Raw genomic sequence first — 72,089 nt, 5'->3', positions numbered from 1 at the left:
CTAAGCATATTTTCATATCTTCTCTTGTATGCATATTATCCCTTCACTGACAGTAAAAAGACTAATTTTAAGTATCATTTTTTTCCTCACAACTTACGGTTTAAGACTTTTGAAAAATTCAAAGTTATTTCAATTGTATTAGAGACTAAGGTAGAATACTGCACAAATGTTGCATAAATTGAAATTTCTCTACAACACCATGGTAGGCATTTTTATCTATGTCAAATTAGAAGCATATTACAACCCTGGGGTAAAATGTTACATTTTAAAATTTAATGGATAAGCAAGAAAATGTTCTAAAAGAGCACCAGTAAACTCTATCACAATCTGTACTTCATTGATTTATATTTTCATCATTTTTCAGATAGATATAAAAAAGGAATTTCCCTCTGTCAAAGAAAATAAAGCTTGAAATACAGGTCTCCATAGGGAAGTTCACATGAGGTACTTGCAAGAGGAAGAGTTTTCAAACAAAATTCACATTTATTCTATTCCTGAAGAATCTGATAAATCATTGGTCAGAAGATGGCGTCTCATATAAACGTGTTGAAAAAAAAATCATTTTTCTAATAGTCAACAATTTGGCAAACACCATGTAGAAGTTATGTTGGTCTCTAGAGTCTTCTATAAAGTTGTTACTAAAACACATACGTACACAAATCATAGCAATTTTATGCTGTGTGGTTGCAGACACATAAAAAATTGTTTTCCCAAAGGAGACTTTTTATTAAATGCTATGCCCAATTAAGTTCAGTTAATCGTTTTGGTGTAAAATGAGTTGCTGTGGAGTTGTTTTCCCTGAGGGAGTACGCAGCTATCTGGTTTTGTAGAGAACAAACAGCTGAAAGTAACCAAACCATCATTGAAGCTCCACCAGTTTTTTCTTTACATAGGATCATCTTGTCTCAATACCACTAGCTTTAAATAGGGCAAAAGTGTTTACCTGGATGTGATGTGGTGTATTTTTTTCTAAGTGTATAAATGCTCTGCAGTACAGGTGTCTACAAGGCAGGGGGTCCTGTTTCTAAGGAGCGGGGTGGGGGTGGGGGCAGTCTTTAACAAACTTCTCTTGAGTGCAAGGAATGCAACGAATTTAAATATATGTTAATGATAAATGTACTTAATTCTCCTGGGTCCCTTTCTGAACACTAGGTTTTGCATCAATTATAACAAATAGTAATGATGCTACATTGTTTTCAGTTTGTCTAAGAAATTAAGACTCCAAAAACTTTTCAATTATAGGTAGCATTTGAAATGTTCATAGTCACCTTTTTGAATCTTTTTAATGTTTATTTATTTTTGAGGTGGGGGTGGGGAGTGGAGGAGCTGAGAGAGAGACACAGAATCCGAAGCAGGCTCCAGGGTCTGAGCTGTAAAGCACAGAGCCCGACGCAGGGCTCGAACTCACAAACCACAAGATCATGACCTGAGCTGAAGTTGAAAGCTTAACCAGCTGAGCCACCCAGGCACTCCTGAAATGTTCTTAGTCATCTTAAGTATAGCAATTAACAGCATAAATTGTTGAACAAGGCATTCAAAGGACTCAAGATTGAAGACAAACCGCACTTTTATTCTTTCAGTGGTGAAAACCTAAATGAGAAAATTCCTCCTGACCATTAAATCTCTAATAAAACAATGCACAATAGACCTCTTCCCACAAGATAGCACATTACTATACAATGCAGAATGGCAGTGCTTTTCCTCATAATCCCTACTGTGCTACATATAAATTAGAATTTATATGATAAAAGCAAGGTATTAATTCTATACATGGTATTTTTAAGAAATTATAAATTAGTCATCATTCTTCAAAACATTCTGCTGATTTCTCAATTTATGTTCTAAGCCCAGCAGTTGCTGGGACCCTACAAGAATAAATTGATTTTCTTATTATATAAAGGGACTCTCAACTAATGTTATTTTCATAAAATTATTATTTTGAGACTATTTGGACTAGAATAATGTAGTGTTGTCAACATACAGCAAAATGGTATATAGATACAATAATAGATGTTTAAATTTAACATTGAATTTTATTCTTTTACTGTTTATTTTTCAGAGAGAGAGAAACAGAGCTCAAGAAGGGGAGGGGCAGAGAGAGAGAACCCCAAGCAGGCTCCGCACTGTCAGTGCAGAGCCTGACTCAGGGTTCAATCTCATGAACCGTGAGATTAGGACCTGAGCTGATATTAAGAGCCAGAAGCTTAAGAGACTGAGCCACCCAGGTGCCCCTTAACATTGAATTTTAAGGTATATTGTCATGTAAAAATATTTAGAAAAAAAAATGATCAAGCTGTCCCTACCAGAAACCTCAATATTTTTTAATTTGTTTCTTTGTGCAGTGACCAGATGGGAGTGTGAGGAATCACAGAAGTCAGAACCTAAAAGTAACATGGAGAAATCAGAAGAAGGAGGGGCATTTGTGCTAACGCAAGGCTTGCACACCTTAGTCAGGTGTGCAGGTAGGTGGCACAGTCTCAGAGCCAAACTCTTAAGGAGTAATCAGAAGTCAAGGCATGGAGCCTGGAAGTTACACTCTTTGGCACGATTTAGGTGAGGATACACATCAAAAGTTCTGATGGGTCCACGTTTTCATAGGAACTGTTTGGCAGCTAACTTAAATACAGAGGGAGACTTACTATAAACACACAAATGCTTCTCAGGAAAGTGAAGGGCAGAATTTCAGCTGAGGACAAACAAGGATCTGGAACCAATAAGTGAAAAGCTACAGGAAAAAAGAAAAAAAAATCACAAAATCCTCTCTTTCCTCTCTGCTGATCTGCTTCACTCTTCCCCAACCCTGAGAAATGACTTTTATCTGCTTTATAGCATTCATGATAGAGAGCTATCATCACTAATATCCCCCTGCACTTTTTTTCCCTTACAAGTGATGCCAGACTGATTGGAATCACCTGGATTTGGTGTCAAAGTCCTCCTGGAAAAGGCTCACTGGCTTAAATCAGGTGTTCAATTATCTGTGGCTATAGGCACAGTAACAGGGTTATCTGAACAATGAAAACTACCTGGAAATCAAACTTGTAATTTCTGTATTTCTGTATAAAGTAGAACTTTACCAAAAGCATGCATCCTAGGACGGACCTCCTGAATGTGGAGGAAAACTGGTAAAAATTAAGCAGGTCACTTAGTAGGTTTCTAAGTCTGTTCTGCCTGACATCTAAAATATTTGAAGGAGAAGACACACCCACCAAGGACAATCCTTCTGAGTTCTTAAGCATCATCTGCAAATCCAGAAGAAAAAAAAATCACATATTTTCATATTTCCTAGAAATATTTCTCTGAGACTATTATGTTCCCTTAAAGACAGATTATATTGTTATTTTTGATATAATATGTTTAAAATTATATGTAGTTAAGTCTACCACTTTTCCATCATGATTTCCTGTACTGATTTTAAGCTACAACATCCTCATATCATCCAGAGATATATCATCCAGAGATATATCATCCAGAGATATAAAAATACTTCACAACTTTTTTTTTTTTTAATTTCTTCGTTGTTGGTTTTCTTTAAACTTCACTGCTAGGAGCCTCAGAATGAAATGTATCGCCCACTTTAAGCAACTGAATACTCCAGGAAGCCTAGAAATATGTCTTTTTAGCTTAATCTCACTTTGATGACTATCCAAATTTATATTTTACTTTGTATTTCTATTATATGTATTTCTTGTAAGCCACTTCAAATCTTTTGTCAAAGAGGGGCACCTGGGTGGCTCACTTGGTTAAGCATCTGAATCTTGGTTTTGGGTCAGGTCATAACCTCACAGCTTCGTGGGTTTGAGCCCCCCAATTGGGCTCCGCACTGGCAGTGTGGAGCCTGTTTGGGATTCTCGCTCTCTCCCTCTCTCTCTGCCCCTCCCCCACTTGTTCTCTCTCTCTCTCTCTCTCTCTCTCTCTCTCTCTCTCCCTAAATGGATAAAGAAACTTTAAAAAAGGAACTAAAAAAAATCTTTTGTCAAAGAAAGGCAGTTTTGGGGGTGCCTGGGAGGCTCAGCAGGTTAAACACTGGACTCTTGATATAGGCTCAGGACATGATTTCCCAGTCATGAGACTGAGACCCATGTCAGGCTCTGTGCTGAAGGTGCAGAGCTTGCTTGCTTCCTCTCTCTCTGCTCCTCCACCATACGTGTGTGAGCACACGGGTGCACTCTCTCAAAATAAATAAATAAAAACTTAAACTGAAATTAAGAAAAGGCAGGTTTTGAGTAAATAGTTTCTTTTTTACCCCTCTTGGGTTATATCTCACATTGTTTTTATAGGTACCAGCAGAGGAAAAAGTTATACACTTAATGTAGTTTTTCCCATAAAAACTTTTGAAAAAAACATCAATTTTAGAAAAAAATTGTCCTTATGTTCTCTATTATATTTTATAATATGTCTTTTAAGCTTACTTTCTTTTTAATGTGTTAGGCAGGGGTGATAGTCAATTTTTCAAATGCCTGTTTGCCATGGGTCTCACAATCAAAATGGATACCAACCCCATTTCCATTTCCATTTCCAAACTGTAGTGCTTGGATAGAGTCTTAGCAGTATCCCGCTATGCCAGCTAGTTACCCATTAGTTGTTATTTTGGGGGAGTTCAGGATGGTCCTGAAGGAAGGACTATAACTGCTAAGACAGTGGGTGAGTACTTGGGAGCCTGGGGAACTAGACGTTCACTAGATTGTACAAAAGTATTGCAACACTGAATATCCAGTGTACCTACATCATTGCATATTTGATAAATATTAATATGATGCTACAGATAGGGGGTTGATAAATAAATACATGATTAAAGAGATCTCCTTCTTACTCTGAGGAAATAAGTATATGATTTGAAGCCCCCTGTTGTGGTTTATGAAATAGATGATCTATCATATCTTTTCACCTTTAGAAGCAAACTTTAAAACATCAATTTTTTTTTGCTGGTAAAGCTGGATGGAATATGTGGTGACTAGGAAGCCATAAAGAGTTCTCTAAGGGTTCCAAATGAAGCCTTACTAATCAGTTACCAGAAGATCCTGGCCTTCTTCTCAACACACTAAATGCAAAGAGCCCAAGAATCCAAAAGGCAGAAGAAAGAGGACAAGTGAGTCTGGCAGACCTAATAGATCCTGAATAATACTCTGTCCCAGATTTCCCCCAGGAATATTAAGAGGCAAATCAGAGCAATTGTGAAAGATGGAGAAGAAAAGGGAGAGAACCAGGAAAGGGTGGGGCGATCCAGGCACAGACTAGCTTTTCCAAATACTGTTAGTCAGATAGTTTACTTTTGAGGAGAGCAACATTACACAGATATTGATTCCTTTGAGGAAGTAAAGTGGGAGGTCCCTCCCCTTAAAGGGATTTAATAAACATCAAAGTAGATAATAATTTATAGCTTCATGTAACAAAATCTGGAGCTAGCATAAATGTAGCTTCCTCAACTTTACAAATACATTAAATTCATTAAATTTCTATTGTTAATTCACAAATTTACCTAAGAATTTATAGCAACTACTAAATTAATGTGGAATAGCAGAACGCATTTATTTCTGAACCTCGCAATATGTTGGTCTCATTACTTGCTCTGATTCTCTCAGCTACATAGTAAAGCAGATGTCAAAAGCTCTGTGAACCTCAGCTTTTACACTTATGTGATAATGATAATAACACCTCCCTTTTGAAACAAAAGCAAAAATTAACTATTGGGACCTCACTAAAATAAAAAGCTTCTGCACAGCCAAGGAAACAATCAGCAAAACTAAACGGCAAGCAACGGAATGGGAGAAGATATTTGCAAATGAAATATCAGACAAAGGGTTAGTATCCAAAATCTATAAAAAGCCTATCAAACTCAACACCCAAAAAACAAATAATCCAGTGAAGAAATGGGCAAAAGACATGAATAGACACTTCTCCAAAGAAGATATCCAGGGGGCTCCTGGGTGTCTCAGTCGGTTGAGCGTCCAACTTCGGCTCAGGTCATGATCTCACGGTTTGTGAGTTCGAGCCCCGCGTCGGGCTCTGTGCTGTCAGCTCAGAGCCTGGAGCCTGGTTCGGATTCAGTGTCTCCTTCTCTCTCTGCCCCTCCCCCACTTGTGCTCTGTCTCTCTCTGTCTCTCAAAAATAAATAAATATTAAAAAAATTTAAAAAAAGAAGACATCCAGATGGCCAACCGACACATGAGAAAATGCTCAACATCACTCATCATCAGGGAAACACAAATCAAAACCACAATGAGATACCACCTCACACCTGTCAGAATGGCTAACATTAACTCAGGCAACAACAGATGTTGGCGAGGATGAAGAGAAAGAGGATCTTTTTTGCATTGCTGGTGGGAACGCAAACTGGTGCAGCCACTCTGGAAAACAGTATGAAGGTGCCTCAAAAAATTAAAAATAGAACTGCCCTACGACCCAGCAATTGCACTACTAAGTATTTATCCAAGGGATACAGGTATGCTGTTTCAAAGGGGCACACGCACCCCCATGTTTATAGCAGCACTGTCAACAATAGCCAAAGTAATATATATATATATATATATATATATATATATATATATATATATATACACACACACACAATGGAGTATAACTCGGCAATCAAAAAGAATGAAATCTTGCCATTTGCAACTATGTGGACGGAACTAGAGGGCATTATGCTAAGCAAAATTAGAGAAAGACAAATATCATATGACTTCACTCATATGAGGACTTTAGATACAAACCAGATGAACATAAGGGAAGAAAAGCAAAAATAATATAAAAACACAGAGGGGGACAAAAACACAAGAGACTCTTAGATATGGAGAACAAACAGAGTTACCGGAGTGGTTGTGGGAGGGATGAATGGGCTAAATGGCTAAGGGGCATTAAGGAATCTACTCCTAAAAATCATTGTTGCACTATATGCTAACTAACTTGCATGTAACTTAAAAAAAATTAATAAATTAAATAAAAATTAAAAAAAATAATGCCTTCCTTTCAGGAGAGATAAACTTACATCAAAAACACTTTGTATAACCAACTCATTACTGAATATTTTGCAGAATTCAAACTCAACATACTTCAACTAAGTTAAACAAAAGATGGTGCCAAAATGTGTCAGTAGCATGAACATACTTTGCGATCCATTGATCTGTCCAGCTTTGAAAATATAGAATTCCTAAAATTTGTTGGGGGCTTTTTTGGTTGTGAAATTTGTTTGTTTACATTATATAAAATTTAAACATGGAGTGTTAATTAAAATTCTTAAATTATCTAAATGAAATTTGCATAATTTATACATTTAATGCCACTCAGCTACAAAAATCCAAATACACATAAACCATAACCATCCAATTCAGATAACTATTAAAACAAAATTTAAAAATGAAGGTATTTTTCTTCTGGCCAAAACTGAGTAACAGGCCCCTCTAAACTTTAGACTACTAAAACAACAGGCTGGGGCAGGGAATGCATGAACAATAGGTCTCAAGATATTATACTTCAGGTGACTAAAGACAATAATTTCTGAAACATTTTTGCATGACTTGGTGAGGAAAAGGGAAACCAGGCACAGCTTAGCAGTCTCCCTGAGTGAGGCAGGTATTGCTGGGAGACAAGAAAGGCCATCATGGCTAGACAGCTACCTAAGGAGCTGTAGAGATTCATGGAAACTCCCTCCAGAAACTTCAGCTAGGTTACTATCAGCTCCTGCATGTGAAGAAATTACCAAGGGCTAGGAAAAGGCATTAGAGGAAATACTCTCCCCAAGGACAGTTCCTGTTCCCAGCAGTCAAGGGAAGAACCTCAGAAGCAAGCAACATCAAGTAGACTACTCAGGAAAGTTCTCTTACCAGTGTGGCCAAATTAGCCCTAGACTAATGTTACATACCCTACTTAACTAAGCTTTAAAGTAAGACTCAACAGGAATCAAATCGTTTCCAAGTAAATTAACTGTATCCTAGAACAAAGTTCAAGAATATTTATAGAATACAAAAATATCCAGCACTCAGTAGAGTAAAACATTCATTCACTTTTGCTGAGTTTTACTTCCAGGAGTTCAACCAGGTTCCCACAATGAAGAACTGAGAAAAATACCTTCACATTTCTGTCAGAGAGAGAGGAAAAGGAACCATTTTGAAATGAACCAAAAGACTATTCTTAACAAGGCTTACCCTCAGTAAGAACTAGTTAACAAAGTCTAAACAGATGGGTTTTTTCAGCACCTACTTGACTTGAGGGATGGGACTTAAGCCCACTCCAGCCCACCTGAGCCTTCTTATTCCTCCTAAGTGAGGAGAGGGGGAAATGAGAAACCCTTGTGAAGTTCACACACCAGAGGGCATAACCTCACTAATAATTCAAAGAGCTGTGAGACAATTTCAACTAACCAAATATGCATGTCATTTGAGTCCCTAAAAGGGGGGAGGGGGAGCAGGTGGGGTATGACAAAAATTTTTGAAGAAACTATTGCTAAAATTTTTCCAAACTTGAATTAAACTACAGACCCATAGTTCCAAGATGCCCCACAAACCCCAAGTACAGGAGTTGTGAAAAAAATAAAAACTATACCAAGGCATATCATAATCAAATTGTTTGAAGCCAGTGATAAAGATAAACTCTTAAAAGAAGACAGAGAAAAAAAGGTAACAAAATAAGATTAACGATAGATTTCTTATTGGAATACAAGTAAGCCAGAAAACAAAGGAGCGACACCTTTAATGAAAAAAAATCCTGTCAACTTGTAACTCTATATTTTAAAATAAAGGTGAAATAAAGGCTTTTTCAGACATAAGAGCTAGAGAAGTTCATTGCCAGCAAGTCTATATTATAAGAAATATTAAAGAACTTCTGAGGACAATGGCATAAGATAAAAATCTGGATCAACACAGAGGAATGAAAAAAGAGCTGGGAGCTTACAATGGATGGGAAAATATAAAGAGTGAAAACACTGATTTATTTTTAAAATTAAGTTTACAATTATAAACTAACACCCCCCCCGACCGTCCATCCCAGACACACACACACACACACACACACACACACACACAATGCTCAATGTTCACATGGCTTCTCAATGTACCAAACATTTAACGAAAAAGTCACTCCAATTCTGCAGAATCTCTTTCAGAAAACAGAAGAGGAAACACTATATAATCCATCCTATGAAGCCAGCATTACTGTAATACTAAAACCAGACAAAGACATTGTAATAAAAGAAAACTACAGTCCAATAATTCTTATAAAAATTAATGCAAAAATTATTAGCACATTTTATCAAATTAAGCCCCCAAAATATAAAAATTATAACATATCATGATCAAATAGGGTTCATTGTAGGATTGGAAGACTGGTTTAATATTTGAAAATCAATCAATGTAATTCATCATATTAACAGAATGAAAAAGAAAAACCATACGATCTCAATAGATGCAAGAAAAACATTTAACAAAATGCAACATCTATTCCTTCTTAAAAACAAAAAAATTTAGTAGACTATAAATAAAAAGGGTTATTCTCACCCTCATAAAGGGAATCTATGAAAAACCTAAGAACAGATTTGTAAAACTGACACTACCGACTTTATGGCCTACTATAATGTGCCAGTAATCAACATCGTGTAGCATTAGCAAAAGAATAGACAAATAGATCAATGAAACAAAATATAGAGCACAGAAATAGACCCACATAAACATAGTCAACTGGTCTTTGACAAAGGAGCAAAGACAATATAATCAAGCAAAGATATGTCTTTTTAACAAATGGTTCTGAAACAATTAGACTTTCACATGAAAAAAAAAATCTAGATACAGACCTTAAACCCTTCACAAAACTTAACTCAAAATGGATCATAGACCTGAATGTAAAATACAAAAACTATAAGACTCCTAGAAGAGGGGTGCCTGGATGGTTTAGTTGGTTAAGGGTTAAGCGTCTGACTCTTGGATTTCAGCTCAGGTCATGATCTCATTGTTTGTGAGTTTGAGCCCTGCATGGGGCTCTGTGCTGACAGTGGAGAGACTGCTTGGGATTCTCTCTCTCTCTCTCTCTCTCTCTCTTTCTCTCTCTCTCTCTCTCTCTCTCTCTCTCTCCCTCTGTCTGCCCCTCCCCTGCTGTGTGCTGTCTCTCTAAATGAATGAATGAATGAATGAATGAATAAATAAATAAATAAATAAATAAACTTAAAAAAATACCTCCTAGAAGATAACATAGGAGAAAACCTAGATGACCTTGGCATGGCAATGACTTTTTAGATACAACACCAAAAGCACAATTCATGAAATAAATAATAAGCTGGACTTCTCTAAAATTAAACGCTTTTGCCCTACAAAAAGCAATGTCAAGAAAATGAGAATCAAGCCATATGCTGGACATACTGGGAGAAATATTTGCAAAAGACATACTTAATAAAGGACTATTCTCCAAAATATACAAAAATTCTTCAAATTCAACAGTAAGAAAACAATCCAATTTAAACATGGGCCCAAAACTTTCACAGATACTTCAACAAACAAGATACACAGATGGCAAATAAACATATGAAAAGATGCTCCAGATCATATGTCATCTAAGAAATGCAAATTTAAACAATAATGAGTTGCCAGTGCACACCTATTAGAATGGCTCAAATCCGGAGCACTGACAACACCAAATGCTGACAAGGATGTGAAACAATAGGAACACTCATTCATTGCCGACAGGAATGCAAAATGCTATAGCCACCTTAGAAGACAGCATGGAGATTTCTTACAAAACTAAACAAATTCATACCATACAATCCAGCAATAGCACTCTTTGGTATTTACCCAAGAAAGTTCAAAACTTACATCCACTCAAAAACCAGCACGGGGATGTTTATAGAAACTTTATTTAAAATTGCCAAATTTGGAACTAACAAAGATGTCCTTTGGTAGCTAAATGGATAAATATAGAACAGTATATTAGCACTAAAAAGAACAGCTATTATGTCATGAAAAGACGTGGATGGAACTTAAAAGCATATTGCTAAGTGAAAGAAGCCAATATGAAAAGGCTACGTACTATATGAGTCTAACCAAATATCATTTTGAAAAAGGCAAAACTTTGGAGAGAGTAAAATCATTAGTGGTTGCCAGGGGTTGGGTCCAGGGAAGGATGAATAGGCTGAACATGTATTTTTAAGGTAGTGAAAATACTCTATATGATACCATAATGATGGATGTATGTCATTATATATGTATTTAAACACATAGAAGGTACAACATCAAGAGTGAATCCTAATGTAAACTATATAGACACTGGGTGGTTATGACATATCAATGTAGGTTCATCAGGTTTTTTTTTTTAATTTTTTTAATGTTTATTTATTTTTGAGAGACAGAGTGTGAGCAGGGGAGGGACAGAGAAAGAGGGAGACACAGAATCTGAAGTAGGCCCCAGGCTCTTAGCTGTCAGCACAGAGGCTGATGCGGGGCTGAACTCACAGACCTCTGAGTTCATGACCTGAGCTGAAGTCTGACCAGGTGCCCCGTAGGTTCATCAGTTTTAACAAAAGGAACACTCTGCTAGGGAATGTTGATATTCCACTCTGCTGTGGATGTGTGGGGGCTGGGGTATATGGGAACTCTCTGTACCTTCCTCTCAGTTTTGCTGTGAATTGAAAACTGCTCTAAAAAAATAAAGTCTTAATAAAAAATTAATTCCTAAAAAACTGAAGGACTAACTGATGTCTCTGGCATCAATTATAATAAAGCTACAATAGCCAAATCAGCATAGTATTGGTTTCAATATAGACAAGAGTTCAATAGAAAAGAATAGAGTACAGAAAAGAGGCAAAGACAATTCTGTGGGGAAAGGCAAATGGCATGTATTTATTTGTTAAAAAAGAAGAATTATTTCAATGTATAGCTCACAACATGTACAAAAGATAACACTCAATAGATGACACATATCTGCATTTTAAAAATAATTATTATTTCAATCTACAGCTAATACCATATACAAAAATTAAATTTAATAGAACATAGGTCTAATAGTAAAAACTAAAACCATAACACTTCCATAAGAAAACATAAGAGAAAATATTTCTGATACTGGATTAGACAAACACTTTCCATATAGAAAAAAATAATAATAAATTGGTCATCATCAGAATGAATAACTTCTTGTCTTTGAAAGATACTAACAGAATAAAGACCAAAGACTAGAAGAAATTATTCGAAAATGACATAGTTGATAAAAGATTTATATCCAGAAAATGTAAGGAATCTTCAAACCTCAGTAATAAGTAAACATACAACAAAAATTTTTAAACTGGGAAAAATAGTTGAATTAGACAAAAAGATATATGGATGGACACGCAGAAATAGGCACACAAAAAATTGCCCACAACAGTAGTCATAAAGTATATGCAAATTAAAACCTCAATGAGATATCATTCAAACCATTCAGATGTCTAATATTTTAAAAGAATAGCCATACTAAGTTTTGTTAGTAATATGGAGCAACCAGAACATTTATATGCTTCTAGTAGAAATGGGAAATGATCAACAAATCTAGAAAAGTTTGGCAATTTGTTTCTTTCCTTTCTTTTGGCACCAAAATTTTTATTTACTTACCTTCCTGCCCTATTTTATTTTATTTTATTTTATTTTATTTTATTTTATTTTATTTTATTTTATTTTTAGAGAGAGATGGAGAGAGCACAAGCAGGGGAGAGGGACAGAGGGAGAGAGAGAAAGAATCTCAAGCAGACTCCACACTCAGCACAGAGCCTGACATGGGGCTTGATCCTACAACCCTGGGATCATGACCTGAGCCATAATCAAGAGTCGGACACTCAACCAACTGAGACACCCATTCAGCCTCTTCCTGCTCTCTTTTAACATTATAAACATTATAAACCAAATGAATCTTTTCAATTCAGGGTAGTGATAGGAACCATCATGTTACAAATGGTAGCAGATTTATGCCTGCTTTTATGATTCTCTGGACCCTCTCAAGCTCTGGCTGTCACTTCCCTTGTCCTTTTTTGGTTGTCCTTTAACAGTATATTCTAACCCTTGTAACATAGGGAAAGTACTAACCTCATTGTTCTGAGAAATATCTTAAACAAGAAAATGTTCAGCACTAAGCCAAGCTCTCAGGAGCATTCAAACTCCCAATAATTCCTCCCTGCCCTTGATTATAGTTCATGCTCATCTGCCATGTGCTGAAGAAATAGTGAATCAGTAAACTAAGAACATAGGTATAAAGTCCATAGACCAAGGGAGGGTGTAGATGGTAAATTGCATGGACTTTATGACCACCACTGCTGACCTCCAATCTAAGTAAGGACTGACTGAGTGAGCAATTTCAAAACCCTTGAGCTCATGTTTCCCTGTGGGTGTCTCCTGTGTATCTATACCATGACCAGGGCTTGAGGAGTGGCTTCTCAATTCCTCCTGCTACACATGGAACAGTATGAGGGATGCAGCAGAGGCTAAAGACTGAGTGACTAGCCTGGGAGTGGGGTAGGGGGGACAACAGGGGACATTAGCAAACCTGCCTCAAAGTCGGTGCCATTTGCTCTTGGAGAAGAGAGGTGGGACCTTAGCAAGGCCAGCAGCTAAAACACAAACAACAGGCCTGGTTTTCAGTGGCGGTAATGATCAGGCTTAGAGGGGCCCTAATAGGACATGGCCAGGTACTGGACCTGCTTCTCACTCAGTTTGGTCAGCTTCCTATTCAGCTTACCCACTGGGCTTCAGCCATTGCTTCATGTAGCTTCTTGGGCAGGAAGTGGACCTTGACAGGGTACTTGTCTGGGTGGGGCCACAGCTGTATCTGCACCAATACCTGGTTAGTGAATGAGTTGCTCATCACAAAACTGGGGTGGCCCATTGCACAGCACAGGTTGACCAGCTGGCCCTTGGCCAACAGGCTGATACAGAGCCCATTGTTCAGCCAGTAGCGGTCCACTTGGGGTTTGATGTTCGCTTTCTCCACAGTGTTTTCATTCAGCCACCTGACGTCAATCTCTACATCAAAGTGTCTAATGTCAGGCATGATGGAATCATCTTTCATCTGGTCAAAGTGTCAGCTGAGGATAATGTCAATACATCCCTTGGTGATGACAAATGTTTCCCTCCTGACAGGCCTCATCCATAGTGGTCACCTCAAAACTCTCCATGGCAGCCTGAAGTGCATTAATGGATCAATCTCCATGATGATGACACAGGCCCAGAAATATCTCATGGCCTGGGCACAGCCTTTGCCCACATCGCCATAGCCAACTACCACTGCCACCTTGCCTGCAGTCATCATGTCTATAGCCTGCTTGAAGCTGTTATGAGAGACTCCTGGCAGCCATATAGGTTGTCAAATTTGTTCTTGGTGACAGAGTCATTGACATTGATTGCAGGCACCTTCCAGATCCCATTGGCTGTCATCTTGCATTGATTATGGACCCCCTTGTGGGTCTCTTCAGAAATGCCTTGGATGCCTGACAGGAGCTGTGGATGTGAATAAGGTTGGTGAGGTCACTTCTGTCATCCAGAATCATGTTGAGAGAAAGTACATCCTTGACGTATAGCATCTGCTCAATGCACCAGAGGTACTCCTCGTCTGTGTCACACTTCCTGGTGTACACTGGGATGCCAGCCTTAGAACAGCAGTCACTGCATGGTAACTGGGTAGAGAAGATGTTGCAGCTAAACGACTGCACCTCAGCACCTAGAGCTACAAGGGTCTCAATGAGGACTGCTATCTCCATGGTCATGTGTAAGCAGGCAGTGATGCAGGCACCCTTCAGTGGTTTGAAGACTGAGTACATCTCCTGCATGCACATCAGGCCCAACATCTCATTCCCCATGATGTCCAGGGCCTTGCGTCCCCTAGGAAGCCAGATTGATGTAGCAACTTTGTAGAGCAATTTCTCCAACACGCTGGTGGCACACGGAATGATGAACATGGGCAAAGGGGAAAGGCACAGAGTAGACAATACTGGGTGAGGCAAGTTTGACAATTTCTTAAAAATGCGTATCCAAACCTATCATATGAACCAGCCATTCCTTATTAACCCAAGAAAATGAGGTCATATATCCACACAAAGAATTGTGCACATGAACACTTTGTTCATAATCATGATCAAAAGCTGGAAGCAACAAAAATGGCCATCCACAGATGAATGGATGAACAAACTGCAATCCACACACTGCAATACTACACAGCAATGAAACCAAATGAACTATTAATACATGTGATAAAATAGATAAGTCTCAAAATAATTACATTGAATGAAAGAAACCATACAAGAAAGAATGCATACTAGAATTGTATAAAGTTCTTGGAAGTATAAACTAGAACACAGTGAGAGAACTATCAGTAGGTGCCTGGGGCTGGGGAGCGGGCTGGAAATAAATAAGAGGAGGGATGATAAAAGAGAAGACTTTGGGGGATAGAGACTATGTTCATTATCTTGACTGTGTGATGGTGTCACAGTATATACACATTTTGAAACTTAACATATTTGTAAACTTTATAGTTTATTATATTTCAATTATTCTTCAATAGGGCTGTAAAAGAAAGGGATAAAGATGTATAGCATACAGCAGGAAAATTCATTAAGATAAAAAATGGAGATTTTAAAAATATGGGATAATTACTTACCTGAAATTTTCAGTATTTTTATTCCAAATGAGACTAAAAACTCCATTGAGTGTTACATCATAGTCATTTCATATATAAGTAGTATTGAGCACCATGTGTGGCACACGGTGGTTACTTAATAAATATGGGTAAACTGAGTATGTTTACCATTTAATTTACAGAATAAAGAACACTGTGGAAGGAAGCATATTTAAAACTGACTAGCTGGTGATTGTTTAAACACCATCATTAAGCTGTCTCATTTCTAGGTCCTTAGAATAAATAAACAACATCTCTCTCTGTGCGTTGTTGGTTTAAAGAACTTCAAGTTTAAGGAATATGATGTGCACTGGGGTGCCTGGGTGGCTCAGTCGGTTAAGCGTCTGACTTCAGCTTGGGTCATGGTCTCACAGTTTGTGAGTTCAAGCCCCTCATTGGGCTCTGTGCTAACAGCTCGGAGGCTGGACTCTGCTTCAGATTCTGTCTCTCTCTCTCTCTCTCTCTCTCTCTCTGCCCTTCCCCCACTTGCACTCTCTCTCTCAAAAATAAATAAATCTTAAAAAATAAAAAAAAGGGAATATGATGTGCACTAACATGCAAATTATTTTTCCATTTTGTAGAAAGAAGAAAGTGATTAAAAATTAAGAATCAACTTATTGGAGTCAATCCCTTTAAACATCTTAAATCACATTCATTCTTTTATTCTACTCCACTTCCCAACCCTGCCATGGAAGAGATAAAAAAGTCAAACCTTTTCTTCCCACCTACAATACAGTGGCTATACCAAAAGACCTAAGCAGCAAGGGCTCCAAGCAATACTTTAACTCCTCCTATCAAAAACATCTATTTGTTCTGCCCATATTCATTGGATAAATCTCAAATTATACCAATTCAATTGAGATGCAGCTATTTTTAGATGTAAGTATACTTCTTTTATATTGCCTCAATTTCCCACATAAGTTAGGGAAAAGGTAAAATAAAGCAGACCTGCATTTTTCAAATTCATTGTAAATTCCCCATACTCCAATTTACAGTAGGGCAGACTGAAGACATAATTCTTCACAAAATGTTTTCATTGTAAAAAGCATATACATCTATCCTGCTTATGGATCTAAAACATGCCTTTATTAACTTTTCAGAAGCTATGTTTGATGTACATACAGAATATTGCATTTGAAGCAGTCACACCTTCTCTTTAGATATAATGGATATTTCAACTTTAAGGAAAAAAAAGTCCCTTCTTTCAATTAGGCAAATATATTTAATGGAAGAGACAGAAAATTATGACAACATTTTTGCAAGTGTAGTTTCATTTTGAAGTAAGATTTTCTTTTCTTCCAGAATTAACCTTATTGAGCTGTTTCCCTGTCTTGCCTTTCAACTGAAACTGTATGTCTTCAAGGAATATATTGGTCATGGGTTAAAAAAGAACTGTCAAGTTGGCTTTTTACACATGATGAAATAGAATATTGCAAATCCCTTAAATCATTTCCCAAATCAGAAGAACAGATGGTGCCTGAGAGCAGAGCCCCAGCCTGCCATTTCCCTGGGATTTCAACCAGTGCTTAACTGTGTGAGACAGTAAGTGCCTCATTCTGCTGGTCTGGAGTAGTTTGCTGGGGCTCAGAGAGAACACCACCAACAGTGTCTGGAACAGAGTAGGAAGCTGTGCCCAGAAGATCCATGTTTTTAAGAGTACAGGTTTCAGTGGAGTTTTTTGTTTGTTTATCCCTCTTAACTCTGAAGATAACAATGTAGTAAAGAGGACAGCAGATTAGGAATTGGGGGCTTAAGCTCCATGTATGGTCTACCCCATTAATTAGGAATGTGACCTTTCCAGTGGCTTCTTGCCAAACACCTATTCCAAACATATTTGCCTATTATTAAGGCCTTTTCTATGTTTGTCAAATAAAACAAGAAAAAGCCCTTTCTTCAAAAATAAATAAATAAATAAATAAATAAATAAATAAATAAAACAAGAGGTAAATTAGCAAACTGCATTTCTTTCTTTTCCTCAGCCAACATTTTAATCATGTTGTTGTTTACATTTTCTAGTGATCAAAGCAAGCAGAGTGAAGTTTGAAAATTGATAATTGGTTGTATATATTTTCATTTAGCATGGCTTGAGAGATCTACAGTCTGGACTCTGGCTCCAGCATCTTGCATACTACGATCTCTCTCTCTCTCTCTCTCTCTCTCTCTCTCTCTCTCTCTTCAGACTCTTAGTAAGTGAAACTCCTTTTGTCTGAACATCTCTTCTCTCCCCAAGGCTGGCTCTCCAGGACCCATCAGATCTCAAACATTCCCTCACTGTGGGCTTTCCAAAAAATTGTACCTAAAGTTGACTTTCCATCCAAGGTCTTACAGACCTTATTCTGCCACTTTATAACACTAGTTACAGGAAATTTTTATTTCTATTTTTTTCCCATTAGACTGTAAGCTCCATCAAAGAAGAAAACACATCGATAAGTGTTACAGACTAAATGTTTATATCACACCCCTCCCCCAAATTCATATGTTGAAGCTCTAATCCCCAATATGATGGTAACTGGAGGTGGAGCCTATGGAAGGTAATGAGGGTGGGCCCCCATGAGGGGATTAGTCTCCTTATAAGAAGGGAAAGAAAGGCCAAAGATCACTCTCTCAGCCATGTGAGGACACAATAAAAGGTGGTCATCTGTAAGCCAGAAAGTGAACCACCAGAAGACAGGGAACCTGGGTTCTTATCCTACATGTAATGCTTGGTAAAGGTCTATTGGGGAAGAAAATTGCAGTTTCCTCAAGCACTAGATCAGACAGTTTAAGTAGATGACTTCTAAGTTTTTTCCAGATTCATAAATCTAAAAGAAATTAGGAAACAATGAAACAGCAATTATCAGATTAAAGAGAATGACCTCTTCATAACAATCATATATATTTAGGTATACATATAATATAGATAGATTGAGACACAAATATATAGAAAGGTATACAGATATAGATAGGTATAGATATAGATATTTCTCTAATTACCACATCAGGGTACCCTAGATATAGCCATGTCCAGAAAACAGAAAAATGAAGAAAAAGAATTTAGTCTTCTACAGGAAGAGAGGGGACATTTAAATAATTAAAAATAATATAACTTATAGATATTTATATTTACAGATATAAATATCTATTATATCATCTATGGGTATTGATTTTTGTTGTCTTCAAAGAAAAATAATCTTTAAGACATAGCCACTTTTGCTAATGATGCTATATCATTGCTTAAAACCTTTTTGGAAAAGTCTCCCTTGGACTTGCTTTAACAATCAGCTTAACAACAATGCAAATAAATCACAGTCATTACTTATATTTTTGGCTGCAAATTTTATTGCTTAAAGTGGTCATCTAACTTATTTACCTTATGGCTTTTAAATTATTCCTGAAGTTAAATTTACCCTGAAATAAAAAATATGCTATAAATGAAGCTATTCATTCAGCCAACCAGTCATATTTCATTCCATAAACTTACATAGAAAATCTTTTAAAAATATTATGCCACTAGGACTGAAAATTACTTCAAAATAGAAATTGCTTTGTGGTAAACTGTCATAGATTTTTGTTATGTTTGTTGAACCTGGGCCTCCTCTCTTTCCCTCATGTCTCATACTCAATGCATTAGGAAGCCTCTTAGCTTTAATATTGAATATATCCTGAATATGAATCATCTTGCCATTTCTTTCCCAGCATCTTAGACCAATCTACCATCACATATTGCCTGTACAACTGCAATAGCCTCTTAGCTGATCATAGATTTGATAGATATTAAAATTAAGATTTAAGCACTGTATCTGGTCTGTATTCTTTTTTTAAATTTTTTAAAATTTATTTTTAAAAGAGACAGAGAGAGAGAGAGAGAGAGAGAGAGAGAGAGAACAAGTGGGAGAGAGGCACAGAGAGAGGGAGACATAGAATCCAAAGCAGGATCCAGGCTCTGAGCTGTCAGCACAGAGCCAGACCAGAGACTCAAACTCATGAGCTGTGAGATTTTGACATGAGCTGAAGTCAAATGCTTAACTCACTGAGCACCCAGGAACCCCTGCTCTGTATTCTTTAAAAATGTCAAAATCAGGGCATCTGGCTGGCTCAGTCAGTTAAGCCCAGCTTTGGCTCAGAGCCAGAAGCCTACTTCAGATTCTGTGTCTCCCTCTCTCTCTGCCCTTCCCCTGCTCTCTCTCTCTCTCTCTCAAAAATAAATAAACATTTTTATGAATAAATAAATAAACAAATAAAAAATAAAAATGTCAAAGTCATTGTATTAGTCATCTCAGACTGCCATAACAAAATACCATACACTGAATGGCTTAAGCAGCAGAAATGTATTTTCCTACAGTTCTGGAGGCTAGAAGTCCATGATCGAAGTGTCTGCTGGGCTGGTTTCTAGTGAGAGTTTTCTGCCTGGCTTGCAGATGGCTACCACCACTCTGTGTCTTCACACGGCCTTTCTTCTGTAGGTATGCAGAACAAAATAGAGAAAGCTCTCTGGTCTCTCTTCTGTTAAGAACACAAATCCTACTGGATCACAGCCCTACCCTTTGACTTCACTCAACCTTAATTACTTCCTTAGAGGATCCATCTCCAAATACAGCCACACTGGGGATTAGAGCTTCAAGGTACGAATTTTGGAAGAACACAAACATTCAGTCCATAACAGTCAAAAAAGAAAGAAGAAGAAGAAGAAGAAGAAGAAGAAGAAGAAGAAGAAGAAGAACCATCCTGTATTAAAAGAGATTAAGAGACATGGCAACTAAAGGTAACACATCATCCTAGATGGGATATTATTGGAACAATTGGCAAAACTCAAATAAAGCCTAAAAAGTAAATATTAGTACTGAATCAATGTTAATTTCCCGGTTTTGACAACTGCACTATGGTTATAAAAGAGAATATACTGTTTTAGGATAAATAAATATGGAAGTATGGAAATAAATATGGAAGTATGTAGTTGTAAAAGGGCATCATGCATACAATTTACAAATGGTTCTAAAATACAAACATACCCGGGGTGTCCAGGTGGTTCAGTCTGTTGAGCCTCCAACTTGGGCTCAGCTCAGGTCATGATCTCATGGTTTGTCAGTTCAAGCCCCACATGAGGCTTGCTGGCTTGCTGCTGTTATCACAGGGCCCTTGGGATCCTCTGTTCTCCTCTCTCTCTCTTTGCCCCTCTCCCGCTAGCACTCATTCTCAAAAATAAATAAACATTTAAAAAATAATAATAATAAAATACAAACACACACATAAACAATAAAATAAAATGCACACACAGAAAGAACACAAAGCAAAGAAATGTTAACATTTGAGAAATCTGGGTGAAGGTATGTGAAATATTTTGTATAATTTTTGCAATTTTTCTTTAATTCTGAAATTATTTCAAAATATAAAGTTTGCAAAGAATGTAATTCCATAGGTCTTCTTAAGTTAGAGAAACCTACTTGATTTTTCACAGCAGGAATGGTAAGTTGCTACAGATAAAGAAGGCATTTGCTGGTGTGGGGGTGAATACAGAAAATTAGCTCAGCTGGGTTTGTAGAGTTTTTACTTTTGGAACTGTTCTAATAACAAAATTTCAACAGAGTAAATTATAAAGACCTAATTGGCTTTATTACATTCTTCATGAATCAGGAAGCATTCCATCTAGCAAGTAGATGGGCACTCTGAGGTGTACAAAAATGGAAGTTTTTATAGTTAAGAGGGTGGGTGAAGAAACTTACTAGCAAAAGAAAAGCATTATTTCAGGCAAGACTTTCCCTTAGAGGAAAAAGCAAGGTGTCTCATCAACCAGGTTACCTCATCTTCCTTGGAGGGACGGAGAGGGCCCCTGTAGCAGACTCTTTGGAGCTGATTGAAAAATTCCTGACTGACCAGTTAAGATTACATTTCTGGGGGAGGTAAAAACTGCATTAGCAGGTATCAAGCCCAAGTTTGAGAACTCAGTCTGACACCATTCTGCGTCTTCTCTTTAGCACAACATACTCCATATGGAACACATATATATTTTAAAAAAACCTTTTAATGGTTATGTTCAATAAATGGTAGGTCATTGATGTTATAACTATAAAAAGTATAATACAGCCCCTGAGAATAAGGTAAACAGTAGAATGATTTGAAATAAAGGAATAATTATACATTTTGTTTCTGTGGTCCTCAACCACAGGCAAATTATGTACCCCAAGAGACATTTAACAATGTCTAGAGATATTTTTGTTTGTCATAACCCTGGGGTGGGGAGGGATGCTACTTCCATATAGTAGATAGAGGCTAGGGATGCTGCTAAGCATCCTAGAATGCACTGGGCAGCCACTCCCAGCAAATACTTATCTGACCCAACTGTCAACAGTGCCAGGTTGAAAAACCCTGCTTACTCAAGGATCACTAACTGGTTTCTTTCAAATCTGCCCTAGTAAATTTGCAACAAAATCTTGTGTACTATGCCTCTAGATATGTAAGCCTTGGAATTGCATAATCCACCATTTCTACTCAATACTGAAAAAAAGAAATTGTCTTTATTATGTTGTTTGTCAGACTGATGAATTTAGTTTAGCCTTTTAATGTAAATTGTAGCATTCAATGGATCATTTACACCACTAGTTTGAATTAATGACTTAGTCTTGGGTCAACTTAAGCACAAGTCATTATCTTTCCCTGATGATTCAAAGCTCTAAGGGAGGAGCGACCATAATGTTTATTTTGCTTTATAAAAACAAGCGTCGCATATGGATACAAGATTTAGAAATAAGTTTTTTAAATGAGTTTTTTCTTTCCCCACTCTGTTTTTCCTCCCATTATTCTAATCCACTAGAATGCCCTTATCCATCCACCTATGCCTCTTCTCAAGATCTTAATCATGATTCAATTGAATATTAAATGCCACCTCTTCCAAGAAGCTTCTGGAATTATTCCAATTTGAATTAATGTCTCCCTTATTAATGTACCAAAAGCACAGGTATGGAAAATTCTATTATGAAACACTGCATAGAATTATTTTGGATGTTAATTTTTCCCCTTACTATGTTAAAAATCCCAGAGGAAAGGGACAATGTCACTCATTTTCCTATTCTACATGTCACCTAACATAGTGTCTCAAACACTGTATGTTCTTGGTTAATATTTTTTTATTAATTATTTTGAACACTGATGACGTTGACGATATTCAAAGCAGCATGTCAGTAAATGATACGCATTTGGAAAATCAGTAGGACAAACAAAAAGGTAAACTTGATAATAGAAATGGGCAAGTGATATGAATAAGAAATCATAGAAGAAATATAAATGGTTAAAAAACATTTTCAACTTCAATGGTAATTTATTACAATTAAAGCAATAATCATAACAAAACTCCTCTTATTCTATGCCAGGAACCACACTAAGCACTTAACACATGTGAACTCAGGGCACTTGGGTGGCTCAGTTGGTTAAGTGGCTGACTCTGGATTTTGGCTCAGGTCATGATCTCATGACTTTTGAGATGGAGCCCCGCATTGGGCTCTGCTCTGACAGCATGGAGTCTGCTTGGGATTCTCTTTCTCCCTCTCTCTCTCCCTTCCCTGCTCACATGTGAGCACACACATGTGCTCTTTCTCTCCCAAAATGAACAAATAAACTTTAAAAAAAAAACATACAGACTCATCTAATCCTCACAACTTTATGCAGCATACATATATGATCCTCCTTTTACAGGGAAGGGAACTGTGACACAGAAAGAACAAGTAATTTGCCCCAAGTCTTGTGGAAGTAACAAAGCTGGTATGCAAACCTAGTTAGTCTTGCTCCAAAGCTCAAATACTTAACCAGATTATGCCATTCTGTCTACAAATTTGATAAATATCTATTCCATTATAATATATATAAGAAAACCTAAATACATGTTTTTATATTAGATAAAATTGTTAGATGTTAAATGCCAGGAGAAAGAATCAGATAAAAGTCATAGAAAAACCTTTAAAGCCCAAGCACTTTGTTTTTCATATGTTGTAGTGGAATAGGGATCAATTTTGATTGAATTAATTCAATCAAATTAATCTCACTTAGAATCTTTATGTCTTATAGTGCCTCTGACAATCTGATTTAGACTGTGAATATCTACATCCAGGCATACTGAGAAAGAAAGTAACAGGAAAGAGAAAGATAACTCTCAACCAAAAAATACAAACAAACATTTAAAAAAAGAAAAATTCCTTATTCAGTTTAAGTTTGTGTTTGTGTGAAAGGTTAAAATAAATCAGGCAACTCAACTGCTTTTGGGACTTGGAGAATTCTTAGGTATACACCATACACATAAAGACCAGTTGTCACATTAACCACGACATTCACTCTCTCTGGGATAGTTTGATATATTTAAAGGTTGAGTAATAACTTTGGACTTGAGCATATAGTAACGTTTCACACATAAAAATGTTCCCTATATTTCTGGGGGGGGGGTTGATTTGTCTTGTTTTTAATTGTGAAGTACAATTGCTATTTTTACTTCAAAACCATAAAGCAAATCATAACCAATAAAATTGACATTAGGTTTTTCTCTTCCCTTTAGAAAACTTTGCCCATCCTAGATACATTGATTGTTATCTGCTTTGTCTGACCCTTTACTTAAGAGTCATTATCTCACATTTAGTTCTCTTACACAGTGTGCAAAAGAAAGTACTAAATAAAAAGGTTAATGTATATAATTTGAGTAGATAATTTGCAAGATTATTGAAGGGGACATTCCGTACTCTCCCCACAGAGAAAGGCAACTAAAAGAACTATTTTACATTATTTTAACCAACATAAATTGTGATTATGTAGGACAAAGTACAAATATAAATCACTTTTCTTTTCCTTGCCAAAAGTTTGTAATTCTGGTACCAAGGTAATTTATCTTCACTATTTCCTGGGAAGTAGAAAAAACAGACAAGCCACACCTCATTGACCTTGGATATTTCTAACTAAAAAATGAATTGCCAACAAGTTGATAGAAATATGAGGAGCTATCACATTGGGCTTATGAGAGAGAATAGCCCATGGTCAAGACAGAAAACCTGAGTTCTGAAATGCAAACCCATTTTCTCTGAAATCTTGACCAACTCATATAACCTAGCAGTATCTACTTCTTCATCTATAAAATTAGATGACTGGACTCTGTCAAAATTTCCAGAACCTTTAACACAAACAAGTACTTACATAGCAGAGAACAGTCTATACTTTTATTTATTGTTAAAGGTACACAAACATGTGACCAAGAGCTCTTCCTGTATGTTTAAGAAAATACCTTTCTTGGGGCGCCTGGGTGGCTCAGTCAGTTTAGTGTCTGACTTCGTCTCAGGTCATGATCTCGCAGTTCACAAGTTTGAGCTCCACATTGGGCTCTGTGCTGACAGCTCAGAGCCTGGAGCCTGTGTCTCCTTCTCTCTCTGCCCCTCCCCCACTCTCACTTTGTTTCACTATGTCTCTCAAAAATAAATAAATGTAAAAAATTTTTTAAACAAAACAAAACAAAACAAAAAAAGAAAATACCTTTCTTTAGTGTTTGTTCTTTGAGTACGCTGTTAGTTACTTGAGTTTTTAATCCTTTCAACAATCCATGAGAACGTGAGCAAGCCGCTTGACCCTCCTGTGCCTTAATTTATTTCTCTATAAAATCAAATGATAAATGTACCTCCACATAAGGTTGCTGTCAGAATTGAATGTGTTAATGAATATAAAGCTTTTTAAAAATAATGCTTTACATATATAAAGTGCTCAATTAATGTTAGCTCTTATTTGTATTAATCCCATCTTACAGATAAGAAAACTGAAGTCTACAAAAGTTAATGAACATGCCCATGCCCCAACGTCATACAGTTTGAAAACAGTAGAGGTAGGGCTTGAACCTAGGTATTGACTCCATACCCCATATCTACACACTGCTCTATTCTGTCTCCCTTCAAACATCCTGAACTAAGTAATGAAGAAAAACTATTCTGTTTTGCAGATTTGTTGACAGAATGCAGAGAGAAGATATAAAAGAAGTTACAAATTACTTTAGTAGATATTATGTTAACAGAAAATAAGAGACCCCTAAACTTGTTTTACAGAATGGAGGCTGAGAAATCATATTCCTACAGTAAATGTTGTAGCTACAGGATTTTCCTTGTTACCGGTGGACAAACATCCAGAGATGTGAAGAGGGAAGACTGCCATAAATTGACGCTGAATTATCAAACCAAACCATGAAGAAAATGCCAACAAGCCCTAAATGAATTTTTCTGCAAAGATTTAATAAATGCAGTTTCATAAATACTGTGCAATGTAAGGTATAAATTATGCTGCTTTCTCCCCAAAATTAGTTTAAGTGCAAGCTAGGAGGATTCCATGTGCTTAGGCTGATATAAAATTCAGTAAATACAGAACTTTTAAAAGGAAAGAATATAATAAAAAAGACTTCTAAAGATTATGTGAATACTGTAATTATCTGTGCATAAATGAAAGCATTTTATCTTTTTTGTGCCTAAAGAGGAAAATAAATACCAATAAAATATGTCCCCATAGGAAAATTATTTCCAAAACCACTTTAAGAAATGGCAGCACTTCCCATATATAAGTATTTGGACTCTTAGGTTTAAATTTTGAATGTATAACATTGATTTTGACATATACATTTTAATACCCCTCTTTAAAAATATTTTGGATTTCATGTATAAAATTATACATAATTTATACAATAAGTGGAATGTAGATCCACAAAGCTGGTTTAAATAGAAGCTCCACTTTCATCAGTGATAGAAAACGAGATTTATATGGAGACAGTTATGGAATAATATATAATTAAGAGTTAAAGTGGTACTCGGTAGTTAGAATAAAGGCTAATACCAGATTGAACTTAATCAGACTGGGATATACATTCCTGCTCTATTTCTTGCTACTAGCTATATGACCTTAGGCAAGCTCCTTAACACTCTTCATGAGAAAAATCAGAATGACAACAAAATCCACCTGACAGATTTAGGAGAATTAAATGAAGTAATATTTATAAAGTACTGAGAATACCATCTGGCATATAGTTATATATTCAATAAATATCAGTTAATATTACTATTTAGTGGTAATATTGATGCCTAAATTAAAAATGCCACATGTGGAAATGAGGTCAGAAGATTTCAAGAGCAGGCAAATTATAAAGTTGTTGCTCTGGAACAGTCATCTAGTATCCACATATACAAAATAGAACAGATAAAACAGGGCCATCACTGCAATGGCAATCACTGGAACTCATTGTATTGCAGAGACCCCAGCTCTGCAGACATGCCCGTTGGGCCCAATCCTTACTGTTGGGCTTTGCTCCCTACAATACCTGCAGCTCATTTTTTAAATATAAAGCTACACAATTACCTAGCCGACATCAAATGGGATATATTATTAAGACAAATGTGTACAGAACACTTATTGAAATTATTCTTACAGTGGAAAACAAGCTGAATTGTACAAAGGGATGAATCTATTTGAAAAAATAATTAAAGTCATAAATATCTAAACCCCAGGAGGAATCTGGAATCACAGATATCTCAGTGGGCTGCATAAAAGCAAATTGGACTCTACTTTTTGCAAATGAATATCAAGGGATATTCTGAGAAAAACATGCAGTCTGATAATACAAAAGGATATGTTAATTTTCCTCTTCTGTCTTCTCATCTTTGGAGATGATCTACAATCCCTTGTACATAGCAGGCATTTAATAAACGTTTGTTAAATAAATGATTCCATTAAGTATCCGTATTAGGTTGCTAAGGATACAAAACAAAAAACACAGCCTCAGAATTTCAGCTGGAAGAAATAAAGATCATTTAAGTGTAATTTGCATGCTTACCATATTAAATTTAGACAGGTAAAGAGAATTATTCAGGGTCACTCAGCTAATTAGTGACAGCGCGGCTACCAGAAATCAAGCCTTAATTCCCAATTTAACTGGGAGACATGTGTGATTCAAATTAAAGCTGAAATTGTAAAAACATGTGTTGAACTATAACGTATCAAGGATTTGTCAGTAGGCTCACATCAAGTAAAAGTTATTGAAAATAAAAGTAGTGCTTCTATAATGTTCTACAAGCAGTGGAAAGATCTCTGAAGAAGGCATATAGGGATCTTCTAGTACTGAGGTATAGGTCTATGTGATTCTCAATAAAGGGACTGACATGAATAACTCAATCTAATCCCCCCAAAATATATTACATACCCACTATATTTCTTGCACTGGGCTAGCAGCTGAGAATATAAGGAGAAATAAAATGCAGGTTATGCTATGATGGACAGATGTATAGCAAGGGGTAAACACATAGACTGTTAAGACAAACTGTGTTGTACTCCTGGCTCTACCATTTACAAGCTACATGACCGTGAAGGTTTATTAAATCTCTCTTGGCTTCAGTTTCCTACTTCACAAATCGGTAATTATGATAGGATTATACCTTATTTATAGAGTTATGAAGACTAAGTTATTATGTATATAGCACTTAGAATAAAGCCTGTCATGGTTCTACAAATATTAGTCATTATTATTAACCACAAGGAATCTATAATCTGACAGGGATAATAAGACTATATATGTAATTACCACAAACTACCATAATGTTAAGTTACCAAATTAAAGCACAAAAATTTATCATAAGAGTTTAGAAATCACTTCATTTCCAACAATAACAAAAAAAGGTAGGAATTAACAGGAATATCCTTTTCCTCTGAAGGGTGTAATGATTGCAAAAGGAGAAGGTGAGGAGAAAAGCCAGAAAAAATTAGTAAGATAAGTTATGAAAAAGTGACTGTTATGTTTAGAAATATGATGGTCTAAAAGTCATTTTCAACCTGTTGAGAAATTTGTGCCCATGGAAGGGACAGGAAAATTATAAAAAGATTGTAATCAGAAAGATAGTGAGAAAATATGAACAGTAAATATGAGCCACATTTTAAAATTTATTTATCAGGGTACCTGGGTAGCTCAGTGGGTTAGATGTCTGACTCAATTTTGGCTCAGGTCATGACCTCAAGGTTTGTGAGATTAAGCCCTGCATCAGGCACTGACAGTACAGTGCCTGCTTGTGATTCTCTCTCTTCCTCGCTCTCTGCCCCTCCCCCACTCACGCGTGCTTGCTCTCTCTCAAAATAAATAAACATTTAAAAACAATTAATTTATTTATTGACTCACTCGCTCCTAGTTAAATAAAATATGAGGGTTTACTGCACACAATATTCCCAGCATGGTGGCAAATGTCTACTTCAGAGGTAAACAGCCATATGATCCTGCCTTTCTAGATCTCAGCGTGTAGAAGAGGGTTCTCAGGAGAGGAAACAACAAATGTGGAGGACCTGAGAAGTCTAGCATTAATGTAAATAAAAAGATAAGATCATGCCTTAAAGCACACTATCTATAAGTGTAAGTCATCGTAAGAGAAGCAGGTGCTGGGGCTGTTAACTTCAAGAGACGGAGGACGTATATCCGAAAAGGAAATGTGGTGATGTTAAATATGCATTCCTACAAAATATGGTAGAAGGAAAGAAAAGGAAGGGAAGGGAAGAAGGGACTGATTTTAGTTAAATACAGTGAGGTACAGTTGAAGATAATAAACATTGGTGGGGAGGAAGATGTGAGGGCAGGGATGAAAAGGGGAACACAAATAATCAAGATCTACCTGAGCTTATACTAACAGAACAAGTAGGTGACTGCCAGTGAATAGAATTCTCTTAGGTAATCCCTGAAATCTGTTCCAGTTCTTTGATTCTATGATACCCTCCAAGAAGAAGGGCATAGCACATCTTAGAATGTACAACATAATGTTTCAATGTGTGTAATTAATGAGCAATACTCTATTCTTAAGGTGTGGCCTTAGTGACCCATTTAGATTTATAAGTTTCTGGTTTCTGTAATTAAACATAGCTGCTTAACCTCAGTTGTCAAACCAAGAGCTTCTGGAGACTTCTAATTAACATACCTACTGGAAATCAATGGGAGTTATGACAAGTATGTGCCACTAACTGCCAAGACTGATTTCATCATTTGAGCCCTAGAAAGTAAATTTACTTTTGAGCCCTAGTAAGTAAATTTAGTTTTCAAGAATAAATTTCATAAGAAGATAATCAAATTTTTAAAAATATGTCCTAAAAGCATATGCTGACACTATGATAATAAAGTATCTTGTTTGTAATTGTGATGCTGCATAGCTTACTGGGTCCCCGAGGCTGGAAAAGCTGTTCAATATTTGCCACATACCCAGTCAGGTTGGTCTCATTACAATCAAGCACGATGATTTAACACTGACGGTCATTAGAGTTACAAGGAGCAGAGCACATCAATCTCTTGTCAGAGGGCCATATGCTCTGTATGATGTACAAGCCTTGCAAAGGAACTTCTGCAAGGCCTAAAGAATGTCCTTAGACTTATTGATAAGGGCTGTAAACCATATCAGCAAAGAATTCTAAGATTTTATTCTCCAAAGTAAGAAAGAATGGGGAAAAAAATACGCGATACGGCACACACACACATTAACAAAACTCTAGTCGTTAGACTATAGAGATGAGAAAAACAGAGAATCTCTTTTACAGAATTGTAAAGAGTATAGCCCTCTTTCTTTTCTGAGATAACTATAGAGACTTCTAGTTCCAATTAGGATGTAACAATAGATTCCATGGAAGACTCTGCTCCCACTGCAAACATTAATTCTGTAGAAAAGAGGAACAATTAACTGAAACATCATCAGGTATCAGAAACAGGAGAGCTCTATGAGGGAGCAAATCTGTTACAAAACATTTTTTTTCTGTAGTAGAGTTACCAAAAACCCTATTCTGTGAGGGCAGTTCCCAATTCTGAGTTCGAGGCGACGGTAGCTTGGCCCACAAAGTGGTATTCCACTCGGGGAAAGAGAAATCAGAAAAACTTTTGATAGTCATGCAGTGCTAGAATTATTTAATAATTTGGGAGTGCCATCAATCCTAAACATGTAATTAGATTTTCCCCATGATACATTTATTATCTTTCAGGAAGGAGATAGTGACTTGCCAGGCTCTCAGTACAAAGCCTAGACAGGACACAACAAAGGAAAGAACATTCAAAGGTAGAGTCTCCACAAACTTTCAATCCATCCCTGATCCAACCGAGGCCCAAGCTAGATTGAATAGTCAGCCCCTCACCCTCCCTGCTTAATAAAGGAAAGCAGTCTTTCAGGTAAAAGATAATGTCATTCGGAGCTTCAACACAGTATCTGTTTAAACACAAAACACATAATACAGTTAAAGAGTACTAGACTTTTGGCAAAGATGCAGAAAGTGTGACTGATAATCAAGAGAAAAACAAAGAAAAGCAAACTCAGAGACTGTAGTAGCCAGCTACCAAGATACTCCTCAGTGATGTCTGCCTCCTGGTATTTCACCCTTGTGTAGTGAGTGCCCACCCTGATTAGTGTTGATTTTGTAGCCAACAGAATTTGGCTGAAATGACAAGTGTGACTTCCACTATTAAGTCATAAAAGTCTTTATAGCTTCTGCTGTACTGCTTTATTCACTCCAGGGTAAGCCAGGTGTCATGTCATGAAGATTCCCAAGCAGCTCTGTGGCAATCCATGTAAAGCCTCTTGCCATAAGCCAGTAAGGAACTGAACAGTCCTACTATCTGCTATGTGAGAACACCATCTTGGAAATGGATCCTCCAGTTCCAGTCAAAGCTCCAGACAACTGCAGAACTGGCTGCTAGCTTGACTGCAACTGAACAAAAGCTATCATGTTAGAACTGTTCAGCTAAGCAGCTCCTAAATTCCTCACCACCACTACTGTGTGAGATATAAACAATTTATTACTATTTTAAGCTACTAAGTTTTGGAGTGATTTATTATGTGCAACAGATAAACAGATTTTGGTACCTTGAAGTGGAGTTTCTCCATGGCAAAAAAAAAAAAGAAAGAAAAAAAAAATCAGGAAGTGTCTTTGGAAAGAAGGGAATGCCCAGAGAGTGGGAAGAATCTAGAAGGACTTTGAGAAGAAGGTTAGTGATATCTACAAAGCTTTGAAGAAATAGAGAGTACAAAAGTAATGGCCTTTTCAGAAACTGTCAATAGGGGGAATATAACCCAACTTTCTAAAAATGATACTAATCTGGATAAAGAGCCTGCAGAATTCATTAGAATCTTCTTCATGTCATGCCTTTGCAACATTTTACAGATTATTTGTCAGCAGAGACCCAGTGGAAGCACATTTCCGCTCTCGCTTGACCTGAAAAAGGGAAACCAGTCCTAAGGTCCCCATGCGGGAGATACTAAAGGAGCTGCCCAAAAACCCCTGTTTATAAACAGAATTTCATATACAGAATTTTGTGCAGAGATCTCTTCTACATTGACTTGCATTTTCCCTAAGTTAAAAAATTGCAAAGTCTTTGAAATAAGTATACTTCATTCTGGGCACTTGTAAAAGTACATTATGGTTAAAAAAAAATCTTGAGAAATTTCTTAGTGAAATATTATCTGAAAAGTATTGTTTCTTTGGTATTAGATAATTTGTATTTAAAAGACACTTTGATTGCCTAGTTCATCTTATGCACTTAGTGATGAATAATAAATATACTACTCAATGATTCACTCGAGCCCAATAAACGGACACTAAAGGAAGAAAAGTATACATGGGTCGTTTTCCTATTGTCATAGAAAATGAGTTCATTTTTGGCTGTTTATTAGGGACATTAAGAAGCTTACGTTTCCTGGGGCACCTGGGTGCCTCAGTTGGTTGAGTGTCTGACTTCAGCACAGGTCATGATCTCACGGTTCATGGGTTTGAGTCCCACGTCAGGGTCTGCACTGGCATCTCGGAGCCTGCTTGGAATACTCTCTGCCTCACTCTCTCTCTACCCCTCTCCCACTCACACTCTCTCTTTCAAAATAAATACATAAACTTGAAAAAAAAAAGAAGTTTATGTTTCCTGAGTGTAGGCAGAATTTAACATGATACAGTGCTAATTATACCACATGATCATCTTACCAGTGATAGCTGCACAAATAACATTTGATTTGGCCTCTAAATATAAAGTGTTAAAAAGTTTTTTTTTCCTGGTAGCCAATTTCATATCCATTAAAAGAGAAAAGACCATATGACAGCAATGTGAACTTTTGAGATGCAATTATGGTAAAGACATTTTGATTTAGTGAATTTAAAATACAGCAGGATAAGTTTAACACACCAACTTCCAAAGAAAGATATACCAACTCTTGCTTTTGTAACTGATTGAATCCAAGTGTGTTCTGCTCGCTGCACAACAGGCCAATAAGTTGAGAAACAGACGTCGGGCTAAGGAAAATGACTTTATTTGAAAATCCAGCAAACTGAAGAGATGGCCGACTGTGGTCCTAAAGCAGCACACTTCAATCACCACCCCTTCCATGAAATTCCAGCTTCTTTTATATTAGGGAAAAGGAGAAGAAGGAGGAGATTGGTGTCAAAAGGTTACAGACATCTGTAGACATTAAAGTGCCTGCAAGGATCCGAAGAGGGTTGCGAAACTCTTCTGCCCTTAGTCAGTTGACCTTTGCAAACAGAAATCTGGTCATGTCATTTCTTTAAATCTTAAACACAGCATAGTCATTTCTGTGCATACTTCCTTATCTCCTAAGGTAGGTTTTGGCTAAAGAGCATTTTTTTTCAAATATTAATTGTAACATGTCTATGTGCAGGGTTAAGCAGAAGTTTCTAAGATACAGGTCACAGCAGCAAGGGAAATAGAAGCAACATGGAGTCGGACATGCTAAGGTATTTTCCCTTACGTGTTGTTACCTTATAGTTCATAAGAGACCCAGACAATAAGGTAAATAGAAATCTGGAATAAAGAGGAATATTCTCAATGGAAAAGTTTGTAAAATGATCTTGTGTAAATGCATAAAGTTGAATTATTTCCTTTAATAGACTTATTGAATATTGCACATCATTACAGAATCACAGATTTGCAAGAGATGAGAAATCATCTTGTACTTCATCATACTAGTGATGAAATGAATTTGATAGAAGTTAGTTGACTCCAGTTCTGAAATTCAAGCAGAGACAGAATTACCTAACTCATGTTTCCCAATATTTAGTTCATTAGTATCTTCATATTAAGATAGAATGCTTGGGAAACTTAATTTGGAGACTAAGTTTATTCAAAATGCTGACAAATTTTGGGAGGACTTTAGATAACTTACAAGGTAATATGGAAATAGTGAAGGAGAAAAACAGTTGGTTCTCTGGATGATCCCAGCAGACTACCTGAGGAAGTCTAGCAATCAGCTCTTTGGGCTGGAAGGTTGTGAGTGGCAATGCCTTCTGTTAAACCAAGTACCAATATTCGAACAGACATATTCGAATATGGAACAGTAAGTTTCCTACCAGCAAGATTGAAACCTAGATTATCAAGCTCAAAGTGTTCCAGTTAGGATGATCCCTGCCCTCCTCCAATATGGAAAGCAGCAGGAAAGCCAGCCAGATTTCCTTCTAGAGCAAAACCTATGGAGTATAGAGCCCCATCTTACCCAAGAGAGAAAAGTGCATTATCAGCCCTGCACCAGTAAATTTCTTTGAGTCCAACCATGCTTCAACAGAAACACAAAGAAGGCTAAAGAAGTCTAATAATAACACACTATACTATGAGATATAAAAAATAGAATATACATGTACTTGCTTATGTAGCCACTTACATATAGAATATGGCTCTAGGGCACACCCAGGAGCAATATGTTTCAGTCCTCCCTTAAGGATATAATGTATTTTGTCTATTTCATATACCAATTACCTGTTTTGATGGTTAATCTTATGTGTCAACTTGACTGGGCTAAGAGATTCCCAGATATCTGGTAAACCATTATTTCTGGGTGCATCCAGGAAAGTGTTCCTGGAAGAGAATAGCATTTGAATCAGCAGACCGAGTAAAGATCCACCCTCACCAATGTGGGCAATTATCCAATCTGTTAAAGGCTTTAATTGAACAAAAAGGCAGAAGGATAAAGTCTCTCTTCTTGAGCTGGGACATCCATCTTCTTTTGTCCTTGGATATCAGAGCTCCTGGTTCTCTGATCTTTGGACTCCAGGACTTACATTAGTGGTCCTTCAGACTTAGACTGAATTATACCACCAACTTTCCTGGTTCTCCAGTTTGCAGAAGGCAAACCATGGGATTCCTCAGCCTCCATAATCATGCAAGTCAATTCCTATAACAAATCTCCTCGTATATATATGCTTAAATATATATCCTCTTGGTTCTGTTTTCCTGGAGAACTAATATACCCATGAATGCACCCGCTACAGTTTAAAAGAAAATATACAGCAATCTGAGGTGGGAATGTGGCATGTAAAACAATGCAACAAACCAGGTAAACAGAAACTCCTGTCATGACAAAACTTTCAAGAAGCATTCAAATATAAATTGTTTTCTTATTAAAATACAGGAGTATCTATGTAATTTTTCTTGCCAGTCATTATAGTTTAGAGAGACAAGAGGATCTCATATGACTTCAACAGACAATTTTGGCAAGTACACATTGGAGTAGAATAAATGTCCTTTACTCACATGGATCTGGGTGTTAGCAATCGCAAACAAATAGCCAAAGTAAAAGAAATGCAGGTGAGAAAGTATGTATATTAGAGAAAAACTAAAATTGTATTTTACCAACACTAACATAATAAATAACTAGTCTAGCAGGATGATCATCACAGTCCATAGAGCCATTGTGGGGAACCAAAAGATATAGAAGAATAACAAGTAAAATAAGGGTGGAAGATCAATTAAGACAAAGACTAATTATACTGATATGCTTTAGTTCATTCTAAATTAATACCTTTTGTGGTCTTTACAAGTCCAAATGAGTGTAATATTGATTAATATTAAATTCCCATTTCATTCTCCAATTTTAGGACATTTTAATCACCAACAAAAACTTTACATGCACACAATACTCATGACCATTAGCAGTGGCTCCCCATCCTAACTCATCCATAGACAACAACTGACCTATTTCCGTCTCTAAGCATTTGCCTCAACTAGATATTTTACATAAGCAAGATCATACCATGTGTGGTCTTTTATGACTGGCTTCATTTGCTTAGCATAATGTTTTCAAGGTTCATCCAGGTTGTGGCATGCATCAGTACATCATTTTTATTGCCCAGTATTGTACTGCATGGATACCTCTTTTGTTTAGCCATTCTTCAGTTGATGGGCACTTTGGTTGCTTCCACATTTTGGCTAATAGGAATAATTCTGCTATGAACACCCATCTACAAGTTTATGTGTGGGATAGTTTTGAATTCCTTGGATATATAGAATTGCCGTATCATGGGATAACTCTGTGTTCAACATTTGAGTAACTGCCAAACTTTTTTCCAAAGTAGCTGAACTATTTTCCAATCCCACTATCAATGAATGAGGGTATCAATTTCTCCATGTTCCTGCCAAAGTTGTTTTCATCTATCTTTTAGTCATATTGTGGGTGTGAAGAGGTATCTGATTGGGGATTTGATTTGCATTTACCTAATAATTAATGATACTGAACACTTTTTTATGTGCATATTAGCCATCTATATATGTTATTCAGGTAAATGTCTACTCAAAATATATTGCCCAAGTGTAATTTGAATTGTCTTTATTCTTGAGTTGTCAGAGGTGTTTTATATACTCTTGATATAGGTCCTTATCAGGTATATAATTTGCAAATATTTTCTCCCAGGCTATGTTTTTTTTTCACGTTCTTAATGGTACCCTTTGAGATACATTTTTTTTTACTTTTGACAAAGCCCATTTATTCGTATTTTTTCAATGACTTGTTTCTAAGAAACAATTCCCTACCAAAGATTATGAATTTTTACTTTTTTAAAAAAATGTTTATTCATTTTTGAGAGAGAGAGAGAGCATGAGTGGGACAGGGGCAGAAAGAGAGGGAGACACAGAATCTGAAGCAGGCTCCAGGCTCTGAGCTGTCAGCAGAGAGACTAATGCAGGGCTCAAACCAACTGACCGCAGGATCATGACCTGAGCTGAAGTCCGATGCTTAACAAACTGAGGCACCCAGGCACCCTTAAAGATTTACTTCTATGTTTTCTTCTAAGATTTTTAGAATTGTAGCTCTTATATTGAGGTCAATGATACTTCTTTAGTTAATATAAGTATATGGTATGAGGTAGCAGTCAAATTCATTCTTTTGCATATAGATATCTGGATACCTTTTCAAAAGTCTTTCTTTGGTTTTGGTTTTTGATAGTATGATTAGAATTTGGGGTGTATCTCTTTGAGTCTATTCTATGTAGAATTCATTGAGGTACTTTGATATATAGATTAATGTTTTTCATCAAGTTTTGGAAATTTCAGCCATTATTTCTTCAAATACTCTCCCCCTGCCCTCCTTTTCTCTCTCCTGTCCTTCTGGGACAACCATAATGTATATGTTGGTGTATTAGATATTGTTCCACAGGTCTCCAAATCTCTGTTCATTTTTCTTCCTTCGTTTTTTTATTCTTTTTTATTTTTAGCCTACAAAATCTCAATCGACTCATCCACAAGTTGGATGATTCAATTATCTGTTCAAAGTGACTTTGATCTCTTCTAGAGAAAATTTCACTTCTGACTTTCCTGGGCTAATTCTGCAAAGTCTGTAATCTTTGTCATATGTGGCCACTGAAGTCTCTGCTTGGTTTGCTTAATGGTCTGCTAATTATTGACAGGGATTTCATTAAATGTCTTAAACCAAAAAGTATCTCAGTCCTTGCTCTTAGGGTAAGCCTTTACCTTTCAGTATCTTACAACTCTACTTAATCTTTACTCCTGCTTGTATAGTCTCAGGTGAGTCAGAGATGAGAGACTTGGACCAAATCAGATATTCCTTAAGCATGCACGTGGCTCTGTATGAGAACAATTTACTAGATCCCTTATAAACATGTCAAAGCTTTGTAAAGCCTCCTATGTACATCTAATTCCCCAGATTTTTTTTTTTTTTTTGCCAGTCCCTTGTTATAACCAACTAGTATCACAGTTAGGCAACTGCAATGTTAAATAATGCCACCAACTGTTTTTAACCCACCCTCCTGAGGATAGAGTTTTCTGAAGTGAGTGCTACATTAAGTAAAATAAAGTCAAGCCCAAGAACAGCATTTTCCCAGAGTTCTGCCAGACAAGTCAAATAATGATACATTTCTAGGAATGGGACTTTTGGAGAGCTCTAAAACTGTCTGCCTCCTCCAGTGGCTGCTAGGTTCCTGGTTTTCACAGATACTGAGGTTGTGAAATTGCTGTTTCAAGGCTTCTGTAGACCTAAGGAGAAGAGGATGGGAATAGAGCAAAGTAAAATGCTGCAAAGCTCGACATTCATACCAAGATTCAGACATTGGAGGGTATTATGCTAAGTGAAATTAGTCAGAGAAAGACAAAAATCATATGACTTCACTCATATGAGGACTTTAAGAGACAAAACAGATGAACATAAGGAAAGGGAAACAAATATAATATAAAAACAGGGAGGGGGACAAAACGAAAGAGACTCATAAATATGGAGAACAAACTGAGGGTTGCTGGAGGGGTTGTGGAAGGGGGATGGTCTGAATGGATAAGGGGCATTAAGGAATCTACTCCTGAAATCATTGTTTCACTATATGCTAACCAATTTGGATGTAAATTTTAAAAAATAAAAAATAAAATTAAATAAATAAATAAATAAACAAACAAACAAATAAATGCTTCCTCAGATTGTTAGAGCTCTTTGCTTAATTTCCAGAGAGAGTTCTGAAATGGTTGGTTTGGGGCATTTTTGTCATTATTTTCATTGCTCTTATGGAGGTGTGGATTTTATGAAGCAATTGCTCCAACAGATTAGAAATGTGGATACAATCACCTTTGAAGACACTGCCTGGGAACTACTTTCTAGAGATCTTTGAAATGAAATTAAAGATCAAAGTGATTGTTAAATACTCCAATGCAGCCAAAGTGGAAGAAACACAAAAGCACCAAGACAAGTGCCCCCTGCTATCTTTCTATCCATTTTGCACTTTCTTTGTCCTACAACTGTGGGAAACAAGCAGCCCTTGCCAAAAAGCCTGCGTTATTTGGCTTTCACTCTAGCTCTCGGAAGCAAGTTTACTCTTCCTATTCATTTTCTATTTCTGTTTCTTTGGCAATAATTGGTTTGGGTTTTTAACTGCAATGGTAAGTTATATGAAATAGTTTACCCCTGGGTAAAATAAACCACTTAGGGCTCAAGCCTTGGCAAAACATATCTCTGCATGACCTTAGGTAAACATGGGATTTGTATCCAAGCTCCATTAAGGAGTAGGTATTAGTTTACCTCCTGTTGCCTTCTTTCTGAAATTTCTTCCTTTGAGAAGAGTGATGTCTTAGATGACAAGGCTTGTTCATTTATGGATAGATGAAGAACTTTCTCATGGAAGACTTTCTTTTTTTTTTATTTTTTTTATTTTTTTATTTTTTTACAACACCCAGTGCTCATCCCAAAAGGTGCCCTCCTCAATACCCATCACCCACCCTGCCCTCCCTCCCACCCCCCATCAACCCTCAGTTTGGTCTCAGTTTTTAACAGTCTCTTATGCTTTGGCTCTCTCCCACTCTAACCTCTTTTTTTTTTTCCCTTCCCCTCCCCCATGGGTTTCTGTTATGTTTCTCAGGATCCACATAAGAGTGAAACCATATGGTATCTGTCTTTCTCTGTATGGCTTATTTCACTTAGCATCACACTCTCCAGTTCCATCCACGTTGCTACAAAAGGCCATATTTCATTTTTTCTCATTGCCACGTAGTATTCCATTGTGTATATAAACCACAATTTCTTTATCCATTCATCAGTTGATGGACATTTAGGCTCTTTCCATAATTTGGCTATTGTTGAGAGTGCCGCTATAAACATTGGGGTACAAGTGCCCCTATGCATCAGTACTCCTGTATCCCTTGGATAAATTCCTAGCAGTGCTATTGCTGGGTCATAGGGTAGGTCTATTTTTAATTTTCTGAGGAACCTCCACACTGCTTTCCAGAGCAGCTGCACCAGTTTGCATTCCCACCAACAGTGCAAGAGGGTTCCCGTTTCTCCACATCCTCTCCAGCATCTATAGTCTCCTGATTTCTTCATTTTGGCCACTCTGACTGGCGTGAGGTGATATCTGAGTGTGGTTTTGATTTGTATTTCCCTGATGAGGAGCGACATTGAACATCTTTTCATGTGCCTGTTGGCCATCCGGATGTCTTCTTTAGAGAAGTGTCTATTCATGTTTTCTGCCCATTTCTTCACTGGGTTATTTGTTTTTCGTGTGTGGAGTTTGATGAGCTCTTTATAGATTTTGGATACTAGCCCTTTGTCCGATATGTCATTTGCAAATATCTTTTCCCATTCCGTTGGTTGCCTTTTAGTTTTGTTGGTTGTTTCCTTTGCTGTGCAGAAGCTTTTTATCTTCATAAGGTCCCAGTAATTCACTTTTGCTTTTAATTCCCTTGCCTTTGGGGATGTGCCGAGTAAGAGATTGCTACGGCTGAGGTCAGAGAGGTCTTTTCCTGCTTTCTCCTCTAAGGTTTTGATGGTTTCCTGTCTCACATTCAGGTCCTTTATCCATTTTGAGTTTATTTTTGTGAATGGTGTGAGAAAGTGGTCTAGTTTCAACCTTCTGCATGTTGCTGTCCAGTTCTCCCAGCACCATTTGTTAAAGAGACTGTCTTTTTTCCATTGGATGTTCTTTCCTGCTTTGTCAAAGATGAGTTGGCCATACGTTTGTGGGTCTAGTTCTGGGGTTTCTATTCTATTCCATTGGTCTATGTGTCTGTTTTTATGCCAATACCATGCTGTCTTGATGATGACAGCTTTGTAGTAGAGGCTAAAGTCTGGGATTGTGATGCCTCATGGAAGACTTTCTTAACCACAGATTCCTGATATTTAATAGCATCCTGATTGCTATCACCCTTGCTGACTTCATTGTTTGTCAGAGCCTTTATCACCACGACACATCACTTGTTTGCTTGTTTACTGCCAGTCTTTCTCCAATAGAATGTGACATCCATATGCAGAAGGACTTTGTTTTCCTCATTCCTTTTACAGTGACTAGGAGAGTGCACACAGTTGGCCCTTTAATACATACTAATGGAATAAATGTTATGAAGATATTTATTTATCAGACATGACTGAATTATGGATACTCTTAAAAGTGAATCTTTCATTGTTAGCATGGGGAGAAATTTACCAAATCTATAGGGAGAAAAGAAACATGTATTATATTAAAAAGAATTGATAATTAGAAAGAAAATTTCCTTATAAGACCTTGACATTTTATGAAATGTTACATATTATTGAATTTATCCAAATCTCACAAACGTAATTTGAAAAAAAAAACTGTATATAGGAACATCTGTATGTATGAATATATATACAGATGTATGTAATGTCTGTGCTTGTAGGTATAACTATGTTTTTGGTTTTCCTCTTAAACCTTTGAGTATAGTATGTTATATGGTACCTATAAAATAGGAATCTATTTAGAGATATTTATTTCTCAAACTCATTCCCTTTCCAATATTTATAATCAAGAAAAATGAAATCAACCAAAACTCAAGTTTATCATAAGCCCCCAGTGTGTGGATTCCATGATTGATTTAACTAATGTACGAATTCAGGGAAATAAATAGTAAGAGTTGCTGTAAATTACGTTAAGGGGTGACATTTCTTTTTAACAAAGAAGGGGATCATTTATAAAAGAGATCTGTCATTGCTTCCCCTTCAGAGCAAAAGCAGGCAGGCTTTATTTAATTTCCTCGTATACTAGTGACTAGGAAGCAGCAAGGATGAAAAAGAGTTATAGGAAAGAATTATTTTTAAGGGCTGCTTTGCCATTTACCATCTCATGCCCAGATAAAATAGTGTGGGACAACTCCAGGTAGCTAGTGGTTGAGCCTGTCTACAGAGATAAGGCTAATGAGTCCTCCTTTATTACTGTCAGGTGTTTTGTTGTTGATAAGACCCCTATGGCTTTTGGAGATCAAAAATGAAGCTGCTTCCGATGAAAGCCTTCATTCTGGCTATTGAAACAATATGCCAAAAAATTAAAATACAATATTCTGACAGTTTTTTTTTCAAATAACTCAAGCCATATCTACTAGAGTCTCTTGATTCCTTCAGGTCCAATGCCTGAATACATATTTTCCCTGGAGAAAAGCAATATATAGTAGTTAAGGACATACGTTTGGGACTCTCAAATATCTGGATTAAAATTCCAACTTTGTCACAGATTAGATGTCAAATTATTTAACGTCAGTAAACTCTAGTGTCCTTAAGTTGTTGATAGGGATGCCTAGAACAAAATGTACAGCAGAATGAAGTTAAGAAACCACTTTTAAAAGCAGTGCTCAGCACACTATAAAGGCTCAATAAATGTCAACTATTATCATTATTCCTTGCTTTGCATTCTCTGAGCTAGTACATTAGATAAAGCTCTTCTTTGTTAACTCATGAACAGGCAATTGAAATAACCTCCTAGCTAGTATTCTTATTTTTACTTTTTCTCCTCTGTTCACTTTCCTCTTTACATTTACATTCTGTAAGAGCATAATTACAGGAAGAACACAGAGAAAGCAAGAAACAGAATCATAGATCAGAAAGAGCCAAAGAGAGATAAAAAATAATACATAGCATGTATTAAGCACTTATTCTGTAATAGGAACTTTTTAAACACTGTATAGATATTTATAAATTTAATTCTCACAACAGCCCAATGAGATAGATAGATATCAGTTTTATCCCTCAGTTGAGGAAACTCACACACAGATGAATCAAGTAACTTATCCAGGGTCATACAGGTGGTCAATGGCATTATTACAAATATATAATAGCAACATGGGCAATAACAATCAAAACAGAGAGAGAACCATCATGATGTGTACCAGTCAAGTCTCAGCCCTGACCTAATAGATGGTAGAGCTAGACTCAAACTCACAAACCTTAGATTCAGCGCCCATGCTCTCAACAATGCTGCTAGAAATGAGAACATCATTGACAAGGAAAATCATCCTGTAGTTAATGGGATAGTTCAGTTTGTGTTTTGTGATAAGAATGTAATTAGTTAGATATTTTGAATCATCACACAGTGAGGACACGAAAGAGGAGATTCTTTATCTTTTTTTTTTTCAGGAAACTACTATGTATATAGTGAAAATAGCATGCACCTCTAAATAACCAAGCAATTTCCAACCACACATGAACATATGAATCTGGTTTTTAAGATTTTCTTATAGTTTTTACAGAAATGCAATAGGAAAGATCTCTAGTTGAAGAAGAAAAAGGCACCTTGTAATTTAATATTGTTAGCATCAAGATAACATATCTTGACAAGAAAAGAGTTTTCTGGAACATGGACTTCCTGATTTTTTTGTTTTGCTTTTGTCAATCAGAAATGAATAAACACAGATTAAAGGTGTAATTAAAAAGATACCACGTTGCTATTATTGCCATTTTTTGTGCTACCCAAAGTACAGTGTAGTAGTTCTACAACACTCAGAAAAAAAGCATATTGTTATAGTTATAAAATGGTCAAATGTAGAATTAGAGATTATTTTGGATGTATGATATGTTTTTTTTCCAGAAAGTAAGGCATTTTAAACAGAATACCCAATATATATGCACACACTCATACACATAAATTGCATATAAACTCAAATTTAACCAAAGTTCAATAGAACTAACACATATGCTTAAATAAGTATCTTATTTCTTAAACTTATGAGACTGGCTAGAGGAAGATTAGAAAGTGATTAAAAGCAGAAAGCACTGGTGAAAAACCATTGTGAGTATGTTGGGTACAATCCATAAGGCCCCAGAAACTAAGCAATTGCTAGCTAATACCTTATCTTTACAGGTTACCAATATTGAGGTTGGCAAGTAATTTCCAACATTTATTTAACCAAAAATATACAAATGACCAACAGGCATATGAAAAGATGCTCAATGTCACTAATTTAGGTAAATGCAAATCAGAACCACAATGTGATATCACTGCACACCAGTTAGTATGGTGTCAAAAACAAAAGTATAACAAATGTTAGCAAGGATGTGGAGAAATTAGAACCCTAGAACACTGCTGGTGAGGATGCAAAATGATGCAGCCACTATGGAAAATAGTACGAATTTTCCTGAAAAAATTAAAAATAGAACTACCATATGATCTGGCAATCCAACTGAGGATTTATCCAAATGAACTGAAAGCAGGATCTTGAAGAGATATTAGCACTCCCACATTCACTGCAGCACTATTCACAACAGCAAGGATGTGAAAACAACACAGAGGTCCATCAATGGATGGGTAAAGAAAACAACAAAAACTCTTTCTCTGAACTTAGTCATGGCAACTCCTTTAAATTTCCTAATGAAATAAATCAATAAAGAGTACTCTTGATAACTGTAGTTTAACGTTTAATATAGAAAGACTTGACTGTATGGATTGAGATTCAATTCCTCAAACTGTTCAGGGCTATAACCTTGAGAATTAACTACATTTTGGGAAAGATATAAAGAATCAAAGAGTCAGAAAATTCTAAGTAAACACTGGTTCACACATTTTAATAACAGATATGTCTTGTAATACTAGGTACAATGTGAAATTGCTAACAGTGAAGAAATAACTCCAAAAAAGGGGGAGAAAGAAAAGAAATGTTTTCACTTTCCAACATACACAGAAAAAGAAGCAAGTTGATTTCTAACTTGACCTTGCCACAGGGAACTTCACAACTGCACAAGAGTTGCCAGCTTAAGAACTTCTGCAAGTATAAGTAAAAAGGCGAATTTTTTCTGGTCAGATTTTTGTTACTGTGGAAGTAGAAACATTTTTTACATCTCTCTTAGTTATGAAAATGTAAATATAATCAATGTAGGCAGCCTATGGCCTGAGGAGAATATATAACAGAACATTTTTCTCCGATGGCTTCTCAAATGTTGACCTTGAGAAATCCCTCTGAGTGCAGAGATGGGATGGTACAAGGGAACGATATCTGTTTGCCAAAAGGTCCTAGATGCCCTCTGAGTTATTCTTTCTTTTTTATCATCATCTTGGCCACTTTAGAGGACAGCATTACAGAATATGTTCCCCATGCTTGCTGAGCAGCCTCACCAGCTGCCTCTTGCAGGTTGGAATCTAGTCTCTGTCTCACTTAGTCCAAGTTGGCCTGACTGTGCATTTGCCAGTGTGTTCTTGACAATTTAAAAACTCACAAGTTATTTAAACACTTCAACATGAATATATATGGCACAACAGTTTTACAGGTATTCCAAGAGGATGATGAGACCTCCCTGTAACTCCTACTCATTGATTCTTATTTAGTGCTCAGAATTCTTTACTGTAAAGTGGACATAGTATCCTAGTGAAATACTTACAACAATAAATAAAGCATTATATAGAAACATTCTCTAGTTTTTTTCTGTTCTATAAAGGCCAATGTGGCTATTACCTCAAGAAGAAAATATTAACATAAGAAATAATTGAAAAGCTGGATAATGGCACTTTAGCCTCATTTTTTTAAGTTGCAATTAGACCTCTGACTATTTTAATCCACAGGCAGTTTCTTCCTGACCTATTTATTTTATCTGATTCATAAAACTCAAAATTTCACCTCTGAAAACAGGAACGATACTGAGTTATATAAATCTAGGACTGATTAATATTGCAGTATGTTGTTCAAGTAATTCTACCATAGGAGGAAGTGGCTACAGAGATGAGCATAAAGACAGCAAATAGACCTTCCAAGGTAACATTTTAAAAATACACCGATTGAGAGTCTATGATGTATAAGGTATTATATGATTAATAAACATTTTTCCACATTATAGGAAAAATTCTAGGTAGAGATAATTTAATTAATTTATGGTTCTCAATAAACAAAATTATACCAATTTCAGGTATTAATGTTTGAACTGTACTTTGTGTACAAATAAGCCTGAAAACTAGTCTCACAGCAGCTACCAGCTCTGCAGCTTTGGTGAGAATTTGGGCATGAGTGGCCACTTGAAAAGGCCAAGCTTCGTATCCATTAGGACTTCAAAGTCTTATGTCACATGACAACCCCAGAACATCCTCATCGACTTTGAAAAGTTGACTCTTCTTTCAACCCTGTTTTTAGAAAAGTAGTGATTTCTGGTGTTACTGGGATTCTTTAAGTATTTTAGTGAACTGACTAATCCCATGAAAAAAAATATTACTCAGTGTCAATATATTTTTAAAAACTGTCATTCTTTATTTTTTGAGAGACAGGCAAAGAGAGAGAGAAAGAAAGAGAGAGAGAGAGAGAGGGGCAGAGAGAGAAGAAGAGAAAGAATCCCAAGCAGGCTCCATGCCATCAGCACAGAACTCGATACAGGGCTGGAACCTACCAACCTGTGAGATCATGACCTAAGCCAAAATCAAGAGTCAGACAGATGCTTAACCGATTGAGACACCCAGGTGCCCCTTAGTATCAGTATTAAACTGATATTAGGCTTTTTAAAAAGTGATTCATAATGAAGCATTTTAGATCATTCAAGATGGCAGTTTATAAGTTTAAGTTATATTTAAAACAGAAAAAGGAATTGTTATTTTATATTCTATTTTATACTCTATATTCTATATTCTAACAGCCAATTCTATTTTTATTTTTCTAAAGTTTTAATTTACTTATTTTTAAATGTTAATTTATTTCTTAGAAAGAGAGAGAGAGATGGAAAGCGAGCATGAGTTGGGGAGGGGCAGAGAGAGAGGTAGACAGAGGATCTGAAGCAGGCTCTGTGCTGACAGCAGAGAACCTGACATGGGGCTCGAACTCAGAACTGTGAGATCATGACATGAGCCAAAGTCAGATGCTTAACCTACTGAGCCACCCAGGTGACCCTGTAAAGATTTTTTTTTAATTCCAGTTAGTTAACATACAGTGCAATATTAGTTTCAAGTGTATAAAATAGTGATTCAACACCTCCTTATAACACTCGGTGCTCTCCTTAATCCCCATCACCTATTTAACCCGTCTCCCCACCCTCCTCCAGCCATTCCTATTTTTAATTTGACTTGATTTTTTCAAATGACAGATTTTTTGAAATGTTTATGTTCTTCCAAATTTAAGAAAACATCTGGCATTATCTGGCACTAATTTCTTACCTGGGATTTTAAAACTTGAATATTAGGGGAGAAACTGAATTTTAATTATTTTAATCCTACTGATTACTGTTTCATCTGATAATTTTTTAAAAATCTATATTTGAAACTTGAGTTTCCTTGATAATTAGGACCATAGATGTATAGAAACACACACTAATAGATTTCATCTAAAGACTTCAGATAGTTTGAATGGTTGCTAAAAATGACAAAATCACAGATAACCAAGGAAAGAAAAAAGTCACATACTGCTAGATGGGAGGTACACACAGGATCTATGCCTGTGTATTATTTTTGTGACGTCTATACATCAGTCAATGAGATTCAACATCAATACTGGAAAACCAAAATGCTGGTTGTATAGCATAAAGTTCAAGCTTCTTGTTCTTCTATAACCTAGTGATACTACTTTTTATTTTATTTATTCTTCCTATTAAATCTACTCTAAACTAGAGCAAAAATGCAATTCATTGTCCTTGCAAACATTCCCTATGCTCTGCTATTTCTATACCCAGGCTAATGTTTTCCCTCTGCGTGGAATGCCTGTCAAATCCACTTATCCTTCAAGAAGTTTGACCAACTGCCCAATTTGCCCAGACTCTCTAGACACTTTTAGCACTGAAAGTCCTATACCCCCGGAAAACTCTTTCTCTCAAGAAAACGAAGGTAGTTCACTCCATACCTTCAAGAGCAAGCCTAATGACCTTCACTCTTCCTCTACTTTATCAGACACTCACTTGTCACTCTTCAAACTGCTTCACCACTGAATGCTTAAAATCCATTCTATCTCCATTTTAAAAAGTACTATAACTTTTACACTTCCTTAACACTAAAAGAAGCCTCATACTCCACACAAATCTATAGTCTTGTCTTTTCTAACCTGGTCTCACTGATGTACTTTCTCAACCAGTATCCCTTGCAACTCTGGTTTTTGGATGAGTTCAGCCAAAGAGACATGGTGTCAAAGGGTGAGAGGAGAGCGAGGTTGAAGAATTTATTCTCCTGTCTCCCTGTACTACCAAAGGCCACATTCCATTTTCTTTTTTTTTTTTTAATTTTTTTAAATGTTTATTTATTTTTGAGACAGAGAGAGACAGAGCATGAACGGGGGAGGGTCAGAGAGAGGGAGACACAGAATCGGAAACAGGCTCCAGGCTCCGAGCTGTCAGCACAGAGCCCGACGCGGGGCTCGAACTCACGGACCGCGAGATCATGACCTGAGCCGAAGTCAGCCGCCCAACCGACTGAGCCACCCAGGTGCCCCACACATTCCATTTTCAGTGGCCTCTTCTAATTGTAAAATTCTCATTATCCTCTCTTTCTCTCAGCCTTTCCCTGTCTCTCATTGTTCTCCCACCCCCCACCTCCATCCCTTCCTTCTATAGCCATTCAGGCCTAGAGAAGGTGAGAATTCCCTCTATTGACAGTCTTTGGGAGCTTTACCATGCTTTTTTGACTGACCAAATATTAGTATATAAACTCTTACCTCTTTTAAGAATCTTATCCATTTTCTACTGGCACCTGGTTGACACATTCATTTCATCCAAACCTATAAATCCTGTTAGCTGTACTTTGTTCCAAACCCAATTAAATTTGAGAATTCAGTATTTCAGTTTCTTTCTCACGAATATCCTTAACCATCTCGCCTTCTAGTCCTTCCAGTTGTGCCCATTCAGCAATTTCTCTAAACTTATATCAAAACAATCATATTCTTCCTTTTTTATTGTTACCATATTGGTAACACAGCAGGTGAAAAACACACCTTCAAGCAGATCAATAACTCTTCAAGTAAAGAGGTGAGTGAACTCTTCAAATAAAGAGAAATCACTCGGCTGGAGGCCTAAGGAGATCAGTGGAATAGACAGGATAGCTTCTCCCCTGCCCTCACTTTTCCATCATAAAACCCAAACCAACAAACATAGTCATGCACAGGGAACCATCCTGAAGCCCATTTACTAAAAACATGAACAATATCACAGTCTAGCAGAAAAGACAATTCAATATTAAGCCACTAAACATTAAGAGTGTCCTAGAGCATGAAGCATTGTTGATCATTTAGGTAGGATTTGATGGTGCAAAGGAATAAGGGAGCCAGCAGAGAAAGGAAAAAGCAGCAGATAGAGCATGGGTGAATTAGTCACAATCTGACATCAACTTCTAACCCTAGATCATATTTGCATTCTTAAAATAACCGATAAATCAGAGAAGACAGAAAGAAAAACAGATACTACTGGGTGACACAAAATTTAACATATTCCAAAAAGAGCTTACCATTATTTCCAAAAATAAACTAGAGAAAAACTATTTGCTCTCAAATCATAATAATCAAACCATTAGCAGTTTCCACTGGAAAGCACAAGTGGGTAGTTAAGAAGCTATGTATGGTGGAGGGTGGGAAGAGCAACTTTATTGCTAACTTCTGTTTTGAAATTATATAGGTAATCTTCAGGTTTAGGAGAAAACAGAAGAGCAAATATCATTTTTTTTGTTGAATTTTTCTTTAAGGAAAATATAGAAATTATATTAATATATTTAGTGTTCAGTAATAAATATATTTCCCTTTTAAAAATATCTAGGAAGAGGAATGACTAATTTTCCTAATATTTATTAATTTAATAACTAAGAAAATTTGAAGGCATTAAATAAATTAGATCTGTAGTCCTCTGATTGCGGCTTAAAATAATTGAAGCTATAAGAGATGAATCTACACTTCCATTTCCATAATTAAGCATTGGAGGAGAGAGTTATAAGAAGTTTTGTATCTGATAGACAGGTGTTAGGGACTAGAAATGTGAGAGAAGGGGAAATTGCAATTGCTAAAAGAACACCTTTCAGGGAGTAGATTGCTATGATGTACATTTAGATGATGCCTTGAGAACTACCTTCAACACTCTTGACTTCCCTCTTAAAAACGAGAACAAGGCACAACGAGAACACAGGGGCCCTATGCAACGAAATCATATCCCGCATCTGCCAGCCACATATGTCCTGAAGAAGAAGCTTCCCATAGTGGGAGATACACCTCCTTTAAACCCAAGAATGGGAGGTTCAAGGATGGATTAATAATACATTTACTTTTCCTTTGAAAAAATAGGCCTCTTTATTTTTCTGTGCTGTGATTTTAAGATTGCTTAATTCAGTGGAAATAAGCAGGTGTATTGGAAAGTGTTGAATTAAGCTGTTAAAAGTAAGCCAGTCTAGAAGTCATCTGCAACAGTTTACAAATACATTTCTCTCCTCTGAAAATCTTTGCCCTAGAGGTAAATCATTTTTATCCATATTTTTTAGATACTACACACACACACACACACACACACACACACACACACACACTCCATAGAATGCCCAATAACTATTATTTCATAGGCAAGTGTCTGAAAAATAAGGAAATAACATACAACTCTTTCTGGCACAGCAATGAGAAAGTTGGTTCCTGGTGCAACAAGTAGATACCATAAGTTGCCATTTTTTAAGGTACCAAAACCCTCTGTAGGCTGAACTGTTTGTTGTGACATTCAGAGAAGAGCTGGGGCTTGATATTTTCATTGCAGAGATCATTTTTGTATGCTGTTTTCTGCAAACTTGTTTTCCAAAAGCAGTCACAGAGAAGGAGTCTGGCATGCAGGATAACTAGTAGAGCAGTTGGAAAGGGAAGGGAGCAGGACTGAGCACAGCGAGTCACTGAATAGCACTGCAGTCCTAGCAAAGCTTTGGTTAATGCTGTGCAGAGCTCTAGAGTACATGCAGTCCACTCCTTGGTGGACAAAAATTGCAGGGCCTGTATACCCCACCATCAGTCATGTGATGGGGACTACCCTAAGAAAGCTATCCCTTCAGTGAGGCAGCACTCCACTGCTGAGGCAAACACTGAAGGAGCTAACAGTTGGAGGCTGTCTACTGACAGATGGAACAAGTCCTGCCTTGAGGGAGATCTGGCCAGTGCATTTCCATGTCACCACTGTCCTTATATTTATTTAAAAAAATTTTTAAATGTTTTTATTCATTTTTGAGAGACAGGGAGAGACAGAGTGCTAGTGGGAGGGGGCAGAGAGAGAGGGAGACACAGAATGTGAAGCGGGCTCCAGGCTCTGAGCTGTCAGCACAGAGCCTGACGTGGGGATTGAGCGCACGAACTGTGAGATCCTGACCTGAGCCAAAGTCAGTCCCTTACCTGACTGCACCCCTGTCCTTCTATTTATTAATTGCATTTGTTCTTCAGTAGGAATTGGAATTCAGTAGGAGACACTTCTAGCTATTTTTTTTTATCTTCAAGTTCAGAATCATTTAATTTATTGGACCCAAATGAAAAATAAGGATATCTAATCTCAGAGCCTATGAGATGTTTAAATTTCAGCGTTATTCCCCCTTATAATCTACATACATAAATTAATTTATATATTATTCAATTCCAACCAAATGAGGCTTTTAAGTGTACCTATGACATTTGGAAACAAGTTTAATTTTACTATATAGCTTCTCTGAGCCAACTCGTGGCTTCATATGGTTTCACTGAATCTACTCTTGGCTTTGAAGCCTAGATTTGATTTATCAGGCCTGTCAATTCCAAGATATATCTTTCTTTTTAAAAATGGTTCTGTCTTGAATGATGTGTAGATGATGATTTACTGGATAATGTGATCAGCGATAGCCATTGTTGATGCTAACTCTACAGAATTCTGTGTACTGAGGCTTAGGCAGATTTGGCTTATCCTCTTCAAAATTCTGGTAGAACATAAAGAGTCTATGCTCACTGGCTCTCAGTAATTGTGAAACCAACAATGGACTGTAAGGTCACCCACTGAAAATAGCCAAAGGGCCTGGATACCATCTTTTAATGGCCTTTTTATCAGAATGTACTTTGATCAAGTAGTTTCAACATAAAATGGGTTTGTGCATGAGTTTAACAAGATGGCTATGTCTTCTCCCTTATTAAGTTTTTATTCTGGTCAAAAAAATTAGACTCTTTTGGTCATTGTCACACTCTACTGTGAAACTTACCCATTCGAGTGGGAGTTATTTCCAACTTTTCCAAACATCTGTCAGTGCACAGCAATACTCTGCCAGTTGTGATTTTGTGCATTTTATTATATTTTTAACTCTGGCAAGTCCATTCTAATTATCCCTGACTGATTAGATCTTGAAAAATTGACACTGTTATAACCCAGGAGCTAATTTATACACTATTGATTAGTGTAGTAATACACTTGGGATTTCTCCAACATCCCTAGTATCCCCATAATGATGTGATGCTTTATTTAAAAAATGAATATTATTTACATACTTCATTCTCTAAAATATCTGGCCCTATTAAGTCTGCATTTTGGATATAAAATGCTTGAGGGCATTGGAAGGCTGGTAGATGACACCATTTTTAATCACATCGAAGATGTCATTGATTGTAACAAGAAAACTAATTTCATAGATGTTACTAAGTGAAAAAACTGCTGAAATGATGCACTTTGCCCACTGAGAATCATCTTTTTCTCAATAGGTTTTAATTAATGAAGTTCTTTCCAGAAATTTTATATGCACAATCTTTGATTTATTGCTGCATATAGCAAACTCTTACAAGGATAGAGTAAAATAAGAGCAGCCTTATGATGACAAATGTATGAGCAGATACACTATGACTAGTCACAAGAGCAATAAAAATTTCAGTAAATTGCAGAGTCAGCAAACCTAGAGTAATAATGGTTATTACAACATATTTATATGGGGCGCCTGGGTGGCTCAGTTGGTTGAGTGTCCAACTTCAGCTCAGGTCACAATCTTACATCCATGGGTTCGAGCTCTACATTGGGCTTTCTGCCATCAGGTCTCTCTGCCCTTGGGTCTGTCAGCACAGGGCCCACTTTGGGTTCTCTGTCTTCCTCTCTCTCTGCCCCTCCCGGACTTGCACTCATATTCTCTCTTTCTCTCTCAAAATTAAATAAATAAACATTTAAAAAAAAGAATTTACATTAGGGCAACACTACACAAATGTTGGGGTTCTCAGTCAAATAAAAAGCAAGTATATTTATTCTGGTGACAAAAACTGAATATAGCTAGACAAAACATAGGGCTGAACACTTAAACGTCCAAAAGTTTCAAGAAAGAAGTACTGATACTAAGGAGAGCTCCAAAGAAGTTATTGCTTTCATTAAAAAACATCAACTCACCCTCTGAAAACAGAAAAGAGTAGAGAGAGAGAGAGAGGGGTGACAGGAAGAGTGCAGGGGGAGAGAGACAGAGTGAGAGAGAGACAGGGTCTTTATACTGTTTATAAACCAACATTATAAACCACGTTGTTTGTAATGACCTATAACTATTTTCAGTAAAACAGCTTCCTAGTGAGTAGAAATGTCTCTTCTTCTTCCACCCTGGAGTATTTGGTGTAAATGTCTAGTAAGAAACACACACTTGTCTATTTACAACTGCTTTCATGAAACTCAAGATTTTCAGAGACTTCATTGTACATGACCCTGGAAAAGGTATGGTTCTGGCTTCATCATTCTTAGAATGATGCCCTGTCTCCAGAGCCTTCTTAGAATGATGCCCTGTCTCCAGAGCCCTCATAAGAAGTGAGTAACTTATCCTCTGGGACAGGACCATATGCCAGTCTTTAAGGCTTATTATTGAGTTAGCCAATAGTTTAGAACCATGAACAAAAAATGTATAAGCAAAGAAATATTTACCATATATACCAGGAGTAAGAGTCAGAGAAATAGCTCTGTATTTAACTATTAGGGCCATCATTGTGCACCTAGGCAAAAATGATTTGACCTCATGACAATTTAAAGAAAGCCAAAATTCTGTAATAACAAAGTAGATAATTTATCACAATGGGTTATATTTACCTATCACTATCTCATGAAAAGGAAATGTTTAAGGCAAATTTCATAAAGTATGTTATTTTACTTTAAATAAGATGGAAAAAGAAAAATATAAATATCAACATAATAATTGAGAAAAAAGAGGTTACAGTTTAAGACATATGTAGTTAAATCATCTGTCATGAACAACTGAAATCTTCTTTACTGTTCTTTTACAAAGACGTGCGTAAAAATCATTCTGCCAAGCACTGAAGAGAAGTTAGAGCAAAATCATGGAAGCTAAATGAAAGGAGTAAACAGTCACTTTGGAGAATCACTTTCTATAACCTCTACACAACTAGTTTGTGTTTCCAGTTGTCATCATGGTTCGTGTTTTAATACTACCTTCTAGAAGTGTCATGCCATGCAGTTTGAGTAATGATGCACCCCCCCCAAATACAGTCTTTAAAAAGAGGAACTAGAAAAAGAAAAGAAAATAGGCACTTTTTAAAAATGTATCCCTTCTCACAGAACCTCCCTTCTTTTTGATTTGTGTTCCAATATTCCCATACAAATAGGAAAAGTGAGTTATATTTTTCTATTATACTACTGTTTCCATCAATTTTTTCTGTATAGTATTTACTGCTTTGATATTGTTATTTTATCTCTGAGCATACAAAGGAGCAAATAAAATATGACAATACATTATTTTAAAGCCAGCACTTACAAGGCTTTAAATGGAACACATCTCTTGTGGCAAAGGGGAAAGAACTGTCATAAGACAGTTTACATCTACTTTGCTCATTTTCTGTCCTAATTATGCCTGAAAATACTTGCAAAATAAGATAAAATACTCATAAGATTTTTATAATAAACTATCTTCATTATTTAATATTTTCTCTTTTTGCTAAACTGATGTCAGGTTTGACAAGTTGATGTACTTTCCAAAGTTACTGAAAGATAATTATATCCAGTAGGTTTTAAATCGTCATATGACAGGGATTCTATCTAATCTAAGCCAATATTTAAACCAATATATCCTTCCCTCTATTAGAGTTTATCAATATATAATAAACACAAGTTTATAGAGAACGAAATATTGGTCAATCATAATGATGATGACAACCGTGTCATTTAAAAATAGTACACCTACTTTATTTATATTTAGCTATTTTTTAAATAAGGCTATTATACTTAAGATATTCTGAATTATTTGATGTGTTGTCTCTCCCATCCCCTTCCTGAACCTATTTATATCAAATCTAAAGAAACCTATATACCAGCTACCTATGCTAACCCATCTAAATCATCATTTGTAATCATAGGCAAAAAATGGAGTATCATTAGAGATGATTTGAGGACCTCTTTATGCTAAAAAATAAATTCCAATATGCACAAACACAATAACACAATCTAAACCAAAAGAGGTCATTTGGAGGATAAAATCAAACTTTCAAAAAAATTAAGTGAATTACTTACCTCAAACCTTAGCTTGTTGGCATGGTAACCAGGACTCTGTGTCTGTTTAGCTCTTAACCAATAGCTATATGCATGCATTCATCTCTACCACGTTAGGCAGGCTGGTGCTCAGACAAGCAATTGACTGGGAGCACTACTGCCTGGAACATGTCATCTAGCAAGTAACAAGACTATTGCAGCTTAGGGAAAGTGACTCCTTAAACTACTTTCAGTGAAATGTGTGATAGGGAGCTTGCTTCCAAAGTATTGCTTGTAGACAGAAAGCCCACATTTACTGATGGAAGTTTGTACTGACACTTAACCACTGTCTCTTCCACCTTAAGCAGCACATCACTGGCAAAGAAAATTCTTCCAGTAACTATGTGCAAAAGCACTGTACCATTGGCAGGAAAATTACGGACCTAGTCTGGGACAGGTTTCACAAATTAGCCAATGAGTTCATAGGTCTGTAAAAAATTCTTGGTTTTTCACATTTTTGTTGGGCGAACAGACTCTAGGTTTAACTCTCACTTCTAGAAAGTCTTTGTTGAATAAAGTAGTAAGTTGAAGTTCACATTCTCCATTTACGTAGGTCCCACAGCTCTAACTAAATTCCATGTCCCTATGATTCCATCCTCACCACACACACCACCCTGGTCATGCATGTATTATACATATCCTCAGTACTGAGTGCCCAATGTACTCTAACGTTAACACTCTTATTAGATAGATAGTCCTCCATCACTGCCTCCCTCATATTTGAAAATGACTTGAATATAGATCTGCCAGAATTCCAGACCAATATTGAATGCTATACTTGCACCCCATTCCCTCTAGCCACATCAGCCTCGGTCATCTCTGCTTAAAAGCCTCATGATTAATTTCTTTCTGTGGCAAAAGTTTGCAGAGCCAGTGAACCAAATGGCGCAATATTACCCTCACCATAAGTACATAATAAGGACATGAAATGTAACTCTTACCATGTTGAGTTTCACATTATTGTAGTTCCTAAAAATGTTTATTCTGACCTTTCCACAATCAAAAGAAGTATATAATCCAGTTTGTAGATTGATTCACCACTGGCTTCCTGGTTACTATTAGTAACCAGGTTGATACTGTGATTCTTGGAGGAGACCTGGCCAAGGCACAGCCAATGTTGAGGACTAGACCCACTTGGATCATAGGTTTGCCCCAGTGTATTCTAATCATGCCTTCAAATATGGATAATGGATTGAAGGAGAGAGAGTGTGCTGGGCAATTAAGAACATCGCTACCCCAGAGAAAGATAATGAGGAACGTGCTGTGTGTACCCTTACCCTTCCTTTGTGTCCTACAATATATCACACCCATAGAACTTTAGCTTCCATACTGAAGGACAATACAACTAGTTAGTTAGGTCGTCTTCACCTGTGATCAGGTCTGATTTTTCCATGTGCACCTGAAAAACTTTTACCTCACATCTCTGAAATTTAAATTTTTGTAAGAAACATAATTACAAATCTTGGTGCTATTCAAGTAAATACTGAAATCATGAAACTAGAAGAGGCCTAAGAAAAAAGTAGAAGATTAAAAAAAAGACTTTTTTATATATTAGAAACATGATAAAAAATTTAAAATTTTTCTAGAGGTTAAAAAATGATAAAGTAAACATAAATGAAGCAAAATTACTGTTCTCTAAGACAGAACTGAGGAAATCACTCAGAAAGCCTTAACTAGGTGTATTAGATTCTATAATGTGAGGACAAGGTTTTTGCCTGCTTCCTATTATATTCACAGAGCTTAGAGCTCAATATTTATTCAATAAACATTTATTAATATATTAATATGTTAATTAACAATTATGAAGCAAAAAAGCAAACATAATGTAAATTATTAAAGTAAGGAGAAAGGAGAATAAATATAGGAAAGACAACATCTGTCTAAGAAGAATCCTAGAAATAAGAATATAAACGGGAAAAGAAAAAATAAGTTAAAAAAATTTTTTTTTACAATTATTTATTTTTGATAGAGAGAGACAGAGCACAAGTGGGGGAGGGGCAGAGAGAGAAGGAGACACAGAATCCAAAGTAGGCTCCAGGCTCTGAGCGTCAGCACAGAGTCCCAAGCGGCTCGAACCCACAAACCGCGAGATTATGACCTGAGCCGGAGTCAGACACTTAACCGACTGAGCCACCAGGTGCCCCTTAAATATGCATTTCTGAGCTGAAGAAAAATATAATCTGCAGAATGAAAGATCATCCTCTGTTCCAAAATATGAATGAAGGGGCACCTGGCTGGCTCAATTGGTTGAGTGTCTGACTCTTGGTTTCAGTTCAGGTCATGATCCCAGTCAGGGTCCTCTGTTGGGCTCCAGTCTGAGTATGGAGCCTGCTTAAGATTCTCTCTCTGTTTCTCTGTCCCTCTTCCCTGCTCACACACTTGCTCTCAAATAAAATAAAAACAAACAAACAAACAAACAAACAAAAAACAGGAAGTCAGAAGGTTCTGGAAAAAAAATTCCTTAAGGACAAGATGGATCCCACTCAACAATCTGTATAATTAAGATCTTGAATATTTTACCAATATGACTAAACTTATGGGGCATTTTGCTGCCAGTAAGAACAAAAAAATGGAATTAGAAACTCTTTGGAGAACCATAAGCTATGTAAGAAACCCAGAGATCACATATTGAACACACTAAAATATAATATGATTTTGAGCACTAAGACCTTGGAATTTGTCTTTTGCTTGGCACAGTTTCAATTATGTAGGATTACATCCCCTTTTTCAATGGGCCCATGACAATATTTGGATTGCAATAATATTTATAAGCTTAATACTATAATAAATAATTTAAATAATATTTATGCATAACATCAATCACATTTACATAATGTTAATATTTTATGAGGTTGATATATTTTCAATTTTTTAATTTTTTTGTAATGTTTATTTATTTTTGAGAGAGAGATAGAGACAGAACATGAATGAGGGGAGGGGAGGAAGCAGAGAGAGACGAAGACACAGAATTCAAAGCAGGCTCCAGGCTCTGAGCTGTCAACACAGAGCCTGATGCAGGGCTCAAACTCACAAACCATGAGATCATGACCTGAGCCAAAGTCAGATGCCTAACTGACTAAGCCACCCAGGTGCCCCTGGTTTCAATTTTTAAAATCAACCTATAGTGAAAACACAGGCAAGAACATGAAACTTGAAAGAATGAAATGAAATATGACTTGGCAAATCAAACAATGATATGTGACAGAATTAAGAAAACACAAAGGGTACAGAGAATTAGGAAAAATATAAGTATACTACTTTATCATATGTAATATGAGGTCAATGCGTACTTTTAAATTACATGATTCAAGGAATATTTGTTGAAGAATATTACTTAAAGTCATAGATACAATACTAGAGAAGTTATAAATATTGTAAATAATAATTTGGTACTAGAAAGAAGAAAGGTGGAAGTTAACGTGATAATCTAAACTTAGTAGATATTGACTGAAGTTGATAAATCAAGAAATAGAAATAAATACATATAATTTAGAGAAACAGTGATAACCACACATGAAGTGAAAACATTCTTTAAAGTACTCACAACTGCAGATTACAGCTAGAAGTGAGGACAGATGAAGGAAGAAACTTTAATTTTAAAATTTCCTTTCAAACTATCTTAAGATACAGATATATATCTCCGTATATGCATATATATGGAGAGAGTGTTTCCTCTTATTGCTTCCTTTCTACAAGAAACCATGATTTCTTTCAATCTCCCCACCCATATCATCAACCAGTTCTTCTCTTCCTCTTGGTTTTATCCTCTATTATTCTACCTTATATTTTATAGCATTCTCAAAGTTTCAATGCACATTCATTCTCTCAGTTAACCTACTAAATTATTAAACCCATTCTAAAATTGCTGAAACTTCGTTTCAGATCAGTTAAATAAGTTCCTCCGATCATTTCAAAAACTGTGTGTCAGAACTGATAGGCACAAGGAATTCAATGGCCAGGGACATAGATAGTTGAGTGGGAGTGTGCAATGTTAATGACACAAATTAATATACAATTTAAAAAGTAGATAAGTGATGCAAAGGAAAGCAACAGGATTTCAAGAAACTCACAGAAATTAATCTGTTCTAAGTGAGATGAGTAGAAGTTAAAAAGCAAGTAAAGGAGAGGTGCTTTAGAGAGAAAGATACAATGGACAACAGTTGTGAGAGATGAAGCATTGTCTAGTAAATGAAATACGGCTGTAGTGCCTAGAGGATATAGCATAAGAGGAACAGTAAAAGAAGATGAAATTAGAGAAATAAGAGAGCCAGACTATGCAGGATCTGTAGGCTGTGTTAAAGACTGCTGTCTTTATCCTAAGGACAATGAGAAAACATTTAAAGGACAAGGAGACATAATTGCATCGTTTTTGCATTTGAATCTAAAGATTCTGGCTACATTATGGAGGGCTGGAGGGCCAGGGTATCTGTGTAGATATTCAGTCTCCAAGTCCAGTGCTCTTTCTATTAGAACCATTTCTTGAGAGATATCTTCCTATTAAAAAATAAATCACTTATTTGGATATTTTTCTTTTAGCACAACTTCTAGCAAAATTTGAAGAGCTCAACACCATTATCATTGTTACATATTGCCTGGAACACTACCTTATACTCAAAAGATCAATAAATGCTAGGTGAATAAATGAATATATTGCTTCTCTATAATTTTTTAATATTTACTTATTTTAGAAAGAGAGAGAGAGACAGAGACTGAGTGTGAGTGGAGGAAGGGCAAAGAGAAAGGGAGACACAGAATCTGAAGCAGACTCCAGTCTCTGAGCTGTCAGCACAGAACCTGATGCAGGGCTCGAACTCACAAACCGTGAGATCATGACCTGAGCTGAAGTCAGACGCTTAACCAACTGAACTACCCAGGTGTTCCGCTTCTATATAATTTTTAAAAAAATCACTATGCCAAAAGATGACTTCTATATATCTCTTTGACTTATATTTCCCTTCCATGGAATATCAGTTATTTTTCTTTGCCTTTCTCCTCTCCCACACAAGGAAAATGTATCTTAGATATTGTCAACCCACAATAGTGAAGAGATTTCTGTAAAACACAGAGAAATAGTTCAGGAAAATGGGAGGAAAAGAAAGGAATTCTCAATTCTCAAATGGTCATTTAATCTAAAAAGGACTTATGTGATTCAAAGGGTTATGTGAACTCTGTATGGGGGGTGATGAGGTGAAAGAAGAGAAGCAAAATACTACAGGTATGAGGAAGTAGTAACAAGGGAGCATGGAATGAAATAAGTTAACAAGCAGGACACGTAAGACACAAACACACAGACACATCCAAGACCCACACAGATAATAAAACATGAAACCAAGTATGTATATGTTTTCATGTCCAAAAGTATTTATACAAATCTGCACATACACAAACCCTGATATCAGCAGTCAGAACACAGTTACTACACATGTGAAACATCCAAGCACCTAGCTGGATACAGAAGAAAGCTGATATTCCCTATGAAAGTTCGTATGTATACCTGTGTGTGCCTGAGTGTTTCAGGCACACTGTTTATGACAAACAGTGTGTTTGTTAGTTTATGGCAAAACTCAACACGAGTGAACGACAGGGGGCATCTTTTTATTTCTACTTAGAGTATACTGAAATCCCATTTTCAAATGAAATATGGTCCAGTAGCCTTTGCCATGTTAGTACCTGATTCATCATGTTACATGTGACTGATTTATAAGGAATAGCTGACGTAGATACCAATTAATCATTTCAGGAAAAAAAAGAAAAAAAAACAAAACCTCAACACGTTAATTTGGAGGGAAAATGTTTCGAAAGCACCTTACATAAATACTCTGATATTTGCTTCTCAGCTGATGGTGTCTTGACCACCCACGAACACTTAACAGTGTGCCAGAAACTATTATCCTTGTTTTTACCTTCCCACACATAATTCTATCCCTTCTTCCCCTAAGCTTGTTTTTCAGGTTGTAAAATGATTGGAACACAATGTCTATTTCTATTAGTTTTGAAGACTAAACTAATAATATATACTTCCAGCTGAGAAAATATATTTTAGAAGTTGGTGTTCATGGTTTATAATAATGAAAGCAAGAAGAAAAAGACCAGATCATTTGAAATGGATTTACATTAAAGAAAAAAATTTTTTTGCAAAAGAAATACCTTGTACACATTAGTATGTGGGAATCTTTCAGCATATGAAAGAGTCCTAAATTCACCAATATTATTATTATATCAATAGTATATAAGAGACATATTTTGACTTTTATATGTACAGGACTAAACCATGAATCTAAAATGCTAACTAAATCAACAATTCTTCTATGAACAGAACTCCTATTAGTAATAAGCCAAGATTTGTAAGGAATGTAGTCTTTCAGCACCCAGCCTGTGATGGCAGGCCCTCACAAAAGAAGAGGTAAAAGGTGTCTCTAGGGCAGGTTTTAAACTCTCTTTCAGGGATCACATGTCTCCCGGAGCAAAAAGATTCAGTTGCCTGAGACACTAAGCAACTACAACGAAAAAGGGCTTTCTGGTTTTTTTTTTTTATCCATATAACACACACATGCATTTTATCCTTGGACATGTGTGTGTGTGTGAAGATGTACCTATTAGGATTGTCTGATGGTGAAGGAAAACACAACTCTGACATACCTAAGAACACAGAAAATTCTGGAAGAACTGAACACCCAGGCTATGAAAAGAGCAAGAACCAGGAGAAGCAAGAGAAATTTATAGACAGTTTTCCTATGTGCTCGTTGGATGATTTAGACAGATGATCTTTTGAATCTGTATATTTCCATGCAGGGATAATACTGCTGGAAGTGACACATGCTTGTCCTTGGGCAGGTCACCTTCCTACTTTTGTAAACCTACGGGGAAGTGAGTTCAGGGAGCAGGTTACTACAGGATCCAGAAGAGGCATCTCTCCATCGGAAGGGAGAGAAATACCAAAACAGAGAGGCTAGAGACAGAAACATGCTGTGCACACAAGCCAGCCTCCAAAATAGCCCATAAAAAACTTCATACCTTTGAATAGTCTCCTGTATGTGGATCAGGACTGATCTCTGAGACCAGGAGAATACAGCAGAAGCGAAGAAGTTTTGTGACTTCCAAGTTAAGGCCACAAAAGTCATTGGAACTTCTGTACTGATCTCTTATTTACTCTAGAAAAAGCCAGCTTCTGTGTCAGGAGGACACTCAAGTAGAGAGCCCTATGGAGCGGAGGGCCCCATGTGAAGAGGGACTGAGATCTCCCTTCAACAGTCAGCACCAACTTGGATCCTCGGAAATGGATTCTCCAGCTCCACTCAAGGCTTCATATGACTTCTACCCCAGTTAACATGTGACTGCAGCCTAGTAAGAGGCCTGAATCACAACCTGCCTGGTGAGACTGTTCCAAATTCCTGACCCACAAAAATGGTGAGAGACAATAAATAATTATTATTGCTTTAAGCCGCTAGAATTTGAGGTAATTAGTCATAGAGTGATAGATAACTAATAAAGTGACTTTCAGCCACTAAAGAGAAACATAAATTTGAGAGGTTTATGAACAAGTCAAACCAACAGAAATCAGAGCCTAGACTTAGTCAACTAGTGTTTATTAATTACCTATAAAGTGGTGAGGAGATATTATATAATAACTGATGGTATGATATTTGGAACTAGAAGACCTATGTTAGTATCCTAACTGCTCCACTGTGTGACCTTCAGCAAATTACTGACCTCTTTGGCAAATAATACCATTTTCTCTAATTTATAGAATGGATATGCTAAAAATTATATTTAATTCAAAGGTTGATTGTGAATATAATATGACATGATCCAATAAAAGACCTAGAACTTTGGTAAGCATATAATAATGTCTATGATGTGTAATATATTATATAGTATGCATATTATGTATATACCTTCATGTATATTACATATATACCTATATATATGTCTATACATACACATACAGGCACTGACATACATTCATATAATCTTTTAATTCTTAAAGCAACCTTTTGAACTATGTACCATTATATTGTCCATTTTACAGGGAAAGAAACTAAAAAAAAAAAAAAAGCACAGACAGTAAAGTGTAGAGCCTTGCTTCAAATCCATACAGTTTGTTATCAGAGTTTGCACTCTTAATTATTATGATATAGAAACTTCTAATTAATTAGGATATGCTCCACAAATACTTGATATTATTGAGAAAGTGTTCTAGTTTATGTTGGAAGTAATACATCAATCATCTTTTTTTTTTCTTATTGAGGTGACATTTTAGATGAGAAAATGAGATAATAAGAAAATCAAATATTTTTTATGAATATTTTGTTTTATAGAAAAAGTAATGTTTCATTATGAAGAATTAAGTTAATATTTACAAAATGGTCTCTAAGAACTAGTAATGGGACAATGCCTCCAGATAAACACATTCTTGATAGAATAGTTATGTATATACATTTGAGGGCTCTGATATAATGTACACAAAATATCCTAAGTGTGTTTGAGAGTTTTTGACTTTTCCCTCATTGTTAGATTGTCAGCCAGCATTTCTCATTGTTTTCCATGTATAGTCTCAGAAGTCCCCTTAATCTGCCTGTCTGTACTCCTAATTGGCTTTGAATTGAGAAAATAAATGACTATTTATAGTACATTAAGTTGAACAGTATACTCAAAAATTCGTATCTACCCAGACCTCAGAATGTAATCTTATTTGGAAACAAGGCCTCTGTAGATGCAATTAGTTAAGGTAAAATGAGATCATACAGGACTAGGGTGCACCCTAAATCCAATGACTGGTGATCCTGTAAGAGGAGGAGGGAACACACAGAGACCTGCAGAAAAGAAGGCTATGTAAATACAGAGGCAAAGATTGGAGTGATGAAGCTACAAACAAAGGAAAGCCAAAGATTTCTGGGAGCCACCAGAGAGAAAAAGCAGAAGATTGTTCCCTACAGCATTCCTAGAGAGCATGGCACTGCCGACACCAGGATATCGGACTTCTAGACTCCAGAACTGAGAAAATAAATTTGTTATTTAAAGTCATCAGACACAGCAGAGCCAAGGTCCCAGTGACAGCGCGTGCCGGAGCTCTCCACCTTCCCGCGCCCGCCAGCCGGAGGCGCCCTCGACCTACATCCACAACCTCCTGGCGGAGGTCACGTGTCAGGACGCGGCTGTCCTGGCCTAAAAGGACTCACCCCCCGTCTGGGTCGCCGTCCCCGATAAAACCTTAGTCAATAACATGCCAGCTGAGTTTGGTGTCCTGCTTTGCAAAGACCCGTCAAGGTATTTTTCGTGAATGGGCAGACAGTTGGGGACCAAAAATATTCTTTCATCTGGGACTCACTGTTGCAGGAAGGGGAATTTACCGTGGATCTTCGTACCAAGAGCACCCTCAGAGCTCCCACTTTCAACATCACTGTCCGCAGGACTGCCAAGATGCTAGTACCACTGATGGGCAAAGTGTGTGTCCACGGCGGTATGATCAACACCGAAATGTTATGCAGTGGCCTCCCACTTGCAGTGTTCCCAGTACTGACCTCCTCTGTCTCTTTCCCCCACTATTCCCCACTGCTTTTGCACGCCTCTCCTTCCCATACACATACATAACACCATTTTTATTTTGGGACATTACCCCACACCTCTTATTGCTGACAAAACCACATGGGCTAGGGGCTGGGACTGGATGGACAGACACCTCTCCCTACCCATACTTGTGTGTTATTGGAAAACTGTGGTTTTGTGTGTGTGTGTGTGTGTGTGTGTGTGTGTGTGTGTGCGGGGGGGGGGGTCTGAATAAAAAACATTCTACTGAAAAATAAATAAAGTTATCAAATTAAGTGGTTATATATTAAGGCAGTCCTAGGAAATAGATATGCCAACATTATAGAAATTGTATTAAAAGGGGTTATTAAAATGCAGGAGGGTACCTCTCTATCTCTCTGAATGTGGGTATAAACCCTTCTTAGGGAAAGCATGCATGTCTGGGGATTTGGGGAACTATTTCAGGAGCCTCTATTATTTATTCTGGGTTCCAACTTCAAAAGCAACAGACTGAAATTGTTGTCAGGAGAGCAAGAGAGACCTAGAAACCAAGGATACCTGCTTTGACAGGTAATAACATAACTAGTCCCTGAGATCTCTTAAATTGTAGGAGAAAATAAATGTGTGATTCTGCCTGAGAATCTCATTACTTGAACCATCCAAGGTCAGAAGCACAGCAGAGAGAATAGATTAGCCTCAGTTGGGGTCTCCAAGCATTATGCATCACACATAAGTCAAAGGTCCATGGAACCCCTCTCTTCACTGGTGAATCATGTTTATCAGCAACAGCAGGTTAGATTACAGAAGTTACTGGTGTGCTCTTGGTAGCTGAAAAGAACACTCCATAGTTGAATGTATTTGGAACAAGCTGTTCCAAATCCTATTATTTGCACCTCACTGCTTATTATTGGAAACTTACAAAGAAGCAAAAAAGTCATTTCTACGGAGTTTGGATGTAATTTGACTTCCTTCTATAAAAATAACTACTGTTTCTTATTTCCTGAAATTCTTCAGTTGGCTTTTGATGATTCACAGAATATAATGTAACATGAGAACAAGAGTTTATTCCTCAGGCTTTGAGCAGAGAAAACCAGAGGAAGATGGCTATTGTTCAAATGATATAACTTATGCAAAATGCCAGGAATATAGTGTAAGTACTCACTAAAACTTAGTTCCTTTCAGTTACCTTAAAACTCCTCCTTTTTTGATTTTTTAATTTTGTTTTTTAGTGTAACAATTAGAGAAAGATTGATATATATATCTATATATATATCTATATATATCATATATAGATATATATATATATATATCTCAAAGAGACACAGGACTCACCTAAAAGAGCTCCCAATGGCCAAAACTGGAACAATTTGAGCAACAAAATAAATAAAGTAGTATTGGATTATAATGCAAAGTATAAAATAAGTACCTCTGAGTTGATACTGATATAAATTACTGAATAAATAAATGGGTAAGAAGAGACTAATCTTCCATATAGAAGAATTTAAAATAATTTATATAGATAACTGTGCCCTCAAGAACTTGTGCCTCTGCCCTTCTGCTGAAGTGTAGGCTACACATAGTGACTTTCTTTCAGAAAATACAATATGGAAAGAGGCAGAAAAGTGACTTAGTGGAGAAGACGGACAAACACTATCTAGCCAGGTGATCAAGGTTAACATTAACCACAATAAATATGTTGATAGTATATAACCTAGATGTGATGTGATCTCTGTGGTCTCCTCCCAAACCCCATAGCCCCAGTCTCAGTATTAGAAAAAAGATGAGGCTAACTCAAATTGAGGGACATCCTACAAAATACCTGACCAGTGTTCCTCAAAACTGTCAAGGTCATCAAAAGCAAGAAAAATTTGAAAAACCATCAGTTTACAGAGGCCTAAAGAGACAGGACAATTAAATGTTATATGGTATCCTGGATACAATCCTGGAACAGAAAAAAATATTGTCAGATATTAATAATAGGGGTAAGTGGATGCGAAGTATGTGGGAACTTTACTACATTTGCATTTTTTCTGTAGATCTAAAACTACTCTCAAAATTTTTATTTTTATATTTAAATTTTTATATATGCTTGGTCTCTATTCTTGGTTTCCTAGCTATAGCTAGCTAGCTCCCTCAGGAAGCTCACTCAGTTTAGCACCTAATTAAACCCCACAAAATCCCTATGAGATAGATTCTATCATTTTTACAGGTAATAAACTAGAAAAGCTTAAATAGCTTACCAAAAGACCTATCTGAAATGTCGCAGTGCTAGAAATGGAACTCAGCTTAGTTCTAGAACTTACATTCTTAACCACTATCCTGTACTATCCCATCATATGACAGTATATATAGAAAATGTAAAACCATGTACATTTTTAGAACTGATAAATTATTTTAGGAAGTTATTGACTATATGTTCAAAATGGAATAATCTATTGTATTTCTATAAATTTGCACAATAAATTATTAGAAAATAAAAGTATTAATGAACATACTGTTTATAGTAGCATCCTAATTATGAGGAATAGAAAATCTAATAGCAGATGTGTAAGACCTCTACATAAAAAAAATAATAATAAAATAAAATAAATAAAATAATTTAAAAAATTAAAAAAATAAAACAGGGGCACCGGGGTAGCCCAGTCAGTTAAGCATCTGACTCTTGATTTTGGCTTACGTCATGATCTCATGGTCATTTAGATTGAGCCCCATGTCGGGCTCTGCACTCACAGTGTGGAGCCTGCTTGGGATTCTTCTCTCTCTCTCTCTCTCTCTCTCTCTCTCTCTCCCCACTCCCCCCCCCCCAGGATCGTGTGCTCTCTCTCCTTCTCTGTTTCAAAATAAATAAATAAACAACAACAAAAAAAAAACCAATAAAACATTATTGAGAGAAATTAAAGAAGATCTAGATAAATGTAGCTATATAGCATGTTTATTCATGATACTATGAAGATAACTTGATATTATAAAGATTAATTCTCCTCTAACTTCTAAAGAATCAATACAATGATAACAGAGTGGGTGTATGTGTGTGTAACTTTATCAATTATTCTAAAATTTAAGTTGAATCCAATGGACTTATAGTAGTCAAGATACTACTCAACATAGAAGAAGAAGGGGAAATATTTGTTTTAACCCTTGATATATTTATTGTAAAGCAACATTTAATTAATACAGTGTGATATTAATTCCTAAATATACAAACAGACAATGGAAATTGATTTAAAAAGAGCCCAGAAAGGGATCTATGCATAGATGGACATTTATTTTAAAATAAAGGTAGCATTGCAGAACAATGCAAGAAAGGCAGCCTTTTCAATACATAGCCATGAAACAACTGGATAAAATATGGGGGAAAAATATATATATATATTCACTACTATTTCTACTTCATATCACATATAATCAAAATTTCCTGGCATATAGATGTAAAAGGCAAAACCACGAATTTTCAAAATATGATACAAAATAATTTATCTTCATGACCTTGGAATAGGAAAACATTTCTTAAACAAGGCACCAAAGCACTGCACATAAGAAAGAGATTTAAAAATTGTGCTACGTAAAAATTAAGAACTTTTATTTTTCAAAAGATATCATCAAGGGGTGCCTGGGTGGCTCAGTTGCTTAGGCATCTGACTGTGGCTCAGGTCATGATCTCCCAGTTCATGATTTCAAGCCCCACATCGGGCTCTGTGCTGGCAGCTCAGAGCCTGGAGCCTGCTTTGGATTCTGTGTCTCTGTGTCTCTCTTTCTTTCTGCCCCTCCCCTACTCGTGCTCTCTCTAAAATGAATAAGTGTTAAAAAAAAAAAAAAGAAGATATCATTAAGAGAGCCAAAAGCAAGCCAATGTACAGAAAAAGATATAGAACACATATGGGAATATATAAAGAACTCCTACAAATCCAAAAGTAAAAGCTAGCCAATCAAAAGGGAAAGGAAACAAAAGTGGAATGGGCATTTCCTAGAGAAGATAGCCTCATGGCCAATAAATATATGAAAATGTTTTCAATCTTAGAAGAAATCAGGGAAATGCAAATTAAAATCACAAAGAGATACTACTAGAAACCCACGAATAACTAAAATTAAGATCTTACAACCATGTGCTAGCAAGAATGTAGAGCAATAGGAACTAACATACATTGCTGGTGAGATAATAAACTGGGACAACAACTTTGGAAACAGTTTGGAATCAGCATCTAAAATTGAACATATGCACACACTATAATAAGAATCCTACTGCAAGGTATATATCCAAGAAAAATGTGTGCACATGTGCAGCAAAAGACATCTACAAATATGCATACTGGTTATAAACACCTCAAACTGGAAAGAGCCCAAATATCTATCAGCATTAAAATGAATAACAAATTGTAGAATACTCAAACAATGAAAATGAACCAACTCTATGTACATCAACAACAGGAGTGTGTCTCACAAACAGAACATTGAGCAAAAGAAGCCAGAAAAAAATGGAACACTCACTGCGTGGTTTGATTTATATGAAGTTCTATAACAGGTAAAACTATAGTATAATGATTAGAGATCTGTGCTCCAATGGAAAAAATTACAAAGAAAAGAAAGCATATATCACGAAAGTTAAGGAGAGCCTACTCTGGGGGCAAGGATGGAGATCCAGGCTGTAGTAATTGGTAGTAGACATGATTTCCTGGTTCTTCATTTTGTACTTTATAGTATTTCATTGAATTGTATATTTTTGTTTTATGGTCTTCTTAACAAAATATTTTAAAATATAAATTATTTTATTATTTCATTTAAATATCTTTTATTTCTTAATTTAAGAATTTTATAAGAATAAGGCATACTACAATGTTGTTATGTTCCCATTCCTGTCACAGGCTACACAACATGAGACCTTTAGGATCCCATCCCCAGATATACCTAACTTGCAAAATATTGAATCAAAATGAAAGTAAACTAGAATTTTATACTAGAAAAGAGATAGATTTACCAAGGATGACTAGAACTTTAATTACAAATTACACATGACTTCCAATAAAATCTTCCCCAAAAAGGCAAGACTATAATCACTCTCACTACTATACCATGTCCCCATTGTGCTATTAGACAGGATGGTAATTAGCATGGTCACAACTATAACTGTCAAGCATGAAAGCAATGCTGAATGTGTTTCTCACCCAGCTGCTATCAGCATGGGGTAGAAGAATTGAAAACATTGCCAAGAAATCAATCTCTTCCATCGAAACTGAGCCGACTCTGAGCAGTAGTTCAGTAGTTTCATAAGAACAAATAAAACCCCAACTAACTAATCATTGCCCAGAAAATTAACACAGAAGTCAATACAGAAGCCTCTATTCCATACTTTACCCATGGTTTATGTGCAGGTGTTCTAAATGCCTGCCAAGAAAATATGTAAGGTGTTTCAGGAAGCAGAAAAGAAGTAAATAGCATATTCTTGAGTATATGAAGGGAATATGTTAACTGTCAAAACTAGTTACAATTAGGAAAATCCCTTTACTTGCAAGATTTTTTTTTCTTTAATTACAAAAGGCTTCTCATTTCTAGAAATTAAGAATGAGTTTACTGCAACCCCAAGTGGGCAGTAGTGAGTTAGCAATATGGGAGAAGAAAACAGATGGCCACATCCTCTAGTAGAATTGTGAGTGTAAAAGAAGACTAGCCAAGAAATTGACTGAATTGGGTCAATTTGGCTAGTGGTTGACTCTAGGGTATGCAGGGCCCCAAACAAGCAATTTTTTGTAGTATTCCTTCCAATAAAAACAATTTAATTAAAAATACATTATAAAAATCCACGGATCTGTGAAAGACATAGGAAGCAGGACTACATACAGGAAGAATTTTAACTGCAATGGAAGCCTGAGAAAGTCTTGTCCAACCTGGTGGTGAGTTCTAGTGGTAGTATTAGCTATCATGGTGTTCTTTATCAGGCCAAAATGGCCAGGTCTTAGATAATTCACTGATCCAGTCACCTGTTATGGGCTTCCCTAGAAAGGGTATGACCTGGGGTGGAACAACTTTGGGAAACTGAGGCAAGTCCTGAAGGAACTGAGAGCTGAAGGATGTCTGCTGACTGCAATGCACATAGCTGAGCAGCAAGTTCTTCTCTGAAGGGGCATCTTCATAACACATCTCTATGCCACCATTGCCCACCCCTGGTACTACTCATACAAACTTCATAAACTTTCAGAGGACAGCCTCTCCACAATTGCTGAAGGCTTCTCTGCCTGAAGGAAAACTTAGAAAAGGGAGGCTGTGTAAGTTAGCCTTAGAAAGGCACCCAATGCCTATTGTCTGTCTCCTTTGCTATCCATTCTAGAGTCCCCTTACCCTGAGCTACCAACTCTGTTGACCTTGATGGCTGTCATAGACAGCTTGAGCAGCCACAAGAAAGTGCCAGCAAAGTGACTTAAACAACAGACATTAATCTCTCATGGTTCTGAAGGCTGTGAAGTCCAAGATCAAGGTGCCAGCCTATTCAGCTCCTGGTAGGGGCTCTCTTCTTGCTTGCAGATGACCACCTTGCTGCTATGTCCTCACATGGCAAAGAGAGCTCTGGTATCTCCTCCTCTTTTTATAAAGGCTCTAGTCCCATCATGAAGGCCCCATCCTCATGACTTCAACTAAACCTAGTTATCTCTCAAAGGCCCTATCTCCAAATACCATAATATCGAAGGGTAGGTTTTCAGCATGTGAATTTGGGGGGTGGGGGGACACAATTCAGCCCATAGCAGTGGCTTGCCTAATGTTATAAAGCACACACCATCTCTGAAGTCTCTGAACCATGGTCATTATGCCCAGGTGAAGGTTGCTTTCACTTCATTTGTAGTCACAACAAGGCAAGAAAGAACCAAGAGGCACTCAAATAGGTCACTTGAATTTATATTTTATCATCTAACCATAGAAAGGGGGAAAAGTGCTGGTACTACTCCAGCGGGTGCCATGGGTGCCTGGACTGCCTGATTATGCAGTTTTTTTGTGTGTCTTCTGAATCTGTGCTCAGTCCTGGGTGCATAACTCTTAATCCATCTTATAATGGATTATTGTTGGTATTACCTGACTTTATGAATTGGTGGGAATTACAGGACCTAACTCCTCATAATTAGTTCTGTCCACATGGTCACTTACAGTGCCATAGTCAGGCCTAGAAGTCTGCCACGAGTTATTATTCAAAAGACATATAATTCCCTGATGCAAATGTTATAGCCTTTTTTAGAACCCCAGGAGCCTATATTATAATTCTACCACTGGTACTTGACATAAAATCAACCTGGTACCTTCACATAGTACTGATATCTCCAACATACTGGTTCTGACAGATTGCATGGTCCAAAAAGCAAGGTGTGTATCACAAAAACCAGGCTTGCCCTGCTAGGCCTTTCACTGCTCTGGCTGCATACATAGGTAGAACAACAACAAAAAAAAAAATTGTCACTCAGTATATCAGCTGAGTGTGAAATATGCTATCTCTGGAACATGAAGAGACCCATCAGGCATTGTGCTTTCTTATTCTGGGAGAAGAAGCAATATTTAATAATTTATCTTTTACTTTGAAAGAGGATATACTGACAGGCCCTTAAC

At 36.6% G+C, this 72,089-nt stretch overlaps 2 pseudogenes; one reads left to right on the top strand and one right to left on the bottom strand.

The window, feature by feature from the left end:
• Positions 1-13,452: 13,452 nt before the first annotated feature.
• On the bottom strand, positions 13,453-14,812 carry LOC132693337 (adenosylhomocysteinase pseudogene; annotated as a pseudogene).
• A 19,057-nt stretch (positions 14,813-33,869) lies between these two features.
• Positions 33,870-64,503, top strand: LOC132693114 (profilin-1 pseudogene; annotated as a pseudogene).
• The last annotated feature ends 7,586 nt before the right edge of the window (positions 64,504-72,089 follow it).

This window comes from Panthera onca, chromosome B1, assembly GCF_046562875.1.
Source record: "Panthera onca isolate mPanOnc1 chromosome B1, mPanOnc1 haplotype 2, whole genome shotgun sequence".
NCBI classification, from domain to species: domain Eukaryota; kingdom Metazoa; phylum Chordata; class Mammalia; order Carnivora; family Felidae; genus Panthera; species Panthera onca.
This window is presented reverse-complemented; position numbering and strand designations above follow the sequence as displayed.